This window comes from Natrix helvetica (assembly GCF_964273705.1).
Source record: "Natrix helvetica genome assembly, chromosome: 8".
NCBI lineage: Eukaryota > Metazoa > Chordata > Lepidosauria > Squamata > Natricidae > Natrix > Natrix helvetica.
In genome coordinates, this window is record NC_138559.1 from 10524901 (window position 1) to 10596989 (window position 72089).

Below are 72089 nucleotides of genomic sequence, written 5' to 3' on the forward strand. Positions count from 1 at the left end.
TTTATTCAGCCTAGAACTGTGTTGGCTTTTTTTGGCAGCTGCTGCCCATGGCTGGCTCCTATTTAAATGGTTGTCCACTAGGACTCCAAGATCCTGCTTAGAGTTACTACTATTGAGCCAGGTACCACCTACATTGTACCTGTGTGTTTTGTTTTTCTTGTCTAAATGTAGAACTTTACTTTTTTCACTGTTAAATTTCACTTTTTTGTGGTCACAGACCCCCAAGACGTAACTCAAGATTTAAATAACATTTCTTCAAATCTTCGTGTACCCCCTGTGGCAACATCATGTTCCCCTAGAGGTACACAGACCACAGGTTGAGAACCATTGACCTAGAGGGGAGAGGTCACTGCTGTTACCTCAAGTGGTTTTTTAGCTGACATCCAATGATGTAAATTCTGCATGTCAGCTTCAACTGACTTCCCAACCATTCAAAAGAGGCATTTTGTTCTTTTGCAATTTTTCAAAGGACAATCAGTGCTGCAGTTTAGAAAAAGGATTATATTTTTTTTAGCAAAAAAAGAAGGCAGACACTTAACATGGGGCCAATTTTTTTTTTAATTCGCTCTCATAAGGAATCCACCACAGGCTTTTATAATGATATGCATTTTTTTTTCTTACTTATAAAAATAAGCAGAGAAAACAACTGGCATCTTTTTTTCTCATTGCTGCAATAACTTTTTAAATAATCTTTATAAGAACACTGGTGGCTGTTTTCTTTTTCTTTCTAAAAAAAATTGCAATTTAATAAATAAATAATGACATATACCAGATATGCTCACTGTTTATTCCAGCATTTGGCCAAAAGAAAAAAAATTAAATTATAAATACATACTTTATGTGTATATATATATATATATATATATATATATATATATATATATATATATATATATATATATATATATAGATAGATAGATAGATAGATATATATATAGATATATATATATATATATATATATATATAGATATATATATAGATATATATATATATATATATATATATATAATGTATCTGTATAGAAATGGCACAAAATATCTAAAGTGCGAAAAAAAAATCACAATTAAATCATGCATTTTTTCTTTATTATTTTTTAAGATAAGCCACAGTCCTCAATTTCAAGTGGGATCCATCGGTATTATAAGGCCAGATGTTTTTTAAGAAGAGGTGCACTTTAATTTAGCGTCACAATGAGTTGCAATCACTCTATTGCATGGACTGATGACACACAAAGTTCTGTTACTCATCTACCTTAAGCTTATAAAAATTGCTTAGATTTATACCAGTTACTTACTTTAGGCTTTTGACAGATATGAAATGGAGAGCATACAAGCTCCTCTTTCATTCAAAGTGGAAATTAAGCTTCCTCATCATATTTGGGGGAGGAGGAGGAGGAGGATTTTGCTTTAATAGTATGCAAAACGTTTCATATTTGGACCTTCTAGAATCTGAGATGCTCCCTTCAACCTGCAAACAGCTGCCCAAAAGCAAAGCGTTTCTGAAGTGCAACACTTCTGAAATGCTTGAAAAGGCCTGATTTGAACCGGAAACCATTAATTTAGAACTCAGAACGGTTTGAATGTCAATATTTTGCACACGTTCCCTTTAAAAAAAAATCCCTCTCCTTCCTTACAGATTCCCATCCCCCAATAGCAACTTTGTTCCTACGAGGGGCTAGTTCTGTTCGTACAAGTCACTTTAATGGCATGAAGAAGGGTTATAATCAAGAAAAAGGGCAAGAAGAGGAGGAAGGGAAGGCAGGAGCCCCTGGAGCGAGGGGAGACAAGCTGTTACTCTCCATGGTTGTCTTTTTTTTTTTTTTGATGTTAAGCACAAGATGAAAGTCTTCCGTTCCAGACCAGCATGGTTAGAGATGTAATTCGGTAGAATCCAGAGAGCTATATTTCACTATACTTTAGATCACAAGCTATAAACTCCCGCAATCCCCACATTGTGATGAGATGAAGATCTACACTATCTTGAGAGCTCTTTTTTTCACTTAAGGAGGTTGAGGCGAGGATGAATTTTGTGTTCCTTGAGACAATTTTATGGATTAGCTCCCAAGGCCCAATTCAGTTTGGCCATCTTAAGAGATGTGCACTTGAACAAGCTTGCGTCTGGTCTCAGTACAACAGCACCCATGGGAAGAAATCAAGAGAAGCAAGATGGTGGGTGGGGCCTTTCATTGAGATGCCACTCTACTATCTGGCCTCTCTTGACCCCTTTGTTGTGACAAGTGACCATTATTAGGAGTGCACATTTTTTTGGTGAGGAAACCCCATTCTACTACAAAATTAAACATCAATTTCAGTGCAGTTAAAATTACTTTGTGAATCAACCTATGGGATTTAAGGAATTACTATACCTGTCTATGTAAAGCAATATCCTGTAATTCAGGGATCTCCAAAGTTGGCAACTTTAAAAGTTGTGGACTTCAACTCCCAGAATTCCCCAACCAGCATGGCAGTTGAAGTCCGTAAGTCTGAAAGTTGCCAAGTTTGGAGATCCCTTGCTCTAATGCGATATAATCTATTTGCCAAATAGATTTTCCTTCTCCCATATGCATTCTCTCCCCACCCCCAGCAAAAATTCCAACATGTCATTAATATTCAAGCAATTTAATGTGGAATATCAATGCTCCACACTCACAAATCAAGAAACACGCTTCGCTTCCCCAATCAACCTTCATTTTAAAGCATTGTTGAAAAGACACAATCCGGAAACAAGCAAAGGAGAATCAAATTTACCTGAAAAGCGTTAGGTTTCTATTCCACAGCATCACACCTAAGACTGAGCTTGACTGCATAATATGGAATATAAAAATCTTGCTCCTGGCAATTCTTCCCTTCTACCTTTGCTGCTTATAATTCCATAACCACATTTTTTCTTGGGCTACATGCATTTCAATGAAGACAGCAAAGGCTGAAGTACTGCCCTGGGTGAGAAATGTATTTTTAGCAGCAAGTTAATGCTTAAAGGCGTTGTGGTAAACATTCTATTGCTTTTTAAATAGTTTTTTCCATGAGAAGCATATTTTCAGTATATTCATTGTGATTATTCGCTTCTCTTCAGTAAGGTAATGGTTACCTGTGGTTGCCACATCCTTTACTGGAGAGATTTGCAGGGGGTGGGGTCCACAGAGAGTGCAGCAAAAGAAAGAGACAGAGGTAGAGATGGGAGTCAGCCGGTTCAAACTGGTAAAATTTACTAATTTTACATTTGGTTCACCGAACCTGTAGTTGAAAGGACTGGCTGGCCATGCCCACCCTGATCCACCCCTCCCAGGGGTCTCCACATGGCCCATTTGGACACCAGGTAAGTCCAGGGCCTGCGTGGATGCTCTGGGAGGGCAAAAAACAGTCCTCCCAGAAGTTCTAGAAGTCCGGAAATAGGCCTGTTTTTGACCTTTGGAGTTTGGGGGAAGCTGTTTTCACTCTCCCGGAGGCTCGAGGATAGCCTCCGGAGCCTAGGGAGGGAAAAGACTCCCTCTGTCATGGTGCGGGAGGCTGAGTAGGCCACATCCACCATGGCCATGCCCACCCAGCAACTGGGCAGAGAGCCAGTTGCTAAAATTTTTCAATCCCACCCTGGACAGAGGTGGATGCACCATCGATGCCACCATCTTTGGACTCCTTTCCTCTGGTGGATGACCCTACAAATTTGGAATGTACATGGATCAAAGATCCGTGGAACCTGACGGTAGTCCAAAAGATTTCTCATTTGAAGATGAGCTTCACACACACGATGAACAAGATTTATTCCGATTTGGAAAGTGCAATAGGTAAAGTGCCTGTTTAAATCCTTCCAGCAAAGTTGTGAAGCCAGTGCATTAGGAAAGCTAATTTTTCAGGGGGAAGTAGCAAAGCCTGGACTGGACAACTCTCTTTTCAATGCAAGCTGCTCCTAAAATACCTCTTTTCCAAACTGGAGAATCAGAGAAGTGCCCGATGGAATACATATCACCTTTATAAATGACTTGCAAATAGAAAACCAGGGACCAGAAAGCGTGGGGAAAGTGTCCTTCCTGATGTGCTAGCTTTCTAGATCCATGCCTGGCTTCCCAGCAGAAGGGTAATATATTCAAGGAACAATTTCTCCAAGATTTAATTTCAGCACCCAGCATAGTCAGTCATATTGCCAGAGTCGTCCGACAAAATCTTCCAATAAAAATTCTTTACGTTCCCTGGCGTAACCCTCATGCCGAAGCATTGCAAAAAAGTAAAATAAAATAAAATGCAAGCTGGCAGGGCCCAGGCAGCTTCAGAAATGGGGTGCTTTTGCCCATCCAAATTTACCAAGAAAAAAGAAGAGATATCTCAGGAGAATCCATCAAACCTACTTTGCCAAGCCCTCCTCTTTAAACTATAAGCTGACCCTGAGTTTTACGATTCGTCTGAAAGGCGGTTTCAGTGGGACGTTAACTTTGACATCAATGGGTTCAATCACAACGGACTAAGTGAGCTGAATTTGGTCCTCCTTGGAGATTTAACCACCAACCTAACCGTGAATCTGGAGAGGACCTGAGTTGAACTACTTAGCCTTGCTCCAACCCAATGCACTGAGAGTTAAGGCAAGCCCTCACTAGATTGTTAAGCTCTGTGTAGGCACGTCACGTATAGTTCAGTTTTGCGAAGTTACTTTTTTTAAAGCAGTGCCCAAGAATCTCTCTTTAATGTAGGGAGGGGTTAGGATATGGCATCTGCCAATAACCAAAGTAATTTTCTTGCCTAACCCTTTCTCTTGATTCAAGTGGCATTCCTAAGCAAAGCAATTTAACAGTATAGTGCCTTTAGAATTGAGCCCTGCTCTTCTACTGATGCTTTCCAACAGAGGCGGTGTTCCTCTAGAAATAAAGTTGTCCAGCAATCATTGCAAAGTTATCAAATGGAACTATGAGTTGCAAAGCTATTTGATGTTATTATTAAAAATAAATCCCTGGAACTTTTGCCTAACACACAACTTCTTCCGTTTCTATCAGAGAGTAAGGCTCAAGGCTCTGTTCTTAAGATAGCGGTCACCAGATTCCTTAAAGCAGAGGTGTCCAAACTTGGGAACTTTAAGACTTGTGGACTTCAACTCCCAGAATTCCCCAGCCAGCCATGCTGGCTGGGGAATTCTGGGAGTTGAAGTCCACAAGTCTTAAAGTTCCCAAGTTTGGACACCCCTGCCTTAAAGTGACCCAGGAAAAAGTAATGGTATGTGAGATGGTTTCATCAGCTCTTTTAGAGACCATGCAAGAGGTATTAGCATCCCAAGAAAATATAGACACGCCTTAAAGCCCTTCTGTCCACTCCCATGCAAGGGTCCTCTAGTGAAGACCTTCCACTTCAGACTGTAAGAGGCTACTCTTAAAATAAAAGAACTGCCCTTCTGTCCAAATAACACAGGACTTTCTTCTAGCAAGATAGTATGTCCACTGAGTTGTAACCAAACCTATCCCTACACATGCCTATTTCTACATGCAAACACTTCGTTTTCAGCATGCCACATTCCATCATGAGGTTTTCCACTTACAGCCTCAAGAAGTGCAGTCCAAGACAATTTCACCATCCTGGTGAGAACTAGGTCCAGATTCCAGACAGTCTTCTCCCACCAGAATTCTGATGATGTGCTGGAATGTCTACAATCACTCTATAGCAGTGATGGCGAATCTTTTTGGCACCGAGCGCCCAAAGCGTAACGCACATGAATGTGTGTGCATGTGTGCACGCTGGAGTGACGGAAACCCCAAAGACCAACTGGCCGGCGTGCAAGCACATGCCGGCTAGCTGGTCTTCGCGTATCCAGCCAGCTGATCTTCACACGTGCCGGAGCACTGGACACCCAAAAACCAGCTGGCCAGCACATGTAGACCTGCTGTTTGGCCATTTTCAGGCTGTTTTGGGGCTGTTTGGCCATTTTCAGGCTGTTTTGGGGTTTTCAGGCCATGTTTCACCCAAATAATGGCTTGAAAATGGCCCCCAAACAGCCTGGAAAACAGCCTGAAAATGGCGCAAAAATGACCTGTATTTTTGGCCATTTTCGGGCCATTTTCCAGCATTCCAATGCCTGCAAAAACTAGCTGTCTGGTGTGCATGCCAAAACCAGAAGAGCAGCTTGTGCACGTGCCCACAGAGAAGGCTCTGTGTGCCACCGGTTTGCCATCATGGCTCTATAGCAAGCATCCTCCTGGAGAGTGATGGGACACATAGATTAACACGGGGGTGTCAAACTTGCAGCCCCTGCAGGCTGGATGCGTCACATGCTGGCCCCGCCCCTGCCCAGTTTAACGAAGAGGGAAAAAGTCCCAATACATCACATGACCCTGCTGTGGCACTGCAAATTTGACACCCCTGGATTAACCCATCAGGAGAACAGTGGGATGAGGAAGACGGACCTTGAGCATAATTTGTCATGCCACCAATGACAATTCTAGGGCTAAGCCCTTGCCATATGTTACAATGGAAAGTGGGCAGGAATTGTCTCTCACAATGCAAAGACAGCAGCCTGTGGCATCACTTTTTAGTGTCATCTTACCCCATCTGCTTACAACCTCTAGACATTGCAGGTAGCATAAGGGGGAAAAAAGATAAATATCTAATCTTTGGCAAAGTGCCTTTTTTTAAAGGAAGACCTGAAGGGGGGATGTAGTTGTTAGAAAAGTTCAAGAGCTGTTTGTTGGTTCAGTTCTCAGGCTAGCAAAAAGGTTTTTATTTCTTCACTTAATTGGGAAGGCCGGGAGAACATTCCAAGTGATCCAAGATAAACTGTTCATTTGCTGTAAGACCCTCTTTAATGGCCAGGATTTGATGAGGTCAATGTTGATTAAAAACAATCATCTCAGGAACTCTCAAAAGTGAAGCAATTAAACCTTGCAGCGCTGAGATTCAGAGCCTAGATAGGACACTGATATTTGCCTATGAAACAGTACCATTCATATCAGTGGTCCAACGAGACTTACGGAATATCTCTTTTCTTTTACTTTGTTTTAGACTCCCCCATTCTTGCCTTCCACTTAGGATAAGCAGAGCTATATCTACACTATCTGACTGTCAAGTTGCTTGAGCTACAGTACAAGGAAAGTTTGGTGTTTGCTGAAGTGCTCTTACAATCACTTTCCAGAAAAGCTTATATTCATTTGATCCGTTGGGGGCAGATCAAGGGATCCACCATTCCATGATGAAATTTTACACAGTCCTAACCAGAATTCTATTTTCATACGGTTTGTTTGAAGGGTGAAGCTGGACCGGGGGATGAGAAGTAAAAACTCTACAGCCGAGGACCAGGGACCAATCTATACTTCTATTTAAAAACAAACAAACACGGAGAACCAATTATTCCTGACTGTACCACTTCAGAATATATTATGATTAATGGCAGAGGAGAAGAAGTAGATTCTTCCTATTCTTTGCCAATTAAAGGAGGTCCTCATGAAATATTTTAGACTGCTGAAAGAACTATTTAAGCACGAGTACATTTGCAACATTAAGCTTTAAATAGGCAGTTTTCCCCACCTCAACCTTTTAAGTGGTACAGTCCCAGGAAAACAATGCCATGCCCTTTTCCTGTGTTTGTTTGAATGTATAGATTGGCTCAATGTCCTTAGAAGTCAGTTACAGTACATTTCTGGTGTATTGTGAATGCAAAAGAAAAAAAAAAGAGCAATTTCTTAGTTTGGTACAACTGAGATTCTCTACTCAATCAGTGGCAAGTTACACACTTTCTGAAGAATCACGTTTCACGTGGGCTGGTGAAGGTCCCTCCCCACGGAGATTCCTCAAATAGATTTTTAACTTTTGAGGTTCCACGATGTGTCTCCGACTGAAATCTGCTCTCGGATGATTCTGTCCGCAGCGATCTGTCTGCAGGAGATGGAACAGGCTGGCCATGTTTGGTCCAATTTTGGCCATCAAACTGTCTTTAATGGTCCCGAATGTTTCTTCCCCGCATTCCAGCAAACTTCTCAAAAGTTTGTTGTAATACCTGCATAAAGATGATATTAGTTAGTACTCTGTAAGATTGTCCCAGCCTCAACAGAGTTCATAGCATTCAGAAGCCAATAGTCAGAATGTCTACGGAGATTCTCAATCATCCAGGTCATGGTTGTCCCAGAGGTGCTTTGTCAAAAAGGCAACTGGACTTTGTTTTTCTTTTCCTTTGAAGAAAAAGAACTGAAGGAGCTTCTTGGATGAGAAGTGAAACATTTCAAAGGAAAAAAACACACCCCAAAAGTCCAGTTGTCTTTTAGAGAAAACACCTTTGAATAGAATAGATCAGAATAGAATTCCTTATTGGCCAAGTGTGATTGGACACACAAGGAATTTGTCTTTGGTGCATATGTTCTCAGGGTACATAAGGAGAATAAAATACATTCGTTGAGAATCCTAAGGTACAACACTTAATGGTAGTCATAGGGTACAAATACGCAATTGGGAAACAATATCAATATAAATCGTAAGGATACAAGCAACAAAGTTATAGTCATACAGTCAAAGTGGGAGGAGGTGGGTAATAGGAACGATGAGAAGATTAATAGTAGTGCAGACTTAGTAAATAGTTTGATAGTGTTGAGGGAATTATTTGTTTAGTAGAGTGATGGCATTCGGGGAAAAAACTGTCCTTGTGTCTAGTTGTTCTGGTGTGCAGTGATCTATAGTGTCGTTTTGAGGGTAGGAGTTGAAACAATTTATATCCAGGATTTGAGGGATCTGTAGATATTTTCACAGTCCTCTTTTTGACTCCTGCAGGATACAGGTCCTCAATGGAAGGCAGGTTGGTAGCCATTGTTTTTTCTGCAGTTCTGATTATCCTCTGAAGTCTGTGTCTGTCTTGTTGGGTTGCAGAACCAAACCAGACAGTTATAGAGGTGCAGATGACAGACTCAATCATTCCCCTGTAGAACTGTATCAGCAGCTCCTTTGGGACAATATTCAGGACCAGCACTTATTATGAGAGGTCCCTAGCTTGATATTTAGAGGTGGAGATGAAGGTGGTTTTGTGGCTTAAGAAACCTCAGCCTCCTTTGCACAGCCCAAATGCAATCTTTGGTGACAATACGCCTTAACCATGGCCCATGATAGGATCAGCTCTATCAATAGGCAGCAGAAGGAAACAGAGGAAGCTCCTAGCAGCCCCTCCCAAAATGATCAGTTTGGTAGCACCTTTTTTTAAATGGCAAAAAGGTTTCATTAATACCTTCAAATTTGGGGTTACTGTAAACTTACACGGCTCTCCTGAACCCCATGGGCTGATTTGCCACAGTACACCTATGGTAAGGCTGACTCCTTCCAATAGTAGATGATGGGGAGAAGGTAGTAGATGGAAGTATGTGGATGGCAGAGCAGAGGTCATATTCAGCCAGTTCTGACTGGTTCTGGAGAACCGGTAGCGGAAATTATGAGTAATTCGGAGAAAGGGCAAATATCATCTCTGGCTGGCCCTGCCCCCATCTATTTGGTGCCTCCTGAATCCCAGCTGATCGGGTGGGTCTTCTTTTGTTGCCCTGCACAGGAGAACAGAGCTGGAAAATAGATTGGTGGGGTGGGGAGGGAATGGGGATTTTGCAATATCCTTGCCCTGGAGTGGGGTAGAAATGGAGATTTTGCAGAATCCTTTCCCTACCATGCCCACCAAGCCACGCCATGCCCACAGAACCGGTAGTAACATTTTCAATCCCACCACTGGGTCAGAGCAATGTTTGCCAGCCAGGCTGCCCTGTATGGCTTATGCTAGATTGCTGGAGACAATCTATCTGGAAAGCCAAGCCAGGTTCTTAACAAGTATCTTTTGTGGTGCTACACTGACTTCTCCATCAAACTAAGACGTTTCCTGCTCACTCAAGAGTCTTTTCTTCCACCGAACCAAATGCTCAGCATTGCTTCACAAAAGTGCAACATGAAATTCCTCTCTCATTTAAACCGGTATACAAAGCCTGTGTTTTCTGCATGGCTTTTAAAAACATAACCTTTAGTTTCCATCTCTTATGTCAGGAACCTAAGTGTATGCTAGGAACTAAAATGATCTCATATTCTGCTTTCCTGGGATGATCCCTGCTGCTACTTCTCTCCCATTTTTTTTCTTCTATTTGTCCTTTGTCAGCTTATTAAAGTGTGGACATTTGGAGCTGAACTTCTACTGCTAACTTGGAGGTGCTTTGTGGTGAATACTCTCCAACCATCAAGTCATCATTGGTATTCTGAACTAGGCTTCCCCAAAAAGCATGAGGCAGAGTCCTGGTCCCAACAAAACCCATTTTATTAAACGAATGTGAATTCCTCTCATTCATATTCAGCAAGGCTTGGCAAACAGTCTTTCAAAGGAATATTTATGACTACAGACCTTATCTATCTTGGAAAGCTGCCATGTAAATATTTTCCCAAATGAGGTGCTGTGCAAGGGAAGACTTAGCACAGAGTCTCTGAGATTCATGGACAGATCTTCACACTCCTGAAAAGAATCTAACGACCGACCGTTTGAATTGTTTCCTGCAAAAGCCCGCTCCCCTTTCGCTCCTCTTTTATTTCCTATGGGAGGGGCCAATCACCTTCCACCTGTGACTTTATTCCCAAGTAGATCCTGATTTCTGAGTTGTTTTTTTCTTGTGGCAGCTCTGCACATGTGCACACTGGGAACAGGCTCTAGCTGATCCTCTGCCTCACGGCTGTCTAGCTCTATAAGCACCTGATCACTGCCAGAGGGCCTCGGCTCTGTCCTGCCTCCAACACAGATCCCTCATCCGAGCCTTCCCCGTCCTCCAGGATTGGTCCATGCTCCTCCCCAACCTCCTCATTGTCCAACGCTGCTCCCAGCTCTGCTGTTGGGCCACAACACTTGGTTCTTTGAGAGCAGAGTACAAGAGAAAGTCAAAGTGTGCTCATTTCATTTATTCTAGAAATGTGTTTGCTGTGCTTCAAATCAGCATTCGTAAATCAAATCAGTGTTTGGATATTGCAGTAAAGTAGTATTACCATTTCAATCCATTTAATTCAATTCACTTTGGGTAGGTCGAATTACAAGGAAATGATTTGATGCCAAGAAAGATTTTCTAATGATAGGAGCTGTTGGACAATGAAGCAATCTGTTTTTGGAGGTGTTTCAGCAGGGACTGCGTAGCCAACTTTGGAGATGCTATTGTAATGGATATGTGCCCTGGACAGGAGGCTGAACTAGATAGTCTTCAAAGTTACCTTCTAATCTTTCTATTCGATGACTCTAAAACAGTGGTGAAATTACTACCGGTTCTATGGGTGTGGTTTGGTGGGCACGGTGTGGCTTGGTGGGCATGGCAGGGGAAGGATAGTACAAAATCCCCATTCCTTCCCCATTCTGGAGCCAGCAAGAGGTGGAATATGCTGGTTCTCCGAACTACTCAAAATTTCCGCTACGGTTCTCCAGAACCTGTCAGAACCTGCTGGATTTCACCCCTGTCCTAAAACCACAATTTAAATACGATAAAAGCTTAGGTGTTCATCAGAGCACAATGTTAAGATGCCTGAAGTGAAAATGCATCGATGTAATTGTAATAGGACACCACATTTGTGCAGTCCTTGGTGCTCTTTGAGCTAGGTCAGGGGCCGGCAACCCGTGACTTTCGAGCCGCATGTGACTCTTTCATCCCTCTGCTGCGGCTCCTTGTTGCTGGTTGGCTCCACAATTGATAGGGCTTTCGGTTAGGACAGGTAGAGGAAAAAGGATGCCGGGCTAGGAGGAGACTCTATGATAGAGGAACCAGACTTCCGGTCGGCTCCAGAATTGAATGGGGGGATTCCAGTTAGGACCTTTGTGGCTCTTTGAGTGTTTAAGGTTGCTGACTCCTGAACTAGGTTGATGTTATCTTGTTGGATAATGAACCATCTGCAAGCAAGCAACTACTGGAAGCTCAGAGAGCACTAAGGGGTCCTCAGTTCAACCCTGAGCTCCAGATATTCTCTACTATTGGGAAATGTCTATGGAGATTCTCCCCCATCCAGGTGATGGTTGTCTCAAAGGTGCTTTCTTTCCAAAGGCAACTGGGCTTTCTTATTTTGCTTGAAGACATTTCACTTTTCATCCAAGAAGCTTAAGTTCTGACTGAATGGTGGAGAGTGGAAGAATTTCTGCAAGAAACATCAATCTTCCATTCTCCACTATTAAAGATGGGACAGAAGAAGCTTCTAGGATGAGAAGTGAAATGTCTTAAAGCAGGGGTGAGCAATCTTAAACACTCAAAGAGCCACAAAGGTCCTAACTGGAATCCCCCCATTCAATTCTGGAGCCGACCGGAAGTCTGGTTCCCCTATCATAGAGTCTCCTCCTAGCCCGGCATCCTTTTTCCTCTACCTGTCCTAACTGAAAGCCCTATCAATTGTGGAGCCAACCAGCAACAAGGAGCCGCAGCAGAGGGATGAAAGAGCCACATTTGGCTCCAGAGCAACGGGTTGCTGACCCCTGTCTTAAAACAAAACAAGAAATCTTGCCTTTGGCAAGAAAGCACCTTTCGGGTCTTTTAATGGGACCTCTACATTTGTCCATTAATAAGCACAAATAAATCATATCAAAGTGCCCCCTCCCTGCCAACTTATCAGGTCAAGTCCATTAGCCACGTGCCTGACCAGAGGACCGCGTCTCCTGAGCTAACCAATGACGTTGTTGTTTTCAACTTGAAAGCAGCTGTGCAGCCCCTTCTGTGGCAAAGAAAGGGCTTTAATCAAGTAGAGGCCTTTTTCCCACCCAGCAACTGCCTGAAGTCACATCAGAATGACATAGCAAGAAGGCTAATCTCCTGCATTGTTCCCATAGATTTGCCTCTGAGGCCTCGGGAAGTCAGCCTCTCCAACGATCCAGACGCTGGCGTCTTAAAAATCTGAAATATTTTTTCCAGCCCTATAATAACCGCTCCAGACATGCAGGTCATATTTTCATTTTACAGAGAGGAAATTTGCACAACCATGGACTAAGAACCTGTTTTAGTGGCGCACATGTCAATTTTCGAAGGCTGATGAGAACAGCGAAGGAAGGCAGGTTTAAATCCCGTTAAGAGTCTCATCCACTTTGCCGTTTCACTCAGGGACTAGCAAAAGAAGCACCAGGGGCCTTTATTAAATTGATCCAGTCAAGAATGCTCTCTGTGTCATTTTAACCTAAGGGCAACAAAAGACTTCCAGATTTGACTCATCCGGAGTCAATTAACTTGAAATGGCATAGCGTTTAAGAGATGGAGCTAAAGCTTAGGAAATTGCTTGGCCTCAGCCACAAAATCTTCCTCTTTCAATCCCTCTGAAGTATAGAGGAAATGCAGGAGGGCCCGGTGTGTTGTAATCATTTTGGTGGACCTACACTTCAAGAACGGTCTTGGCCAGGAAAGAACACTGAGTGCCATGGGGATCAAATGGAATTGAAAACTTGGGAGAAAAGGAGATCTAAATTTAGATCGTAACCGTAGGCAAATTCTCTGAGCACTCAAGAGGGCTAAACAAATACAAAAGATATAGAGGACCGATAATAATAATTTATATTGCTTTCTTCTTCTCTCTCATCCTGGAAAATGTGCAAGAAAAAAGGAGGGCTAAAACATATGAAGAACGGTTGCAGGAACTGGGTATGTCTAGTTTAATGAAAAGAAGGACTAGGGGAGACATGATAGCAGTCTTCTGATATCTCAGGGGCTGCCACAAAGAAGAGGGAGTCAAGCTATTTTCCAAAGCACCTGAGTGTAGAACAAGAAGCAATGGGTGGAAACTCATCAAGGAGAGAAGCAACTTGGAACTGAGGAGGAATTTCCTGACAGTTAGAACAATTAATCAGTGGAACAACTTGCCTCCAGAAGTTGTGAATATTTTAAAGAAGATGTTGGATAACCATTTGTCTGAAGTGATGTAGGGTTTCCTGCCTAAGCAGGAGGTTGGACTAGAAGACCTCCAAGGTCCCTTCCAACTCTGTTATTGTAAATGGGAGGGGGACTCAGTTACAGTGGCTATGGGGGCACTACTGAAAGACCATATTTGGACAGATCATGACAGATAGTCCTCGACTTAGGACCACAGTTGAGCCCAACATTTAATAATAATAATAATAATAATAATAATAATAATAATAATAATAATAATAATAATTTATTAAATTTCTAGACCGCCCCCTCTCCCCAGAGGGACTCGGGGCGGTTAGTTGTGGGTGCTGCTAAGTCAGAGTGTTGTTAAGTGAATTTTATTACCTTTCTTGCCATAGTTGCTAAGTGAATAACTGCAATTGTTAAGTTAGTAACACAGTTAAGTAAAACTGGCTTTCCCATTGACTTTATTTGTCAGAAGGTTGCAAAAGGGGATCACCCCAGGACATTGCAACTGTCATAAATATGAAAGAATTGTCAAGCATCCAAAATTGGATCATGTGTCCATGGAGATGCTACAACAATTGTAAGTGTGAAAACTGACCCTAAGTTACTTTTTCAGTGCTGTTGTAACTTTGAATGGTCACTAAACAAGCGATGGTCGAGGACGGGGGCTGTGAAGAGTCAAGTCTGACTTAATAGCAGAGAATCTGTGTAACTCTACGGCAGGGGTGTCCAAACTTGGGAACTTTAAGACTTGTGAACTTCAACTCCCAGAATTCCCCAGCCAGCTGGCTGGGGAATTCTGGGAGTTGAAGTCCACAAGTCTTAAAGTTCCCAAGTTTGGACACCCCTGGTCTACGGAGAGTCTCACTCATCCACATTGTGATTGTGGGTGCTTTTTCAAAAGGCTTTTCTTTGAAGATATTTCGCTTCCTGGATGAGAAGCAGAATGTCTTCAAGGAAGAATAAATAAAGTCCAGTTGCCTTTTGAACTCTCTGGATATTTTGAATGGGCATCTAGAAAACACAAGGGCTAGATCAGTGGTTCCCAACCTTTTTTTTTGGCCATGCCCCACCTAAGTTTCTCTAAAATCCTCATCCCTCCCCCCCTCCCCCGTGACATATAATTCTTACTATTCAAAAAGTGAACTCTACTCACGTGGAGGAAACCTAAATGGCCATTAACTTGATTGAAACAAGCACTCCTTCACTACTCATTTTATGCATAGGGACTACAAGGAATAAATGTGAGCAAAACTTATGAAACGATGCAAATTATTAAAAGAAATAACTCTTAAAAGAAGATGGCACAGAAAGAGGGAAATTTAAAAAAATACATTCTTAGTTTAATTTATGAACAATAAGATTGTCATGAACAAAAGAGGGGTTGTAACCTATGACACCCCCCCTACTCGCCCTCTCGGTTTGAACCTGCAGCTTAGTGGGGAAATGTTTTGGTAGTTCAGTAAGTGGAGGTGAATCACACAGGCCTGACAAGGCCTATGCATGCGTGGTCCAGCCCCAGATTGCTCTGAGAGAAAAAGTCTGGCAAAACACGGCCTGGGAAAACACAGACTAAAAATAACTGTAAATCCAGCAATTTCTTATTTAAACTTGGGTCCTGGTTCTGTATCCTCACTGCTGGGCTTCCCCCAGCAGCCATCCACTCTGTCTCCCCACAGAGCAGCTGTCCCTACAACCCACAGGGGGGGGGGGAGGGGAGAGAGAGAGAGAGAGAGAGAGAGAGAGAGAGAGAGAGAGAGAGAGAGAGAGAGAGAGAGAGAGAGAGAGAGAGAGAGACTGACTGACTGCCAGTCCCACAATCCTTAGTGGGAACACATCTGGTTGACTGGCAGTTGCTCCCTCCTCCCCCAGCTGGGATATCCTTTTCAGACCAGGCCCTAGGAAATGCAGTTTAACAAAGGCAACAATAGGTAAATGAAAGACAGCTGTTTCATCACAAATATATAAGAACAATTACAGAGCTTTCAAAAATTCAGTTAATAGCTCATTTTCTAATTGCCTCCATTAAAAATCAAATTGCCCCACATTGGGAACCACCGGGCTAGATGAAATCTCTGAGACCCTTTCTTCAGCTCTCTTATGACCCCAAGCTTCTATCCTGGTTAAATACTCCAGAATGTGAGGATCAGAGGGACTTTGGAGAACATAAAGCCCTAGTAAGACCACACCTAGAGTACTGCATCCAGTTTTGGTCCCCACACTATAAAAAGATGTTGAGACTCTAGAAAGAGTGCAGAGAAGAGCAGCCAAGATGATTAGGGGACTGGAGGCTAAAACATATGAAGAACGGTTGCATTGCTAGTCTAGTGAAGAGAAGGACCAGGGGAGACATGATAGCAGTGTTCCAATATTTGAAGGACTGCCACAGAGAGGAGGGTGTCAAGCTATTTTCCAAAGCACCTGAAGGCCAGACAAGGCATAACGGATGGAAACTGACCAAGGAGAGGTTCAACCTAGAAATAAGGAGGAACTTTCTGACAGTGAGAACAATCAACCCATGGAACAGAAGTTGCCTTCAGAAGTTGTGCGAGCTTCATCACTTGAGACTTTCAAGAAGAGGTTGGATTCCCATTTGTCAGAAATGGTGTAGGGTCTCCTGCTTGAGCTGAGGGTTGGACTAGATGGCCTATAAGGTGCCTTCCAACTCTGTTAATCTGTTAAACATTTGGCTCAACCTCTCCACAGTGGTCAAATTGTAAGACTATGCCTGAAGGAACAGCCATGATTGATTTTGTAGAATTGGTACAATGTATAATTTTACAAATGAAAATTATGGATCCCCATTGTTTTTTTTAAAAAAAGAAAATACAAATAGAGAGTCTATAAAATGATGGTAAGTAAGTTATTTGACAATGATAGGGCAATATAAAAGCACATAAAGATGCACAGAAACTAACATATTTATCCCCAAAGAGTTAACTTAATTTGGTAGAATATTTTATCAATGAAATACCTTAATTAATAGAATAATTAAACACAAAAATACTATTTTACCACACCATTTTAGTATTTTAATGTAGTGTCATTGTCAAAGTTGAAACCCCAATAGTTAAGATTATAACCTGATAGATATTATCAAATTCTTTTTGAGATTATAAGTCAGTGCCACTGATTGGATTCCAGGAGTTCAGTGAAATAATATAGCAGAAATCCTAAAGTATTCATAAATTCAATGATCCATAAGGGACCTCTCTAGTCAATTGTATGGGTAGAAGATCCTGATATCTCCTGCAGATGCTTCTAAGCAGGAAGGCTATGACTGAATGTAATTAAATTGAAATGATGATCCTTCTTGATATCTCAAAATTATATGCAATGACTTACGATATTTTTTTCAAAATGTATAAGTGCCATAGATGTTTTACTAGATGTCTCCTCTGAACTGCTGAAAGCTATGTATGGATTACAGTGGGATATAAAAGGAAAGAATAAATGAATGAACAAACCAATAGCCCTCACTTCACCATGGAAAATTACTGAATGCCTTGGCCATTTGCTCTCTCTTGGCTCAATTTACCTCACAGGGTGGCTGTTTGCAGGATAAAACCAAAGAGAATTCCCTCAGCTCTTTGGAGGAGCGGCAGGATATTCTGTTAAGGAACCCAGTAAAGAAATAGCAAATATTCTTGCTATTTTGGAAATAGTGCTATAGCCTAAAATAGGGTTCACGCATTTTTAAAAATAGAAAAAAGCTCTTTAGCTCCCTACCCAAGTTGAAGGAAAGAAAGTAGAACATATAGAACGTGGGAATCATAGGACTTGCGATCTTCTAGTCCAGCGGTCACCTACTGGTGGTCCGTGAAAAATTTTTGGTGGTCCGCAGAAAAATCTTTGCATTTTTTATATTGCACTAAATCAGGGATCCTCAAACTATGGCTCCTGGGCTGGATATGGCCCACTGAAGCAATTACTCCCGCACGCTGACGGGATGGGGTCCTTCAGGCACTTAGCTTGGCTGCCTGTTTAGTAGCTCCGGCCTTCCTCCGTTCCTCCCTCCCTCCCTGGTTGACATGCCCAGTGTCTTAGCCACTGAGCCACCACATCCTTCTCTATAACGGGCTAAATATACCTAGCTCACTCAACCGTTTCATCATACAATAAATGGACAATAACGCTGAAAATCCTTGTCCACAAGTGGGATTCCGTTCTATTCCATCTATAGTTCTGAATCATTCACTTCTAGTTTCACCCTCTTTCAAAGCTGTCAGCTCTTCCCAACAGAGACATGAAAGGACACGGAGAATCCAGAATCTGAGTTTCCCTTCCCTTGGGGATGAGTGGAAAATCCTTTTGCTTCACTGTGGATTTACCCAATTCAAATTTCCTGTCTAGTCTGACCTCATACAGTCTGACCATTTCCTACATCTAGTCTACACTTCAGGGTCACTAGGGGAACTTTGTCTTGGCTGTAGGATTTCAATTCAGAAAAACCACCATCCAGACCAAGGGTGAAGATTATATTTTGAGTTTTTTTTTTAAAAAAACTCTCTTGAGAATGGCAGTCTTTCAGGATAAATATCAAGAGATGAAGCTTAAACCTTGCTTCCTGTATCACAAATGTCACTTCAGGCTAAACCACAGGAAGATGTGCTGACTTTTTAATGACATCCTGCTCGAGTCTATCACCAACTTAGCCATTCTTAGTTTCTTTGGAAGGGGTGTGGGAAGTGTCAACTTACTAGGAAATCCTGTTGGGTTTATTTCTAGATGTAGTATTAGCCTTTTATTTCAGTCACTCAACCCCCACCCCCTAAAAAAAACAAAACCCCAAATCCCACACCTTTTAAGAACACTCTGTGACTGTGTGATGGCCATTCTTTCAATGTTTTCAGGAAAAGTAAGGTAAAGGTTCCCCTCGCACATATGTGCTAGTTGTTCCTGACTCTAGGGGATGGTGCTGATCTCCGTTTCAAAGCCTAAGAGCCAGCGCTGTCCGAAGATGACTCCATGGTCATGTGGCCGCTGCTAAATCTCCTACCCCTCTTATGTCAGGACTACCAAACCAAGATTTCCCAACTAGCAGAACTGCTGCATGTTCCCTGGAGGTGCTTTTTCTGGGAAGTGGGGGGGGGGTCACACTGCAGCCTTTTTTCAATTTGACTGAGATTAAACCCAGGCCTGAATTTCATCCCTCAGCAGTTGGCTGTCTTAGTTTCTTTCTAAGAAGGATACAATTTAAAGAGAGAGGAAGATCTAACTCTCCCATTCTATGATGCTGTGAGAATCCCCAAGTAATTCATGGAGGACATGAGCTGCCGAGAAGAGCTGTAATCTTGAGGTACAATGAGCCCCCCAACTTGCCACACTCTGTACACACTGCTGAATCCCACTAATACCCTGTTTCCCTGAAAATAAGTCCTCCCCGGATGATAAACCAAATCGGGCTTTTGAGCACATGCGCTAAAATAAGCCCTCCCCAAAAATATTGCAACACAGCAGCAGCCATGAGGTGACCATGCTCGCCACCTCCTGCACCACAAAAATAATAAGACCTTCCTGAAAATAAGGCCAAATGCTTATTTTTTTGGGGGGGGGGGTCAAAAGAAAATAAGACCCTGTCTTATTTTGGGGTAAACATGGTAGTAGCTGTGACTATCCTCATAACTTCCCATGTGTTGTTTCATTAACTGAAAGAAAAATAGCACTTGGCAAATACATAGGACTGCCTTCTCTTTGACAACCAAGTGACAAGAGAAACCAGTCAGGAAAAGCAGTTTATATACTTAAATACAATCTGGGGTAAACAATCTGCAGCTCAGGAGCCGCATGTGGCTCTTTCATCCGTCTGCTGTGGCTCCCTTTTGCCAGTCGGCTCCACAATTGATAGGACTTTCAATTAGGACAGGTAGAGGACACTGTGCAAGGAGAAGACTCTATGGTGGGGGAACCAGACTTCCGGTTGGCTACAGAATTGAATGGGAGGCTTCTGATTAGGACTTTTGTGGCTCCTTGAGTGTTTAAGTTTGCTGACCCCTGCACTAGAATAAACAAACACATTACATAACTTGTAGAGATGATCCGCCTGTCCCATAAGGAACTCCAGTTTTGTCTAATGGTTATGGCCCCAAGCTAGAAAGCAGGAGACTCTGGGTTCAAGTCCCACCTTAGTCATGAAAGCCAGCTGGGTGACTTTGAGCCATTCCCTCTCTCTCAGCCTAACCCACCTCACAAGGGTTGTTGTTGCTTTTGTAGGGAAAGTATGAAGTGTGTTGGGTATGTTTGCCACTTTAGAATTATTTGTAAAAATAATAAAGGCCAACCAACAATAACCAATAAACCAACAAATGAGATCCTGTTGGCCAGGGACTTGGACATCCTTCAGTCAATTTAACTGTTCATTTAAAGGAGTATCAAACCTACCTGTTTGAGAATTGGTTCGGGAGTTGGACCACTTCTGTGATGGCTTCTGTATTCCTTTTTGCAACACCACAGATGTCCAGCTTGCTATAGCATTCCTCCTGCACTTCAGAAATTATCCGCTGGAATGTGGAACATCGGCGAATGGCCAGGAACATCTTAGATGTGATGCCGTTGGCAATGCATTTCAGACTCTCCTTTACAAAGGCCTTCCCCTGCAGCCAGAAGGAGAGGAACATGTAAGGAACTAGGTCAGAGGTTGGCAACCTTAAACACTCAAAGAGCCCCAAAGGTCTTAACTGGAAGCCCCCCATTCAATTCAAGGTTGAACTGCAGACCCCTTAGTGCTCTCTGAGCTTCCAGTAGTTGCTTGCTTGCAGATGGTTCATTATCCAACAAGATAACATCAACCTAGCTCAGGAGTCAGCAACCTTAAACACTCAAAGAGCCACAGGGTCCCAAACGGAAGCCACCCATTCAGTTCTGAAGCCAACCGGAAGCCCGTTTTCCCCCACCATAGAGTCTCCTCCAATGCAGTGTCTTTTTTCTTCTACCTGCCCTAACCAAAAGCCCCATCAATTGTGGAGCCAACAGGTGACAGGGAGTCACAGTAGAGGGGTGAAAGAGCCACAGGTTGCTGATCCCTGCCCTAGGCTAAAACCCATGGGAAGGTAACTGAGCCCTGATGCTGTTATCTAGTCTGGGTAATGAAACGTCTGCAGGAGAACAATCATGCTCAGAAAGCACCAAGGACCCATCACATCAATTGTTGTCATGTGTTTCAAAACTCCCACCATTATTCCCCAGAGTTGTTCCTGAATTGTTCTGCACTGTTCCAAAGGGCAACCGGGAAATAGTTGGACTTCAAGAAAATGTACTGTGTCTAAGAGTTGTTCAACAACGGAGCAGACAGAATCGGGAGCTACCCCTCCTTTTGCTGAAAAATGATGATCTGTTGTGAATGCAACAGGCAGGAGTCTTAACCATGATTCCCAAAGACCCTTTCTGGGCTTACATTCTATAAATTCTGTTTATATATTGGAGTATATATACTATATATTATATGCTGTATTTGTACTGATAAATAAATAAAGGGAGACTAGTATAGATCTATTTCGAGCTAATTAGCTCTCATCAGCTAGCCATACCCTTACTGGGATTCGAACCTGGGCTGTATTATATCTTAGGATATATATTATATATTATACTATATACTCTATTTAGAGTAACTAACAGTGCATAAAACTGACTTTATAAATGCACACAACTTAAAAACACGAGGCCATGCTCACATTCTATTTATAAAATATATTATACTTTTCTTACTACACTAATAACAATCCCAAAGCAGAAGTCAGTGATGGATTTCCTTTATGCATACCGTTGTCACGAGAACCTTTCTGTGTAAGGAGCTTCCTGTGGGTAGGAAACATCAAGCAACAAAATGAACTCATCCAGTCTTCTCTTATATTTGATTCTTACCAAATATACATGCCCCAGGATGATGTTGCTGGATCTAATCAGAGTTGGTCACCAGGACCAGAGATTAAGTCTTCTAAGCTTTGGGAGTTGTGCGGGAGCCCATCTTCAGGAACTTCTCTATGGGGGCACATATAGAGATGTTCCTTGAGTGAGGAGGGGCTCCGGTATGAGTCTGAAAACCCAGAAGACTAAATCTTCCCAGATGATTTGGATTTATAACAAGTCAGCAGGACACTGAAGTATGGGAATTCAATGGATCTGGGAGACCACCGTGTTTGGGAAAGCTAGTCAAATGCAAAGGACAATACCTTTGCATTTCCCAGTAGATTCACCATTTGGAAGTCTAGTCCTCTACATCAGGGGTAGGCAGACAATGAGACTTCATTTAATAAAGAACCTCTAGATCCGTGATGGCAAACCTATGGCACCTGTGCCACAGGTGGCACACGGTGCTATATCTGAGGGCATGTGAGACGTTGCCCTATGTTAGCTCCCGGGTGCATGCGCATGCTGGCTGGCTAATTTTCAGCCTTTTGTAGGCCAGGGGATGGCAGAAAATGCAAACGAACTTCCCGTAGTCCTGTTGGGCCGTTTTTCGCCCTCCCCAGGCTTGAGGAGGCTTTCTTGAAGCCTGAGGAGGACAAAAAATGGCTTAACAGGACTACAGGAGGTCCGGAGGCTTCAGTGAGGCCTGGGCGCATGCGAGTGGGGTGGGGGTTGCATTGTGGGTGTGAGTACACATGTCTGCAATTGCATTTGCGCGCGCCCTTTTGGCACCGGAGCAGAAAAACGTTTGCCATCCCTGCTCTAGATAGTTTGTTGAAGTTCAGCAAGATTTGGTAATAGTTTCACAACAGAAACTTTCAGCTTTTTAAAAACTTATTTATGAAAGTTCAACCATTTTTTTGCATTTTCTACCCTCATTGTTCTCCATTTCCAAAATAGGCACATTTGGGTAGGAATGATTCAGCTAGAAAGCCAAGAGTTGATTAATCACGATGGTTAACCAAAATCAGATAAGCTCTCTTTACCAAAATACACGAAGCTAACACAGTAGCAAATAAGTTTGCCATAGCTGTTACTCAAACAAGGAAAGGAGAAACAGGGGTTTCGTATCGATAAACGTGATGTGCCAAGTATCTCATGTCTATTTTAGTATCAGAGAGTCTTACGTTGAGGAATGACAGTTATTCTGAAGGCTGGTGTCTTCATGTTCCTATTTTTCATTCACATCAATTGTTTGCAGCCTCCCACACCACAAGTCACAAGGGAAGGAACCTCAGATCAGTTCCAAAATCAGGAGCAGTCAGGGACACTGCAGAGGGAGTGAAAATCATCCCTCCCTTTGGGTAACTCACAACCCCTAAAAAGTAAGCTGAAAACACCCTCCCCCCCACCCCAACAAATTCTGAAGCACTCTGGGAATGAAGTAGAAAAATGAAAGCCCCTTTTGAGATGTTTCGGCAGAATGGAATGGACATTGCTGGAATTCTCCAGATGAAAAATGATGCTCCCCGATGCCATTCAAGAGCTTCTTCCAAGCTTGAAAGAATCTAAGGAGCGCTTAGATTAGCCAAAAGAAATGCAATAAATAGTTAAGAGTTTGTAAGTCTTTACTGCAATGTCGAGCTTGCTTCTCAATCCAAGGCTGTCATTCCCACAACCAATGATCAGTATAAGACGCACCTTTACACCCCTAAAAGTGGGTGAAAAATTGGGTGTGTCTTATACACTGAATGTACCAACCGGCCCCAACCCTTTGGTTTCTGCCTCCCAGCAATTTACCTCTTCGCAGCACATGGGTGCAGAGACTGCAATCCCTGCAGCCTGTAACAGCTGATGATCAGGAGAAATTGAAAGTGAAACTAGCTATTTGCTCCACATGACAAATTGCTGGGAGGCAGATTTTTTTTCTTGTGCTAATCAGGCTGTTTGTTGCAAGGAGGTAAGTCAAAAACTATAAGTGCCTATAGAATGTTCAAATTATTAGACTTATTTTTTAAAGACTGCTTTATTATTATTCTAGACAACTTAACAAAATGAAGCTTTTTAAAATAAATGCTTGATCTGAAGAGGCTCCGTGCTATTGTTTTAAAAAGTGCTATTCTTTTAAATAGCAGAGAATAACTATACTTCCAGAAAGCACATCAATTTTAACAGCATCTGTACAAATATAGTCTGAAATAAAACACTACAAACAGTATATATTGTCTGTACTGTTTGTTGCAAGGAGGCAAATTGCTGAGAGGCAGATATTTTTCTCTTGTTTTCTTCCACAAAATCTAGATGCGTCTTATACTTCGGAGCATCTTATACTAAAAGCAATATTTAATTTATTTTACAGTTGCCAATATAAAATTGCACCCACTTCTCTCTGTTGATCCTGATTGTAATTGTTATCTTTTATCTCTCTTTTTGTTGCTTTATATTGCTGGTCATTGACCAAATAAATACATTTCAATTTCAGCGGGCCAGGTTGTCTCCTGGAGAAGGCAAGGGCCAGATTATTCTAAAACTCCTAATCACCTGCCTGAAAGGGACTCATATCAGGCACAGCTGGAACATATATAGCTTTCCAACTTGGGAAAAATTCAGTCTCCTTGCCAACGTCAAGAATGGGGAAAGCACATTTGTTTCCTCTTGAAAAAGAAAACTTCCTTTTCCACTCTGTGAGGCGTCTTCTGCCAAGGCTTTACACAGAAACTTGTGGGAAAAAGTGTCTCGGCAGAAAAGAGATGCCTTGTCTTGACTTGCTATTTGTAGAGCATCATGCTTTGAACTTTGAAGGCCACTGTGGGCTTTCCCGGGTGACAGCAGCACAAACTTTTAGCTACGCTATTTGCAGCTGCCTGAAGCTGTATACAGAACTCTTTTTTTTTTTTTAACAGAATGGAATTGTAGAACTGGAACAAACCCAAAAGATCATCCGCAGAAGCCTAACCCTCTGGAATAGATAGGGAAAACCATTGAAAGCAGTGGTTCTCAACCTTCCTAATGCTGCGACCCTTTAATACAGTTCCTCATATTGTGGTGACCCCCAACCATAAAATTTCTTCTTCCCCTCTCTTTCCTCCCTTCCTCCTCTCTTCTCCTCCCTCTTACCCCCTCTCCTACTCTTAATTCCCCTCCCTTACTTCCTCTGCTTTTACCCTTTCTTCCTTTCCCTCCTCCTCCTTCCTCCCTTCTTCTTCCCCTCTCTTTCCTCCCCTCCTCCTCTCTTCTCCTCCCTCTTACCCCCTCTCCTACTCTTAATTCCCCTCCCTTACTCCCTCTGCTTTTACCCTTTCTTCCTTTCCCTCCTCCTCCTTCCTCCCTTCTTCTTCCCCTCTCTTTCCTCCCCTCCTCCTCTCTTCCCCTCCCTCTTACCCCCTCTCCTACTCTTAATTCCCCTCCCTTACTTCCTCTGCTTTTACCCTTTCTTCCTTTCCCTCCTCATCTTTCCTCCTTTCCGTTGTTGCCCTTGCTTATTTACTTTCTCTGATGGGTTCTCGGGATGGCATTTCAGGAAACCCAACTTTATATTTTCATACATATCGTTCTCTCTGTTACATTTTATTTCTAATAATAATTCCACTTGTATCATTTTTTAAATTGTTTATTTGCATTGTAATTTTTTTTTTGCTCTTTCCCTTTGTGCATGGTTTATGGTACTTTTAGCAAGCAGGTTTTCATTGTGTGAATGGGGCCAATTCGTGCTCCTGAGCTTGGCTCTTGATGACAGGTTGTGGATTTAGACATAGTTAAAAGTGCCTGGCATCAACATGGAAAACATGCACGCCCCACACAATTACAGCCCAGAGCAGGACCTAAGCCCCTTCCTCCCTCGCAGGAACACTTTCCCTCCATTATGAAGTCTTAGAGGCTAATTGTATGGGGTGTGTTGCACACACTTATGTTTTTTACGGCGTGGAGCCGTGGCGATGCTCTGGGCGGCCACTCTGGAGCTCATCCGCGGGGATTTCAAGAAACGCGAGGTGGAGTCTAAACTTTAGAATTGTGCTGGTCTCAGCGACCCCTGTGAAATGGTCACTCGACCCCAAAAGAGGTCACGACCCACAGGCTGAGAACCGCTGATTTAAAGCATTTAGTGGAGGTCAAAGGCCTGTAAAAGGTTTAGAGATGAACCCACAACCCCCACAGATAAGGCTATTCTATCATTGTACGGTCCTTATTGTCAGAAGTGGTTTACTGTCACTTCCTCCCACGGATAAGGGATGATTCAGAGTCATTCTGAATACCACTAACCTAAGATTCTGGCTTGGAGACCTGAGGTTGCCTGACCTATAACCAAAGGGACTTTCTCATCTGACCATGTCACAAGGAGATGTGTTCCGTTTCACCCCACATCACCATTATTTGCATTCACAAACCCTTCAGTCAGAAGGGAAAGACAGCTAAAAAGCTAATTATTCTTGAGTATAAAATGAGCCCATGGTGGTAGCAAAAGCATTTATATATCACTTCACAGGGCCTTACAGTTTTCTCTAAGCTGTTTACAGAGTCAGAATATTGCCCCACAACAATCTGGGTCCTCATTAATAACTTAGTCCCTCCCCCCCAACGTCTTACCATGACAAAATAAATATTGTCAGGCAACTTAATATAGACCTTAAAACAAGGTCTTCTCTTCCCCTCTGAATTTTGATCACCCAACCATCAGATGTATTGACTAAAAAGGTAAAGGTTCCCCTTGCACATATGTGTTCCTGACTCTAGGGGGCAGTGCTCATCTCCTATCTCAATTCAAGGGGGAGGGTGGGCTTTTATATTTGATTTTATATATTGTTTTTCAGCCTATTCCTTTTATGTTCCCTGATAGAATGTTGCACATTTTTGAAAATACCCACTTATCCTTGTTTGAGGATGAATTTTGCCTAATTTCCAATTTAGTCCTGGCTCTAGTTGCTCTTGTTCTAATGACTGTAACTGCAGTAAAAAAAAAGAGAGAGAGAAACTGATATATTTGAAACCATGAATAAGCAACATCCCTTAAAACTTGTTTTCGAACAGTTTAACTAATGTTTCCCCATTTTTGGAGTCTTGCAAATGTATCACTCTTTTAAATACGAAAGTCCTTTCATTTCCCAGCCCTCCTGCTGTTACATTTCATTTTCAGAATAAAAGACAAGATGAAAAATAAAGAGTCAAATAGTTGATGGGTGTGGAAATTAATTTAAGGGATCATCCTATTCAAATGCTGAGCAGGCCCTCCATTATCCAAACTAGGTAACATCATCAGAACACTGATAATGTTAGATAGTTTGGGTAATGAAGGGCTTGCAAGAAAACAAGCAAGCTCAGCGAACACCAAAAGAGCTGAAGAAGCTTCTTGGATGAGAAGCAAAACGTCTTCAAAGAAAAACAAGAAAATCTAGTTTCCTCTTGAAAAAGAAACTCTCTTGGGAGAACTATGACCTGGATGACTGAGAATCTACAGAGATATCTACAAGAAAACAAGAGTGTGCAGAGAGCAGCAAGGACCCCTTATTTCAATCCTCAGCTACAAATATTCTCCTTTATCGGTAAGCTTCTAGTTCTTGATTATTTTAGGAAAGTGCCCTAACTTTCACTAAGGGTATATGAACACTCCTTTAACCAAAGTGTTAAGTGCTGGAGAAGACTCCTGCGAGTCCCTTGGACTGCAAGGCGATCGAACCGGTCAGTCCTAGAGGAGATCTACCCTGACTGCTCTTTAGAAGGCCAGATCCTGAAGAGGAAACTCAAAGACTTTGGACACCTAATGAGAAGGAAGGACTCCCCGGAGAAGAGCCTAATGCTGGGAACGATGAAGGGGAAAAAAAAGAAAAGAACGACAGAGAATGAGGTGGCTGGATGGAGTCACCGAAGCAGTCGGCGTGAGCTTAAATGGACTCCAGAGGATGGTAGAGGACAAGAAGGCCTGGAGGAACGTTGTCCATGGGGTCTCGATGGGTCAGACACGACTTCCCAACTAACAACAAATATTTACACTCCTAGTAACTAGATGTTTTGTCTTCCAAGCTTTTGGATTAGTGCTGGTGCCCATCTTCAAGAAATCTCTCACTATCAGCGCATGTGCTTGCTGTTCTGTGTGCCTGTTGTATGTGGCTTTTTAGATGCTGATTGGGTTGTCTTGATGGTTGGCTTTTAAGTCATTGGACGTCATGTTTGCTTGTGCTACTCAGTCCTTGCCTTCTAAGTACCTGAAAACTTGGGGTAAAATGGATAATAGAGCAAATGTCCTCACTCATTATCTTCATCAGTCAAATTTATTTGACCTAATTAAGTTTGCATTGGAAGAAAAAAAATCCTGCTTCAAAGGTGAGACTGCAAGTTTAATGTCTGTTTTAGCAGACATTATATAATTTTAATACAACTGTTACTACCTTTTGACCATAAGATAGCAGCCTTTGAAAGCATCGAGTTGGCTAGCCATGACACCCAACCTAAAGAGTTAATGTGTATCTGGGAAAAAAAAAGTCCAAATCGCACTGGGGATTTTAGGAACACATCTAGATCATTTTCTTGGTAGTCAGATAAAAATGGCATTGCCTTCTTCTAAGATGGTGGGATTTAAAAAAAAAACAATTCACTTGAATCTATAGTTTTTGTAGTGCCCCATGAAAGCACCAACTAAGTTTGACCCTGTTCAGCTTCACAGTGTCAGACCTGGAAGCCATCTACTACATTTGGGCCTTCAGGCCTGCCACATTTTCTACTGTGGGAAAATGGGACGGGGGATGATATGGAGTACGGGAGAGATATAGTCTAAATAACATTCCTTTCCCAGAGAGTCAAGGACTTCTTCCCCTGTACCTGGGGTGGTGTGACTGGGAGGCATCCCCAGTTTTGGATGGTGCCTGATTGGACCATGTGATGGACATGTGGGTGCTGGGCAAGGACTTGAACTTTCACTTGGGTGGGGAAAACGTGGAAGCTTTCAGATTCGGGTTTTCCCAGATGTGCCAATAGGACATCTCTAATAAAGTGGAACTTTGATGAAACTCAAGCCAGTCTTCTTTCGTTGGGGATTTTACTTGGAACCCTGGCACACAGACCCTTCCCCCATGGTTGCCCAGAGGTTTCCACCTACCGAGAATAATACCTGTCTATAAAGCTACATGTTTTATGATTCAGACCCATTAAATGAACCAATCCAACATCAATGAACTGATGCAGTAAGATCCGTGGGAGTAGGATCCCATCAATGGTTTCTTCTCCCAACCAATTCATGGGTTCATAGCCCATCAATGGATCTGGCTCATGATGAGATGATCTGAAACAGGGCCTTCAAAAAAAAAAAAAAGCAGTGTGTCAGGCCTGCAGCAGGTTCCTTTTAGGATCTTTGGCCTGCCCCACTAATATTGTTTTCTACTAGTCTGTTTCGGTAGTAGGGAATTGGGAGGGGAATAGAAAGGAGTAGAATGTGTTGTTGTCAAAATAAAAAAATTCCTTTCTAGAAGCCCAAGGTCATCCTTTGTCTCTACACCTCTGAGCCTGACCAGAACTGGATGGGTGGAACTGCCAACGTGGCAGTGGAAGATCGGACCATGTGATGGACTTGTGGGTGTGGAGGCAAGATCATAAACTTTCAACTGGGTGGAACTGCCAACGTGGCAGTGGAAGGTTGGACCATATGATGGACTTGTGGGTGTGGGGACAAGATCATGAACTTGCAACTGGGTGTGAAACCCAGGAAGCTTTCAGATTCGGGTTTCCCACAGATGTGCCAACATGTCTCTCTTAATAAATTGGAAGTTTGAGGAAAGTTCTGCCTTGGGCTCTGATTTAATTTTGGATGATATCTGCAACACTGACACAGTGTTCTAATACAGCTGGTCTCAATAACTGAAGGCATGCTGATTCACACAAAAATGTGTAGATAGGAGTAAGCTGTCAGGCCTGGAAGCCATCTTTTGCATTGGGTCTTCAGGCCTGCCACTGTGGGGAACTAGGAGGTGGGATTGTATGGAGCAAGGGTGCTATATAGTCATAATAACATCCCTTTCTCAGTCAGTCAAGGCTGTCTTGTCCTGCACCTGGATGGTTGGAACTGGGAGGCATCTCCAGTTGGGACGGTCGTTGATTGGACCTTGTGACGGAAATGTGAGTGCTGGGCAGGGATTTGGACTTTCTTTTGGGTGCCTGTGGCACATAAAAACGGATATTATTCAAATTTGTACCATACCTGAGTGTCAAATTTAGCAGCGCTGTAGAGGAAAGATTGGCAGATGTCATACATGCCACCCGTGTCACACGTGGAGTTTTCCAGACAGGCAAAAGCCCCACATCCCACTTGGAGGGCACTATTCAGACACCGAATCACATCCGCTGCAAAGAAAAGGGTGAGCAAGAAACAGAGAACACCTTAGCACACTTGGTTAAAAGTACAGCAGCTTTCAGCTCAGCTGGCGTGATGAGTATCTGCCACATTTGCTGAGTCATGTTTTACTCCCCGATAGCCTCTCCTCAGCACATCACCCTTAGAGGGGGATTCGTTGCCTTTTTAGCCTCCACACGCAACTTTCAGGGTCTCAGCGAACCAGTGATTACCCTGGAAGTCTTTGTGTCAAGAAAAACATGCTTCCTACTATCGTAGGAGGAAAAAAAGGGGGAGGCAGTGGCTCAGATGCTGAACTTGTCAATCAGAAAGGCCGGCAGTTGGGCAGTTCGAATCCCTAGCGCCGCGTAATGGAGTGAGCCCCCCTTACTTGTCCCAGCTTCTGCTAACCTAGCAGTTTGAAAGCATATAAAAATGCAAGTTGAAAAATAGGAGCCACCTTTGGTGGGAAGGTAACAGCATTCCGTGCACCTTTGGCGTTTAGTCATGCTGGCCCCATGACTATGGAGACATCCTTGGACAGCGCTGGCTCTTCAGCTTTGAAATGGAGATGAGAACCACCCCCTAGAGTAGGGAACGATTAGCACATATGTGCGAGGGGAACCTTTACCTTTTGATGAGTCGTTTTGACTTGAATGTTCTAAGACTTCAAGGGACAGGCAATTTCTAATGCCAGTCCATGAACAATGTCCCAAAGGTGCTTTTTTCAGTAGGCAATTGGACTTTCTGTTTTTTTCTTTGAGGACATTTTGCTTCACATCCAAGAAGCTTTTTCAGCTCTGACTGGATGGTGGGGAATGGAAGGATTTATACTCCTTGCAGACAGCCTGTCATTTGCATCCTTTTAGAGACTCATTGAGGCTACTTGGGGGTTTATCTATGTCCTCAGGGTCAACTGAGTGGTGCAAAGGGGTGTGGAGCCTTCTTGGAACTGTTGAAATGACTGTGTTGTAGATTGGAGATAGATGTTGTTGAATCCCTCCCCTCAGTTGAGAGAGGGTTGTTCAATTTTGACATAAATGGCCTCTTTTGGCCTCCAATTTTGACATAAATGGGCTCTTCAACCCCCTGAAAGAATGCAAATGCCCACCTGTCTGCAAGGAGTATAAATCCTTCCATTCGCCGCCATCCAGTCACAGCTGAAGAAGCTTCTTGGGTGAGAAGCAAAACGTCTTCAAAAGAAAAACCAGAAAGTCCAGTTGCCTCTTGAAAAAAGCATCTTTAGGACAACCCTGACCTGGATGACTGACAATCTCTGTAGACATCCATGAATAATGTTCCTCTCCTCCTATTACAATATTGGTTTGTTTGCAGGGCAAATTCATTTCCAAAGGTTTGATGAAGAAAATGCCTTCATTTTTCACTCATCGGGGCCCAACTCGGATATGTCAGAAGGTCAAAATTCTGTGCAGAAATGAAGCCCAAGGTGAGCATCAGAACTGCACATTATTTTCCAAATCCAACAAGATGCTGAAGCTATTCGAAGTCTAGCAAACTGATGCAATTCTATCAGACCATAACCCACCTGCCGTAAAGTAAAGGTACAGGTTTCCCTTGCACATGTGCTAGTCGTTCCTGACTCTAGGGGGCAGTGTTCATCTCCATTTCAAAGCTGAAGAGCCAGCGCTGTCCGAAGACATGTCAGTGGTCATGTGACCAGCATGATTAAACACCAAAGGTGCACAGAACACTGTTACCTTCCCACCAAAGGTGGTTCCTATTTTTCTACTTGCATTTTTTACGTGCTTTCGAACTGCTAGGTTGGCAGAAACTGGGACAAGTAACAGGAGCTCACTCAGTTATGCGGCGCTAGGGATTCGAACTGCTGGCCTTTCTGATCGACAAGCACTGCGTCCCTTTAGCCACCGAGCAACCTGTTGTACCACCTCTCAATACTCAGAGAATTGTTATTTGAGATATTCTTATATTATTTCTCCCAAGGAAATAATTCTCTAAAGGTCCTCTACAAATTCAGTACAATTTGATTCAGGGCAATTTGACCATAACACGACAACCCAAGTCATTTCAAACCTAATTCAGAATCCCAGCAGCTACAAAAGCAGCATCAGATAGATGAAACATTGAAATATCTGCCTAACCCAATTACTCCAAAGGATGAAAAGTGCTCAGAATTATGGGAAATCTAGTCCAGTATATCTGAAGTCCCCAAGCAAGGGGTTGAATGAGGAAGCCTGGAAAAATGTTTCCTTAAGGAATTCCATGGTCACCAACCAAAATGGATTTAGTGTCCATCTTGGCTAACCATAAGATAAGAAACATAAGGGTAAAGGTTAAGGTTCCCCTCGCACATATGTGCTAATTGTTCCCAACTCTAGGGGGCGGTGCTCATCTCCGTTTCAAAGCCGAAGAGCCAGCGCTGTCCGAAGACTTCTCCGTGGTCATGTGGCTGGCATGACTAAATGCTGGAGGTGCACGGAACGCTGTTACCTTCCCACCTATTTCCCTATTTTTCTACTTGCTTTCGAATTGCTAGTTTGGCAGAAGCTGGGACAAGTTACGGGAGCTCACTCCATTAAGTGGCGCTAGGGATTCGAGCTGCCGAACTTTCTGATTGACAACCTCCTTAGCCATTGAGCCACAGCATCTCTTATAATAAACATACCAACTTTTTAATAATATGGACTAATATTATAAAGGGGCACTTTTGAAGATGACCACATTGGATTGTGAATATAGGAGGGGAAGATAGCAGAGGCAAAATATATTTACTTTTGTTGTCTGACTGATAACAATCATTGAACAGAAGACCCCAGGCCTCACCTTCTTCCCACCCAACCCCCACCCCTCCCCATATGCAAAGATTCTTACAAATTGAAGCTACTACTCCCCTATAGAGTATGGAATGAACGTTGTTTCTATAGTTCTGCTCCATGGTTCCAAAAGACACTCTATGGCAGGAGTGTCCAAACTTGGCAACTTTAAGACTTGTGGATTTCAACTCCCAGAATTCCCCAGCCAGCAGAGCTGGCTGGGGAATTCTGGGAGTTGAAGTCCACAAGTCTTAAAGTTGCCAAGTTTGGACACCCCTGCTCTATGGAGACCATCTAGGAGCCAATGTGTCCTTCTCTTTTAAACCCAATCAAAAGAAATACATTAGAAAGCCATCACTAAAGATGAGTTTAAGAAGTCCATAAAAGTGCAGTACAGGTGGAAGATTTTGTGGAAAGGCAAGGAAAAGTCATGGTTAAAAGGCTGCCCTAGGCCCACGGAGACCCAGATTTAAATCATTCCTCGATTTCGTGAAGCTCAGGGAATGATCTTCAGGCAACCAAGATCAATTTGAAGGGAGGTTGTACAATTGAGGAAGGGGAAAAGATCAGGATCCTGAGCCAGATATAGTACAGCATTTTGTAAGAGATCTCATTTTTTAAAAAAGACACGCACCTTATTTATCCCCAATGAACACTGAATTAAGTAAACTTGCAACCTGAAGTTAAAATGGCACTGAGCAAGGGACTTATCACCATTGCAGCATCCCCAAGGTCACATGACCACAATTCAGATGATTGACAACCCCCATGCATTTATGATGGCTGCAGCATTCTGGAGTCACGTGATCGCCACTTGCGACTTTCCTAGCCAGCTTCTCACAAGCCAAGTCAACGGGGGAAGCGGGGAAACTCTTAATGACTTTGGGATGCACGGAACTCTGCAGTGCTTTGCTTAACAACCTTGGCAAAAAAAAGGTCATAAAACCAGGTGTGTCTCACTTAACAACCTTGCTCGGCAGTGGGAATTCTGGTCCCAATTGTAGTCATAAACTGAGGACTATCTGTATGTACAAATTATTTTGTTCCAGTAGTTTTGGTAAAAAAAACACACCCTGATGCTAATATTTCTTTTTAAATTATTCTCCCCCCTCTTCAAGCTGAATTCCTATATAGCTTTATGCCACCTTGAAACCATCTTCCTTCTTTTCTACCCCATCACCTTGTCGGCATCAGGAATATACTGAAGTTTCTTTTTTTTTTTGAAAAAAAGAGAAACGCTAAGGTACATTGCAGGAGGTCAAGGGATTTTGGAGGGCAATAGCTGTAATTTTTTTCCAAAAAAATAAATAAATAACCTTTGCTTGTATTCTAGTCCCTTGCAAGTGGAGTCTTTAAAAGAGAGGTGTTCTCTTCCAATGCTATTTAGATGTGCCAAGTGAAAGAGAGAAAGATTGAAAAATCAAATCAGTAGGTACCCTGGACATCTGCTTTCCCTTATGATGTTTCCATGGATTCAACTTAGAACTTTGCAATCTGCAGGTTTAATAAGCATTTGGGGCTTTCATTGTTTTAGGCACCCTGGAAGAACTGAGACCCTAGGTTTCTATAGTAACCAAGTACAAAAGGAAATTGAGCAAATACTCCAGCATCAGTGCTGCAGAGCCCTGCGGATCTGAAATAAAAACCATTCCCCTGGCAAGTGTCAGATTAGGGGAGTGGAGTTTCCTGGATTGAAAATTAAGATGCAAGCGATATCTTGCCATACTGGAAGCCGGAGAACGTTCCCAGTGCAAAGACTTTCGTTTTAAAGGAAGCTCTTTGAGGGCAGCAGGATAGGCACCTATAGAAAACCCCAAGCTCTGCTTGTCAGGTATGCAAGGCAAAAAAAAAATGTTTGCTGAAAGGAACTCCAAAAAGAAAAGTTAGACATCTCCTGAAATCAGCATCAATGCTCCTATTTAAATACAGATGCCTGTTTCTTTTTTCCTTTCTTCTCTCTCTCTCTCTCTCTTGCTCTGTCTGTCTCTTTCTCCGTCTCTCTGTGTGTCTCTCCCTCTCTCTTTCTCTCTCTCTTTCTCTCTGTCTCTGCCTCTCTCTCTTTCTCTCTGTCTCTGCCTCTCTCTCTTTCTCTCTGTCTCTGCCTCTCTCCCTCTCTCTCCCTCTCTTTCTCTGTCTCTCTCCCTCTCTCTCTCTCTCTGCCTCTCTGTCTCCCCTCTCTCTCTCTCTTTCTCTGTCTCTGTCTCTCTGTCTCTGTTAAGGGCACCTTTTCCAATCCTGGTATTTTCTCTCTTTGGAGAAGCCAACTAATAGAATAGGGGAGGGGGGATTTAAAATTAATTTGCAATTAAGGAGTGGTGGAAACCTGCTTCAGTTAACTTCTGCAAAGGGAAGGGCTTAAGAGGGAATGCCCAGAGGATTTAGTCGCAGCGAATCCAACTCCAAATCATCCAGGATTTCGAGTCGGGAAATGTCATTCGGGAAGGATGGCATTCTTAGGAGGGTGGCACGACAAGGCTGAAGAGCCCCGATCACAAGGGATCCGCTTGCCTGATCCATCTCGTGCCCCCAATCAGCCAAGCTAGAGGGCAGAGAGTGAGAGAGACCCATTTCATCCCCCCCCCGGAAAGTTTTCCTGCGCAAGCTCCCCCTTTGGCACCCGGCCTTCTTTGGGTTTCAGCGAGGGGGGACTTGCGCAGAACTCCCCGCCCCCCCAGCGCTGGTACCGGAGCGAGCGAGCCTTTAAGCCTGGCCAGAGCTGTGCTTGCCCACTGCTTCTCACCGCCGCCCTCCCACCAAAGGGAAAGGATCTGGAGAAGTTACCTGAGTTTTGGGCTGCCATCCTGACCTTCCTGGGGCTGACGGAGGAGTCATTTTGCTCAGGTTCATAGGATGCATAAGTAGCAGCAGCCGCCAGCAGCAGGAGAAGCGTGGGCTTTTGGCGCATTCTCTTAAGTTTCCGCCAAGTTAGCGCGGCGTGCTCGCTCGACTCTTTCTCTCTCTCTCTCTCTCTCTCTCTTTCTCCCTGTCTCTTTCTCTCCCTCTCTCTCTCTCTCTCTGTGCCCACTTCTTCGGCTTGAGCAAAGACACAGATCTGGCTGTTGGAGAAAAAGAGAGGAAGAAGCGGAGGAGGAGGAGGAGAAGAAGATGAAGACTCGCCGAATCAGCTCCACCAAGATAGACCCCCCTCTCTCTCTTTCTTCTTCGATTCTGGCTCCTACTCGCTGCAGGTGACCAACCTGGAGCTTTTATAGCTTCTCTTATCTCCCCCCACCCCTTAAAAGTCCTTCCCCGACCAGGAACCAATCGGGGGACGCGGTGGGCGGCCAATGAGAAGCGATGCTCATTCAAGCACAGGACGCCTGGAAAGTTCAGAGGAAGAATATTTTCCAACCTATTAAAAGGACCTCCAGACGGAGTCGCAAACCACGCCGACTCACACGCGCGTCTTCTTCGTTTCCCTTCGTGTTACCAAGCGGTTGAGCGCTGAGGCTGAGATTGGGGTCCAAAAGGACCGTTGAGACTTGGTGCCCGAGTTTCGGAATCAACGTGGAGGCTGCTCGGACGCATGAAAGAAAGAAAGAAAGAAGGAAGGAAGGAAGGAAGGAAGGAAGGAAGGAAGGAAGGAAGGAAGGAAGAAAGAAAGAAAGAAAGAAAGAAAGAAAGAAAGAAAGAAAGAAAGAAAGAAAGAAAGAAAGAAGAAAGAAAGAAAGAAAGAAAGAAAGAAAGAAAGAAAGAAAGAAAGAAAGAAAGAAAGAAAGAAAGAGGAAATCTTTTGCAAAGAGGATTTGTGTCCCGAAGACATGAAAAGGCTAGAGGTTGAATAACACCCCCCCCCTCTATATGAATGAAATGGGAGAATGAAAGAAGTCCCATGGACAGGCACAGAGGAAGGCAGCATGTTATAAATCTTTAGGGTCAGAGTTACTATGCAGTTCCTTACCTTCCACACAAGTTAGGTGTATATGTATATAATTTATATGTATGGTGTATATGTGTGTGTGTGCATGCATATGTGCATATGAATATGAATGAACGCACACACACACACATACATGCCAAATACCACTCACTCATCATGAAATCTCCAGAACTGTAAAGCCTACAAACTTGAAATTTGGCACTTGTTCCTCTCAGCTTCTAGGTGCTCGCTAAGAAAGGATTTTTTGAAATGACCATCAGATCATTAGTAATTCTTATACAGTAATTAACACGCTCTGATGCTAAGGAGTTCTACTCCCCCTCCCCACCTGAAAGGAACTCTGTTCCAACTGCTAGTTGCCTCACATTCCATTACCTCAGTTCAAGTTGGCAGACGTTCCACTCCTTCGCTCAGGAGCGGCCTGGGGCTCCTTACAGTACTAAACATTGGTACCTCACCACAATGTCTACGCCTTCCACCTATGGAACTGCTTCCGGACTCAAGGTGGCGGGAGCGATATTCCCTTATGTGTTTCAATCACCAACCACCACTGAGCCAATGGATTGAACTGGAGTGAACTGGATTTCTCCTGTCTTGACTAATCACATAGTTTCATTTATTTTATTCTTATTCTTAGCGCTTATAGATCGCCCCCTCTCCCGAAAGGGACTCGGGGCGGTGTACAGTCCATATCAGAAATACATCATGAATAACTATAAAATTTAGACAATTAGAATTATTAAGTAGATAGATAAATAAATAAGAGGAGGATAAAAAGATATACAGAACTGTACTGCTAAGTAAATAATTTAAAATTTAAAAATTTAAAACCCCAAACAAATATCCTAGAAAATTAAATTTAAAAGAACAACCCCCCTAAAAAACCAGTAAGAAATATGTATGCCAGGAGGTAGACGTTATAAATTATGCCAGGCCAGCCAGTCGGAACAGGTGTGTCTTCAATTTCTGTCGGAAGGAGCGGAAGTCCGTGGTGGTTCTAATGTCGGGGGGGAGGTCATTCCAGAGGGTTGGGCCCATCACAGAGAAGGCCCTACTCCTTGGTGTCGCCCGTTGGCATTGCCTAGTGGACGGCACCAGGAGAAGCCCCTCCCTGTGAGAGCGAATTGGCCGCAGGGATGTGTGTGGGAGCATGCGATCCCGCAGGTAGCTAGGCCATCATGAAGCACGAGTATCCAGCTAGTATGCATGCATGCATATACATATACATATACACATACACACATTGTATATATATATATATTCTGTGTGTGTATTGTGTATGTGTGTTAAATACCGCTCCCACCTTGTTTCTAAGACCTAAGATTTTTATAGATACTGGAGTTGAGTGAAAGGATTCTTACTATTGACAGTTGCCTTTGAGATGGAGGGAATTAAGTAGTTTGAGGGGTCCTTGGTGTTCCCTGAGCTTGGTGGCTTTTCTTGCAGACATTTCCTTACCCAAACTAGGTAACATCATCAGTGCTAGAACAAACCCCATTCCTCACCAGCCGTGATGATGTTGCTTGCTTTGGGTAAGGAAACGTCTGCAAGAAAAATAAACCAAGCTCAGAGAGCATCAAAGACCCCTCTTTCAACCCTGAGCTACACATACTTTCCTTTATGGAGACATAAGTAGTTTCCCAGTGAAAATTTTGGAGTGCAGCATTCTGGAGAACCTCAGAGACTTTTACTGGTGAACATCAGCCCAGCCCAATGTCTGATGGCTACTAAGTGATTAGGTAGTCACACCTTTTAAAGTCTTGTATTAACAAGTCCTAGAATCACTTTCCATTGTCCATGTTGGCTGGTGGGGTTGATGGGACTCAAGGTCCAAACCATCAGGAAGGTATTATGTTGATTTTCTCTGTTGTGGACAGTCCTTCGTTGATATTCAATGCACGATGGCCATTCGTTTTCCTTAAATTATTTCTTCATATTGCAGTGATCTGCCAATTGGCCTATGTATGGGAGTCTACAGCATGTTCTGACTGAGGCTTCCCAAGAGCATGAAGCAAACTTCTCGTCCCAACAAAAAACCCTTTTATTAATCGACTGTGAATTCTGCTCATTCACATCCAGCAAAGTCTTTCAAGGGAGGATTTACGGTCACAGACCTTCTCTGGCTTGGAGAACTGACAGGCCGATATCTGCAAAACTTGGCAAGGAGTCTCAGAGAGTCACGAACCAATTAAGCAAACAAATTGTCTCCTGCAAACTCCACTCCCCTTCCGCTCCTCTTTTATTCCCCATGGGAGGGGCCATTCATCGTCCACCTGTGGCCTTACTCTCAAGTTGACCATTGTTCCTTAGCTGTTGCCTTCTCCTGGCAACTCTGCGCATCCACAACTGGGAAGAGGCTCCAGCTGTTTGTCTGCCTCACTGATGCCTGACTCAGAAGGCAGCTGATAACTGTCAGACGGCTCTGGCCCCCTCTCTGCCTCTGACAAAGAGCCCTCATCAGAGCCTTCCCCAGACTCTAGGACTGGCCCATGTTCCTCCCCAACCTTCTCACTGTCCGAATTTGCTGCCAGCTCCACTGGCTGCTGGCAGGCCACCCAACAGCACTTGGAACTTAACAATGGAATGTGAGAACAGAATTCATCAAGATACATTTGTTTCCTCTAAGATATACTCCGATCCTTCTTTTTCTGATCAGAAATCTCTAATGGCCTATGAACTGTGACTTGATTTTGCAGAGATCCAGTGAAGGAAGACTTGCAAGGTCCTTACTAGTTCTATTTTGAGTCTGGTTCAGTCTTGCATTTCTTCCTGTGAAAAGCTGCAGCTCCTCTAGCTAAGGCTGCCCTAAATAGTTGTGTGTGGAAGCAGCTCAGTTGCATGGCGAAACCTCCCACCAACAATAAGTACTGCTGGAAGCTAAAGCAGAAAGTCTAGGCAAGGATTTTTGTTCAGGAGTGCAACGTATGTCATGGATGCCAAAGGATCTGGACTTACTCTCTGACTGGGGCGATTGGAAAATCACATGAAACCCTTAAAACAGGGGTGTCCAAACTTTTTGCAAGGAGGGCCAGATTTGGTGAGGTGAAAATGTGTGGGGCCGACCATTCAGCCTCATATTCTTTGAATCATTCACATTAAATGCAAATGAACTATTTTATGAAGGACTAAACAAATAACTCTGGTGGGGAGAAGAGGCTGCGGGCAGCTCGAAATTTGAAAACGGGCCGCAATTGGCCTCTGGGCCAGACTTTGGACATGCCTGCCTTAAAAGCTGCTCCAGGCAATGCTAAACTAGATGGACAAATTAAGAAGAGAAGACATCAAAAGAATCTTGGTGGGTCAAGCTAAGAATTCATTTAGTCCATGGTAGGCAATTTACTAACAGACAGTTAGTCCGAAGTAGACATAGTAAAACCAGGGGTCACCAAACTTTCAGTCCTCAGCGCCCACTAAATTCATAATTTTAAATCCCGTGGACCACTAATATGATCCGCCTAATGACCAGCTGGGTGGGCGTGGCAAGGTGGTCATGTGACTGGGTGGGCATGGGCAACTCAATGTCACTCAGGTTGAGGGGCGCCTTGCCACTCCTCACCTTAGGGCTCCAACAGGAAGTGGTTGATGGAGCTAAGCAGCCACCATGAGAAAGAGTTGGCAAAATAGCTGCCTCAGTTCAAATTGGATCTGACAACTGAGAAGGAGGCTCAGCAGAAGCACCTCAATGAGGACTACGAGCATAGGCTTTCCAAGCAGGGGGAAGAGCTGTGGGAGTGCAAGGCTAGATACCATTGCCTGGAGGCTCAGCGGGCTGAGATGGTCAGCCAGTTCCAGGCCATGATGCAGTTCCACTGGAACAAGGTCCTCCAGCTCTTTGCCACCACCGGCGCTTCCCTCCAGCCTTCATCCAAAGCCCCGCACCAGGAGGCTGAAGCAGACCCCAAGTCGGAATTTCTGCCCCGCTCTGACCCACACAAAATGACCCCAAAGGAGGAGACTCTTTGCAGAAACACAAACATTCATTGCACGTATCTGGCCCAGGGCCCATAGTTTGAGGACCCCTGATTTAGTGCATTATTAAAAATGCAAATAATTTTTCTGCGAACTGCCAAAATTTTCTCATGGACCACCAGTCGTCCACGGACCACCAGTTGGTGACTGCTGAAATAGTCAATCTTTAAACATTCAAGAAGCCCACAGCAAGATAAACAAGATTGTCTTTCTTGATATAAGTAACTTCTCACATTCTCCTTATTGACAAACCCTTCACCTGTCTATTACCCTCCATATATTTTGGACACCAGGCACATCCTCCATAGCCACTGCGTGAAGATGTTTGGTAAGGTGGGGTGACTAAGGAGGAACAGGCAGATTGGAGATGCTGCATTAAACTAAGTTTATATTCAGGTGGAAAGAAACATAGCATCTATTACTGTCCTTGTCCCTCTTTCACTGATTAGCTCTAAAGATCTGTAGCAAATGTCATTTGTAGCAGCAGGCTTTCCTAAATCAAAAATATGGATGCACTATATCCAATATATGACTTGTGTTCTTTACAATTGCAATATTCACGCGATCATTCCAACCCAAGAGTGCAAAAGAGAGTCATAAATAATTTGAATATACATATATAATATGCTTTACAGTTCCTCTAAAAGACAATTACGTAAAGCAACGATCCCTCTTTATTGCTTGGGTAGAATATAGTATTTAGGAGCAATGAACCAACTCTAGGGACAATGCAAGGCCAGTTGCTGAAGATCTTTGCTTGGTGTTAACTGTGTTGGTCATGAAGAAGTCCATAGAAATCATCTGACAGATTAAGGTAAAGGTTCCCCTCGCACATATGTGCTAGTCGTTCCCGACTATAGGTGGCGGTGTTCATCTTCATTTTAAAGCCGAAGAGCCAGCGCTGTCCGAAGATGTCTCCGTGGTCATGTGGCTGGCATGACTAAACGCCAAAGGTGCACAGAACGCTGTTACCTCCCCACCAAAGGTGGTTCCTATTTTTCTATTTGCATTTTTACATGCTTTCGAACTGCTAGGTTGGCAGAAGCTGGGAGAAGTAACAGGAGCTCACTCCGTTACGCGGCACTAGGGATTCGAACCGCTGAACTGCTGACCTTTCTGATCAACAAGCTCAGTGTCTGAGCCACCGTGTTCCTCTTCTGAGAGACTAATAGCTGCTAAATTACAAACAAATAGCTTTATAGAAATTTCAGGGAAGTGCGAGAAGTGCCATGCAGTGAAGTGTGGCTTCTTATGCAGTTTTCCTTGCAATGACAATTTAATAAATTATCCGAATCCATTTAGGAAAGGAAAAGAGTAAGCCAATGAGGACAATCTCCTCCCACTGCAGCAGATAACAGTGATGAATAATATCTTCCCAAGATTGAACAGTGCCATTTCCATTCTGTGACCTAAAACATATTCTTGTTTCTACATCTGATTATCCTATAACTACATAGAGATAAAACTACCATAATCAACACTCGACATATTATAAAATAGGAATCCCTGCCGGGGAAATGATGAAGAAAGGACATTCTCATGCCCAGACTGGCCATCTCATTCCTAAATAGGTTCAGGAATCCTCTACTTTATTTATTTGAAGTTTAATGGAAGATTTAATCATCTTGCTTCTTAGGGCCATGAAAAATGGGTACAGAGGTCTATGGCAGTGGTTCTCAACCTGTGGGTCAGGACCCCTCTGGGGGTTGAATGACCCTTTCACAGGGGTCGCCTAAGACCATTGGAAAACACACTTTTTTTTTTTAACAAAGTTTTATTGGTTTTTTTAGAAAATAAAAAGGAAAAGGGTAATGGAAAGGTTACAAATTTTGGCAGTTGCAGTGTGCGGCAGGTGCCCCCTCCCTCTATACTCATAGTATACATTTACACAAAGTTCAGTACTAAATAGCAATATATAGTCAGCATATAAATTCAATTAAAGATTTCAATCAATTTATGTCAAGCAGATTTTCTTACTCATTTTTGTGATCTGAGTTTTCTCGGTATTGCCCCTTCTCCCCCCCGCCTGCAGAGCTCCGGCCCCTCCCGTGTCCTGTGTGTCTGTTGTGTGATCATCTGGTTTATCTAGGAGTGCTTTGTTTTTTTCCATAAAGGCCTGCGCCTCTATGGGTGTATTAATTCTAACTCTTGTGTCCTCCCAGAATATTAGCATACCTTCAGGCATCAGCCATCTGAACCACACCCCCTTCTGATAAAGTTTCTTCGCTAATTGCAAATAATTTTTCCTTTTCTCCCTCACTTTCTTGGGGATCTGGAAAACACATATTTTTGATGGTCTTAGGAACCGAGACACCAATTTTATGGTTGGGGGTCACCACAACACGAGGAACTGTATTAAAGGGTCGCGGCATTGGGAAGGTTGAGAACCACTGGTCTATGGAGATTGTCAGCCTCCAGATCATGGTTGAACCAAAGGTGCTTTCTGTTTTTCCTTGAAGACATTCCACTTCTCATCCAAGACATGTCTTCCATTCAGAAGAAGAAGCTTCTTCAATGAGAAGTGAAATGTCTTCAAGGAAAAACAAAGTCCACTTGCCTTTTGAAAAAGCACCTTTCATTATAAAGGGCACCTTTGCAGTCTATGGGATGCTGAGCCTACCTTTTTAGAGCAGCGGGTCACCATAGTTGTCTATTTGTAACCACAACGACACCAAAATGACAAAAGGGTACTTATTGCAGAGTCATCTAATGTCTACTCCTTTGCGGTGGCATCATGTTGTTCTCAACTAGATAAAAGGTAGAGTTTCTTTCTGAAGTCCGGAGACATATTTTATCATTTATTTTCTCCTCGTCCCTCTCCAGCAGGTGTTTATGGCGTTACATTAATTCAGAGATTTCTTGTAAAATTGCAAAATCGAGTCCGCTGTCTCTCTCAATTCCATTTCTGATCTGTAGTCAAGCCATATTTTCTTATGGTCCATTTTAATAAATAAAAAGAAATGAGATGAACAGATTAAAGCATAAAATTAGATACTTCAGAACAAAGACACCAGCAAATTGACATGGAGATTTCTCCCTCAACCTATTTTTCAGAGCCCTGAAGTTCTTGATGGATAATTTCCACATGCCATTAACAGCTGTGAAATTGGTGTCATTCTTAAAGGTTAAAATAAAAATCCAACTTCTCAGCTAAACATTTCTTTGTCAGATCCCCATCAGAGTCCCAAGTCAGTGATATTCTTTCATCCTTTTATGTAAGTATATAGTTTTGAGGTGATGGCAGCACAAACACCACTTTCTGCATACTTTTTCCAAAACTATTTTTTTCTCAAATTGGGGATGACGACTAATGGATATTGTAATTTCTCCCTTTCTTTTCTTTTACTCTATAGAAAATTAGGGAAGATCTCTTCTGAAACATTTCTTGGAGCTCCCCTCATTCTAGAATATAGAATAAGAGAGTTGGAAGGGACCTTGGAGGTCTTCTAGTCCAACCCCCTGCTTAGGCAGGAAACCCTACACCACTTCAGACAAATGGTTATCCAACATCTTCTGAAAAACTTCTAGTGTTGGAGCATTCACAACTTCTGGGGGCAAGTTGTTCCACTGATTAATTGTTCTAAATGTCAGGAAATGTCTCCTTAGTTCCAAGTTGCTTCTCTCCTTGATTAGTTTCCATCCATTGCTTCTTGTCCCGCCCTCGGGTGCTTTGGAGTCAATAGTTTGACTCCCTCTTCTTCGTGGCAACCCCTGAGATATTGGGACACTGCTGTCATGTTACCGCTAGTCCTTTTTTCATTAAACTAGACATAACCAGCCTGCAACTGTTCTTCATATATTTTAGCCTCCAGTCCCCTGGAACTTTATCTGTATTGCAAGGGTAGATTAACAGAATCTTGCAAGATTGAAAACATTTTTCCACTCCTTTACTTTTTACTCAGTGGAAAATTAGGGAGAGTCTCTTTCGAAATGCTTCCCACACCTCCTCTCCTTCTGTGTGATACGATATCCTTTATATGTTGGTTTTCCAGTCTTCAGTCTTCCATCTTTTCTCCAAAGTCATTCTCACATACCAGTATAACCAGAAGGAGAGGATAAGATATGCAGGGCTGAAACAGCCATTTTTTAGGTGAACAAGTTATATAATAACATATAGCCATAGGTGAACTGATAGAAGAGAATATTTGTTGCTCAGGGTTGAATAAATATAGAGAGTATATCCTTGATACTCTCTGAGCTTGGTTGATTTGTTACAGACATTTTATTACCAAACTAGGTAACATCATCAGTGCTAGTAAAGAAGTAGGGTTTGCTGTCATTTTATATACTAATGGCTAGCCCTGTCAGTGTGGGTTATGGTTTCTTGACATGGTGATTCCTTTCTATGGGTGAATTCTAATGCACTTATTTTTCTAAATTTTGCACCAAGGAGTGAGCTAAGAACCTGAGCTGGGCTGAGAAGTGTTGGAGATTAGAAAGAAGATCGTGAAGATTAGGCTAATCTCTGGGGACAAGGGTGTCAAAGGATTGCAGATAACACATGACTCTCCAGGTTTTCTTTCTTTCTGTTAGCTGAGAATTAAAGCTAACCTGGATGCTAATCATTATAATTAAAGTTTTGTAAAATATGATAAACTAAAAATGGATGCTAACCATTATAATTAAAGTTTTGTAAAATATGATAAACTAAAAATGGTTGTGGCCATTAATGAAGTAGTGAGAAGTGAGGGGAGCCAAATGTCAACTTGCAAAGCATCCCTGGCCTGCTCTCGAGTTGCCATAGGCAACGGCGGAGGAAACTAATGGAGAAGCACAATAGCCACAACCAGAAGCACATTCCACGCATACCTTTGTCAAGGATGTATCCCAGGTTACCTGCAACAGCCAGAGGGGCATGATCTCTACAGCCGCAAAAGTGCTCAGTTGGAGAATGTGATTTATGACACCCCCTGGGGGGAGGGGGAGAAACAGGGTCATAATTGGGCCATAAATTATGTGGGGTCAGAGCTGGCTTCACTTGGGTAAGTGCTGACATGTTGCTTCTAATAAATAACTGGATTTCCTTTGAAGCTTGACTCGAGGCTCATGATTTAATTGGAACCCTGACAGCGTGCATCATGGAAATTTGAGCTCCTGTGGAAGATAGTTGGGAGAGATAAAAGATGGAATTGGCTCCTTTGTCTCTGCAAGTCCCTTGGCAGAGGGACTGTCACCATACCTTTCTTTTCAAAACAATTGGTAAAAATGTTTGTCTTCTCTACATTAGGCTACCCTGACGACTGCAAAACAGGGTCCTCCTGTAACTGTAAACTCAGTGGTGGGTTTCCATATTTTTTACTACTGGTTCGCTTGTGTGTGTGTGTGTGCTTGCACATGCGCGAGACACTTTTGCACATGCGCAGAAGCAGCTGGGCAGGTGGGCAGAGCCTCCCACCACCATCACTACCTGTTCGCCCAATCCGAGCTCAACCGAGAGCAACCCACCTCTGTATAAAGCCCCTAGTTCAGGGGTGTCCAAACTTGGGAACTTTAAGACTTGTGGACTTCAACTCCCAGAATTCCCCAGCCAGCATGGCTGGCTGGGGAATTCTGGGAGTTGAAGTCCACAAGTCTTAAAGTTCCCAAGTTTGGACACCCCAGCCCTAGTTCTTAGTGAATCCTTAAATGTTAGTGTCTATCACAAGCAAAACATCGAATGGATATAATAGAAAAGGAAAAGAGAAAGAAGAGGAAAGAGGAGATCAAGCATTGAGACAGTAATTCCTTTTTTGGCCGATAGATAGGGCCAAGTCTATTTTAAGGAGTTTTATTTTGCAAGGAAGAGGTGTAGGAAATAGTTCCTCTGTAGCAGCTGCTTCTCCAATAAATGCCTGCAGTTGGTCCTCTCTTTGCTATGTCACTATATTGTTTTTGGAAGCAGCAAGGTTTATACTTCCAGAAGTTCAGGCTTTCCTAAAGCGTGCTTCTTTTTGCTCTCCAGCTCCAAAGCAGCATCACAAGTGTGTGATGTTCTGTCCCAAAGCTGCTTTTTCCCAAGGCGACTGGGCTTTCCTGGTTTTTTTTCCTTGAAAATGTTTTGCTTCTCATCCAAGAAGCTTCTTCAGTTCTGACTTCAAGGAAAAACAAAGGAAGTCCAGTTGCCTTTTGAAAAAAAAAAAAAGCACCTTTGGGACAAGCATGACCAGGATGGCTGAGAATCTCCATAGACATGTGTGATGACTGATTAAATCTCATTTTTGTTTGATTGCTTTCCTGTATTTTCAAACCCAGGTTGTTATCTAGCTGAAAGCAGCACCTTTCTCACATAAGAGTCTTGTGAAAATGCCAGTTTTTGCAGAAAGAAACTTCCTTAGACAGAAATACGTATGTCATTGCACTATAAGAATGGTTTTTAAAATTATCCGGATACTAGCTCCTCAAATACTTTAGGACAGTGGTCAACAACTGGTGGTCCATGGACTACCGGGGGTCCATGAGAAAATTTGTGTGGTCCACAGAAAAATTATTTGCACTAAATCAGGGGTGCTCAAACTACGGCCCCTGGGCCGGATACATGCAACAAACCTTTGTGTTGCTGCAGAGAGTCTCCCCCTTCAGGGTCTTTTTGTGCAGGTCAGAAGTGGGGGGGGGGGCAGAAATTCCAACTTGGGGTCTGTTTCAGCCTCCTGGTGAGGGGCTTTGGGCGAAGGCCGGAGGGAAGCGCCGCTGGTGGCAAAGAGCCAGAAGGCCTCGTTCCAGTGGGACTGCATCATGGCCTGGAACTGGCTGACCATCTCAGCCCGCTGAGCCCCCAGGTGCCGGTCCCTGGCCTTGCACTCCCGCTGGTCTTCCCTCTGCTTGGAAAGCCTATGCTCATAATCCTCATTGAGGTGCTTCTGCTGAGCCTCCTTCTCAGTCATCAGATCCAATTCGGACTGAGCTCTTTTGCCAACTCTTTCTCATGGTGGCTGCTTAGCTCCAGCAACTGCTTCCTATTGGGGCCCTAAGGAACTCGGGTGGGCAGACGAGGAGTGGCTGGGAGGGGAATGGCGAGTAGTGGCTGGCAAGGCATCCCTCGACTTGAGTGGCATCAAGTTGACCATGGCCACCCAGTCACATGACCACCTTGCCATGCTCACCCAGCTGGTCATTAGGCAGATCATATTAGTGGTCTGCGGGACTTAAAATTATGCATTTGGTGGTCCTTGAGGTTCGAAAGGTTGGTGACCCCTGCTTTAGAACATCATTCTTTAATTATTTTAACTAAATTAGCAATTCGCCCAGCCAACCAATTGAAAGTTTCCCCCAGTCAACCTTGAAAACTAGAAAGGGAAATAAAAAAATAGGTTCCCTCTCCTCCCACTAAAAAAGATCAAACACCATCAGCAGCATCCTTCCCTTTCTATTCAGTATGAAGAAGGAAGCACTCTTGAGAAAGTTAAGTGGAAGAGATAATGACAGAAGAGGTAAAACAGGGGGTGGGGAATGATAGAAAGTCACCATTGGAGGGCATGGAACTATGTAGAACATTTCTTCCAAAACAGCCTAGCTAAAATTGGCTTTGGGACATTTTGAACAAGTTTTGAATAAATGACTTTTTTCTATGTTTTATAGGAAGACTGGCAAATCAGCTGCTGTGATTCAGACAAAGCAAGAAACTGAGTTTCAGTGTCCTCAGTGGGAGGATTAATCAAATACAAGGTCATTTTATTGATACCCATGTGACCTAAACAGAGATAACTTTAGCAGCAAAGGAGAACATTTGTAACGGGGTTGAAATGAGAGGTCCTTGGTGCTCTCTGAGCTTGGTGGTTTTCTTCCAGATGTTTCATTACCCAACTAGGTAACATTATCATTACTAGAAAGGAGTGGGGTTACTCTCTGCTTCCATGTTTACTCACGCATCCATGAACACTGACTAACAGTCCGAAGATACTGTATATATAAAACTCCTTAATTGTGCAACACCTAGAGACCTAGTTCACCATAGCTTCAAGTGGGAGACAGTGAGCATCCTCAATCAAGCTAAGTTCAAAAATTCTAGTGAATTCCTGGAAGCCTGGCACTCAAACAAATCAGCCATCAATAGGCACATAGAGTTAAACAATATCTACATACCATTCAAAAGAGAGGACAAAAAAGTTAAAAGACCACAATCCTGATAGAAGAGAGTTATTTGCAGCTCAAAGAAAAAAAAAAAAGATCAGAGATGCAACCACAGTTCGCCTTCCTGTAAATACAACAGTGTCCTAAAATTTCATAATCACTTTTTTAGCTGAAAATAAAAGACCACATAAAAATGGAAAGTTATTTTGGTGCGGTAAATTCTTTTAATTGAGGCACAAAGAAGACTCCTCAACACACATGCAGGGGTTTTGGATTCCCTTAGGAGAGATGCAGGCCAAGATTTGATCAGGTGTTTTGATGGGATCATAACCATAAGGATTAAATCGAATTGGGTCACCCTTTCAAGTCATGGCATTGAATGACATGGGAAATTCCAAATCTTTTGACTATATTTGGATTTATAACTGCTGGGAAGGATATCAGAGACCATTTCTTTATATTTTCTTCCTTCCTTTTGTATTTCTGTTCGCAAACATCTTTTTTTTACTGACTCAATTCAACCACTGTGATTCAACCATTCAAAGAAAGCAGATTAAACTTTTCAATGCGGTGTTTCAAGACAAAGTTTGGCCAGACCAACATCTAAATCCTTTTGCTCCTCTTTTTCATGCCAGCTTGATGTGACAGACAACTTGCTTTCTTTTTCTGTGCAGCAAGTCTGACTGTTGTGGCCCACAGGTGGCCAGCGGATCTGGCAGCAGATTCGGACAGTGAGGAGGCTGGGGAGGAACATGGATCAGTCCTGGAATCCGGGGAAGGCTCTGGTGGGGGCTCTGTGTCAGAGGCAGAGAGGGGGCCAGGGCCGTCTGACAGTTATCAGCCGCCTTTGGAGTCGGAGATCAGTGGGGCAGAAGAACAGCTGAAATCTGTTCCCGATGTGCACGTGCATACAGCTGCCAGGAGAAGGGAACAGCTAAGGAACAAGGCTCAACTCGGGAGTAAAGCCACAGGTAGACGATGAATGGCCCCTCCCATATGGAATAAAGAGGAGCAAAAGGGGAGGGGAATTTGCAGGAGGCAATTAGTTCAATTCATTAGGGTGAAGATCTGTTCCTGACTTCTTGCCAAGTACTTGCTGCAATAGTGTGGCGTTTGGAAGATATCGGCCTGGCAGCTCTCCAAGCCTGATAAAGGTCTGTAGTTGTGAAACATCATGAAAGACTGTTGGCTGGGATTTTGTTGGAGAGGAATTCCCTTTAACCTAAATAAAAGGGGTTTTATCGGGACGAGGAGTCAGCTTCATGATCTTGGGAGCCCTAGGTCAGAATACTCACTTCCAATGGTCTCTTATTTAGATAACAGTTAAAATAGTGTCATTATTATAATGTATTATTAAATTTGTACACCAGTAGAGCCAGTTTGGTTTAATAATTAAGGCACCAGGAGACTGTAAATTCCAGTTCCACCTTAGGCATGAAAGCCAGCTGAGTGGCTTTGGGCGAGTCTTCTTCTCTTAGCCCACAATTCATCGGTCAACTCATGTCACAATCAGTGGATCAACACTTGATTGATTTAAAACTTGGATCCTGCAGTGTGGGGGAATAGTAAGAAGAAAATAATAATTAAAATTGTGTACCACCCAATTCCTAAAAACTGGGCAGTTCAGCATCAGAATAACAGAATAACAAAGTTGGAAGGGGCTTTGGAGGTCTTCCAGTCCAACCCCTGCTCAAGCAGGAAATCCTATACCATTTCAGACAAATGGTTATCCAACGTCTTCTTAAAAACCTCCAGTGCTGCAGCTCCCACAACTTCTGGAGGGAAGTCAGGAAATTTCTCCTGAGTTCCAAATTGATTCTCTCCTTGATTACTTTCGGATTGTTCTCCTCAAATTGTTGGAAGAAATGTCCTCTGGGTTTAGTTGCAAGTGGGGAAAAAGACACTGGAAACATGGAGGCCGCTTGGAAAGATGGTTTTAATGGTGGACAGGACCGCGTGGTTTGAGGTCCTGGGGAAAAGGGGATCACATGCCTCAAAGATGTTGAAGAAGGACAAGAAGGGCTGGCTTGCTGAGAGTCCCTGGGTTTTATGCCCTCTGTTGGGCCCCGCCCCAAGGCCTCCTGCTCCTGTGCAAGAAATGCACTCTGATTGGCTGTCAGACTCCCAGGGGGGTGGGGTTTTTTAATCTAACTTTGTAAGCTGTTCTGGGACCCAAGCTTGTTTGCCTTGCTGGCTGATGTAATTTTCCCAGGTGCCTTGTGGTGACTTTCTGTTTGCTAGATGGGTCTGCCTGAAAGGGGTAGCTCTTTGTTATGTAGAATAGCCTGGTTCGGGCCTTAATAGCCCATGGACAAAGGTGTTGGGGGGTGGGACTGAGTTTCTGCCTCCCTTTTAGAGGAAATATTCTGCCCTTTCATATTTCCTAAAATATTTCATTTTCTAGGAGAGAGGTGGGTGCTAACTTCCTACAAGATTACATAAGAATGATGTGGGTTTAGCAGGACAAAAAGATGGATAGGGATCTGTTTTGTTGCATTTTAAATGAGATCCAGTTTATTGTTGCTTCTATTGACCCAACTCCTTTTTTTGCTTAAAAGCATTCAGAAGTATCTGGTGAGCAAAGGAGGAGAATGAGAAGACATGTCAAGGATAAGAGATGCTCTTAACTTTTTCCCTGATCATACCTGGAATCCCCCCCCCCAAAGGATTGATGTTTTTTTAAAAAAAATACCAATTATGGATCAACTTGTAGATGGTTTGTTTCTTATATTGCAAAGGTTTTTTTTTCAAGTAGAGGCCCATGTTATTTATTTCAATAAAAGCCTTCTTATAAAGTGGATTGCAGATAAAAATTATTCTTATTACGATTGGTTATAGAGTTGTTGTTGATCTTATTATATTGCAGTTGTGGACTAAGTTCTGCCCAGATTCTCAGCTAGTCCTTCAAACATTCCAATTGCATAAAATCTTTTCCAGGCTATTTAACTTTTGGATTTGCGGTTGCATCTATTTTCTCTCTTCATTTTCAATTAAGAACTAGCCTCCAGGCTACCAGGCTGCTGATTCATTCCTCTATAGTTATACAGCCAGTGGCTCATGAAGAGTTTGTATTAATCTGATTCCCTAAATAGCTCTCAGCTACATCATAGCCGCGGGAGTGATTTTGCTTCCAAAAATCAAAAAAAGTTGATTCCTTTGAGCTTCCAAAAGTCACTTGGAGCCTCATCAGAGGAACTTCATCCAGAGTTCAAAAGGAAAAACAAAAAAGCTGGATGGCTACGTCTTGAAAATGGGCAGAAGTCCTGAATGGAAACCCACTGAAGGCCACAGGATCCCTGCTAATATTAAGGATTTGGAATTCAAAGTGTAAAAATTGCTTTCAGTCTGAAAGTAAGCAGGGAAAGACATATGCCAGTGCTTTGAGTTACACGGAGAAATTACGGCCTGTTATGGTTTTCCCGGTTTTTCTGCTATGATTTTCCCAGTTGCAATGTTTGGCTGTGAAAGTTGGACCATACGGAAGGCTGCGCGCCAAAGAATGGAGGCCTTTGAACTCTGGTGCTGGAGAAGACGTCCGCGAGTCCCTTGGACTGCAAGGCGATCAAACCAGTCAGTCCTAGCGGACATCAACCCTGACTGCTCTTTAGAAGGCCAGATCCTGAAGAGGAAACCCAAATACTTTGGCCACCTGATGGGAAGGAAGGACTCACTGGAGAAGAGCCTCACGCTGGGAACGATGGAGGGCAAAAGAAGAAGGGGACGACACAGAATGCGGTGGCTGGATGGAGTCACTGAAGCGGTAGGTGTGAGCTTAAATTTGCTCCACAGGATGGTAGAGGACAGGAAGGCCTGGAGGAAGGTTGTCCATGGGGTCCCAATGAGTCAGACATTACTTTGCAACTGACAACAACAACAACATAAAACCCCATCTTTTGGCTGCTTTCCAGCTGCTGCCATCACCACTGAAGCAACACCTGGCCTTCACAATAACTGAGACAGCAGGAGAAATGCTAGGGGTACATTTGGACCCTCTTGCCTCAACAAAGAGTTACAATGAAGTTTCACATGCATGATGCATTTGTCCAAACTTTACTGCAATATCTTGGCTGGACAATGTTGAACAGGGATTCTGTTTCGGATGTTGTTCTTCCATGCAGCTTCTGATCACCCAGGTAAAGGGATAGCCTGGCAGATGTTTTTGATGTTTGGTAGCCATGGCTTGACTCTGTTGAGGCAGAGGGACGGACCCAAGAGCAGCCCAGTTGACTTTGTGCTTCAGAACTCCTTGTTCTGGTTCCTTGCCTGACTATACCAGCTATCTCAAATACACCAAACCACAGCATCTTTACACTGGATCGAATGAAGGGACACAGTGGCTCAGTGGCTAAGACGCTGAGCTAGTCAATCAGAAAAGTCAACAGTTCAACAGTTTGAATCCCTAGCACTGCGTAACAGAGTGAGTTCCTGTTACTTGTCCCAGCTTCTGCCAACCTAGTAGTTCAAAAGCATGTTTAAAAATGCAAGTAGAAAAATAGGGACCACTTTTGGTGGGGAGGTAACAGCGTTCCATGTGCCTTCAGCATTTAGTCATGCCGGTCACATGACCACAGAGATGTCTTCAGACAGTGCTGGCTCTTCGGCTTTGAAACAGAGAAGAGCACCGCCCCCAAGAGTCGGGAATGACTAGCACATATGTGCGAGGGGAACCTTTACCTTTACCCAGAATGAATGAGCTGGAAGGCCTCTTGCAGGTCTTCTTGTCCAGCCCCCTTAGATGAGACCAATTTCTGATATCCATTTTATTTATTTATTTATATGGTCATCCAGCTCACTCACAGTGGCTCCGGGTGACTTACAGAAATTCTAGATGTTTTATTTATAATTTAATTTATATATAGCAATAGCACTTCGACTTATATACCACTTCATAGTGCTTTACAGCCCTCTCTAAGTAGTTTACAGAGTCAGCATATTGTCCCCAACAATCTGGGTCCTCATTTTACCCACCTCGGAAAGATGGAAGGCTGAGTCAACCTTGAGCTGGTCAGGATCGAACTTCCTGGCTGTGGGCAGAGGTAGCCTGCAATAGAGCACTTTAATCACTGCACCAACACAGCTCCCTTCCTTCCTTTTCCTTGTCTTCCTTCCTTCCTTCCTTCCTTCCTTCCTTCCTTCCTTCCTTCCTTCCTTCCTTCCTTCCTTCCTTCCTTCCTTCCTTCCTTCCTTCCCAAGCAATAGCACTTAGACTTACATAGTGCTTCATAGTGCTTTTACAGCCCTCTCTCAGCACTTTACAGAGTCAGCTTATTGCCCCCAACAATTTGGGTCCTCATTTTACCCACCTTGGAAGGATGGAAGGCTGAGTCGATCTTGAGCCAGTCAGGATTGAACTGCCGAACTGCAGCCTGCAGTCAGCAGAAGTAGCTTGCAGTACTGCATTCTAACCACTGCACCACCATGGCTCATATATATTATATAATAATATAATTTATGTATATGCACTTTCACTACCATGCATGCCTTTGTTAATTACACTCTAGAAGATCAGAGCATCTTCATTCAGAACTATTGCATATTTCCTCATTTTGAGTTTCACAACTTTTGGCATGTATAAAGTGATGGGTATGTATAAGATATTGCTTGGGGAAAACTAAAAATTTCAGGCAAACATTGAGGTGTAAAAAAATGAGCTATAGCCTCAACAAGAGATAAATCATTGGAAAATGGGCTCAACCCTTTAGGTAAAATGAATGAATTTGTTCCTTTTTTTCTCCTGGCTTGAGTGTGTTGATATACTCAGATTGCTATAGGCATCTCTGAATGATGTGACTGCAATTGACTGCAACCCTATTTCAATAAACTAAATAAGAATATCAGTGGGTTACAGAGAAAGTGCTTTTCTGCTATTATGCAATCAACTTCGATTACTTCAGCAAAGTAATCAACTTTGCTAATATATTCCAGACTAGCTGCTAACCTGGTATTGCTTGGGTATTTTTTTTATAGGGGAAAAATGTCCGGACCATACATAGTTTCTAATATTGGATGTTCCCCCTTACCAGAGGGAGCCCCCTTGTGGAGTACTGTGAAGCCATTACCATGGCAACTCCAGGAGGTGTATAGTAGAAGCCATTTTATGGCACAACAGGCTGTATCTTAACAGAACCCCCCCCCCAAGGGGTTTTAGGGGTGTCTTACCCCTACAGTATTTTTCTCCAGCGAGTAAGTCATCTGTGTACCAATTTTGGTTGAAATTGCTCAAGGCATTCCACAGTTATGTTGGAACACACACACACACACAGATATATATACGTATATGTGTATATATATATATATATATATATATATATATATATGTATATGTATATGTATATGTATATGTATATGTATATGTATATGTATATGTATATGTATATGTATATGTATATGTATATGTATATGTATATGTATATGTATATGTATATGTATATGTATATAGATTAGATATTCATTAGGCTTTATCACAACTCAGGCCGAGAACTTGTCTTCTCTTTCCCAACCTCTGGCAAACAGTCTCTTTCTTGTCTGATAGCCTTCCTGACAATTTGGCCAATTGAAGGAGAGGAAATTGGAGCTTCCTTATGTATTGACATCAACCTGAAACCAGTTGTTACAAGCAAGGGAAACTTTTTTCTCTGGCTCACTGGCTAGAAAGTCGTGGAAAAAAGTTTGGGGTGGGTGGTCATATAATCCTTCCTTCCAACCAGGACAAGGCTGTGTGATTCCTACGGCTTTGTCCAATAAAAGTATTAAATATCAAGAGCAACCGAGCTTCCAAATGCTTTGTTGTTTTTGTTTAGGCAAATCTTTTCAGGCACGGCGCATTTCTAAAGGGACAAATGAGAGAGAGGCCATCAGAAGAGAAACCAAGAATGGATGCCTCCTTCATGAATGCCAGGAGGGTGGTAATATTTGTTCCTTCCTTGGATGATCTGATGCAACTCCCATCTTGAGAACTGGTAATACTAAGAAAGATTGAAGGCATTTGGTGGGTTCACCTAGCCAGTGCAGTGTCACAGATGTGAGGACTTTCTTGGTCATCTCTCAGGGCTTCTGCCTTATCCAACTTTTCGTTTGGCATGACAGTGAGAACAATTAGTCAAAGGAACACTTTGCCTCCTGACCTTGTAGTTCCATTGCTGGAGTTTTTTTGTTTTTTGTTTAAAAAAAGATTAGACATTTGTTTGGAATACCAAAGGTGCTTTTTTCAAGAGGCAAATGGACTTTCTGATTTTTCTTTGAAGATGTTTTGCTTCTCATCCAAGAAACACTTTTAGAGCTGAAGGAGCTTTTTGGGTGAAGCAAAACATCTTCAAAGCAAAACCGGAAAGTCCAGTTGTCTCTTGAAAAAGAATCTTTGGGACAACCATGAACTGGTTGAATCTCCATAGACATTTGTCTGGGATGGAATAAAGACTCCTGCTCTGGGCAGGATAAACGCCAAGATCCCTTCCAAATCCTATTCCTGTTCCTATTCCCTGTGTGATTCCTACAGCTTTCCTATTCCCATTCCATTCCATTCCATTCCATTCCATTCTATTCTATTCTATTCTTCATCTTTATTCTATTATATTCTATTCTATTCCTTGCTGGTCTCTAATGGTTGCCTATTTTATTTGTAGCCCTGATTTGGTTGACCTACCAACCAAATATGCACATTTTTTTTCCGTAACTTCGTTACTGATGGACAATGATCACCAGCATGTGAGTTTATTGCTTTCCTGCCTGTGGTTTATATAATTAAGGTTTATAAATTCATGTTTGCCCAATGGATCTATTGTCTCTGCTGCCCTAATTTATTCACATGACTATATCAGGGTAGAGTGATGCACTTCTGCCTTATATGAAGCCATTATGCTGTTAACATTGCTCGTATATGGACAGTATTTGCATACAGAGAATCTGTCCATCTGCCCCAACTCTGGTCAGGAGCACATCTTGTTCCAAGGTGTGGTTAACCCTCCTAAAGCTTGGTTAATTGAGATTTGTCGAACAAACCAGTTTGGGGAGGGATCAATTTATCAGAAAGGCTGACACCATAAAGCCAAGTAAGTGAGCCACATTGAAGTTTAATGCGTTGTAGGAGTTTTGTATCCTCATGAATTCACTTAGGCCCTTGAGGGGAAAAGAAAAGAGGCCGTGAATGCTTGCTATTTCCAGTCTGAAAAGGATGGTGTGCAGAAGAGGTGAAAATGTCTTGTGTCTGAACCAGGACAGCTGAACAATGAAGAGGACAGGCTTGGGTTGATTAAGATAAGTTATATAATTAAACATCTGGAGGCTACATAGTTGCCTGCTCCCTGCCTGTTTGTAACTATCTCTATGAGAATAAATCCTTTCGTTTTGTCTTCTCTGCTTACTCTTAAAGTAAATGCACAGCCAGATAATCCTAAGGAGCATATAAATACATACATACATACATACATACACGCACGCACGCACACACGCACGCACGCACACACGCACACACACACACACACACACATGTTATATATATATAACATATTTGTGTTACAACCCTGGTATGCCTAAATATATATGTTGTACTTGTGCTGATAAATAAATAAAGGGAGACTAGTATAGATCTATTTCAAGCTATTTAGCTCTCATCAGCTAGCCATACCCTTACTGGGATTTGAACCTGGGCTGTATTACATATTAGGCAGGAGTCTTAGCCACTAAGACACAGGTTCTCCTCCTTATCAGCTGAGCCAGAGAAATAGGTATGTATTTGTGTTACAACCCCTGGTATGCCCAAATATGTATATCTCTGTGTGTGTGTGTGTGTGTGTGTGTGTATGTATGTATGTATGTATGTATGTATGGAGTTTTTACAGCCAGAGACCAAATCTTTTTTGATTGATGGTGCTCCAACCTTTGTTAGGAAAATGAACCTATGGGATGCGTACTAGAGCCCTCTCTGTGGGCAGGCATGTCATCACCAGCTGCTCTTCTCATTTCTGGTGCCAGCTGATCTTCGTGGGTGCTAGAGCCCTGGAAAATGGCCTGGAAATGGCCTGAAAAACTGCCTGAAAATGACTCCAAAAAACTGCCTGAAAATGGCCAAAAACAAGCATGCACACACTGGCCAGCTGGGTTTCCAATGCTCTGGCACATGCTCATGAAAGCGCACGCACATGCGTTCCGGTTTGGGCACTCCGTGCCGAAAGGTTCACCATCACTGCCTTGGAGAGCCTTACTTTCTTATGGTGCCTCCTATTCATATCTCTTCAAGTCCTGATGTATCTCTTCTCCCCTAACCATTAGTCATCACTTTTTCCCAGAATCAAAGACTGATTTGAAGAATTTTCACCCCCACATCTTCCTTTCAGAGCCTAGTTAAGAATTATTCTGGGCTGTTGATGAGAAACCCCAACACAAATGTTGTGTTGGAGGGGTACAGGGGCTCAACCTTTGGGCTGCAGCATCTGGTAATGATCTATAGATCCTTTGCCTCCTTCCAGAAGAGTTGACCACTTCAAGCTTTTCAGCTGTCATCTGAGGTGACATATTGGAAGATGCGCCTTCACCTCTATACTTTGGCAGCCAAAACACCAGTGATGGGCTTCAGCTGGTTTGTATCGGTTGAGTTGAACTGGATGTTAAGAGTCTGCTTAGTTCGGTAAACTGGCAAATCTCACCACTGGCTTCCCCCTGCCTCCATCCCTCCTGCCCCACCCCTACCCCCACCCCCTATCTCCCTCCCCCCTTCCTGCCCTGCCCCCTTGCCCCTCTGGGGTTACCATTCAGGGCGGGGAAACTGCAGGGCTCTGACTGGGAACTGTACTGATCAGCTGGCAGGCTGTGAAAGTGTGAATGAACCTGCAGTGCCAATCAGCTGGGAGGCTGCCGCCCCCTGCAGCCCAAAAGACCATGTGACTTCCAGTTTTTTTTAAAAAAGTTCAGTCAGACCTTCCAACGTCGGGAGATCTTTTTTTCCACTGAGAGGTTAGAAGGTCTGACTGAACTTTTTTAAAAACTGGAAGTCACATGGTCTTCTTTTAGTGGGCAAGGCTAGAATTTTTTTTTTAATCCAAGAAGTACCTTCTCTTATTGCCACATTTTAGTTCTGTCAACTGGATTCCTGATTTATCCTACATTCTATAGTCTTGGCTATGAGTTCTTCCTTCTTTTTTTGACCTCAATGTACAGAATATAGAGTTGGATGGGACCTTGGCGGTCTCCTAGTCCAACCCCCTGCTCAAGCAGGAGACCCTATAGCCAGGGGTGTCAAACTAGATTGCATTGAGGGCCGCATCAGGGTTGTGTTTGACTTCAGGGGGCAAGGGTTGGCGTGGCCATCTCAATATCACTTATGTTGGGGGCGCCTGTAGTGGCCCAAGTGCTCTGCCAGTGAAAACGGGCTCCCAAGCTCCGTTTTCAGCTGGGACATCCTCCTGCAACCCTCCGCCAGCAAAAATGGAGCTTGGGAGGGCTGCCCGCCCAAGCCCTCCTGAGCTCCATTTTTGTTGGTAGAGGTACCATGGGCCGGTCCTTTACTGTTTCCAGGGCAACTCCATGGGCCAGATCTAAGCACCTTGTGGGCTGGATCCATCCTCCGGGCCTTGAGTTTGACACTCCTGCCTTATACCATTCCAGACAAAGGACTGTCTCTTCTTAAAAACATCCAGTGTTGGAGCACACATAATGGCAAGCCATTCCATTGAGTAATTGTTCTCACTGGCAGGAAATTTCTCCTTAGTTCTAGGGTGCGTCTCTCCTCGATAAGTTTCCATCTGTTACTTCTTCTTCTGCCCTCAGGTGCTTTGGAGAATTCCTCTCTTCTCTGTGACAGCCCTTCAAATGTTTGAATATTGTTATCACGACACCCCACTTTTTAAACTTCTGCTTCTTTTGCTCATGTGTATCATGTAATACAGGACTATCTGCAGTTCAAATTGAAAATTGCACATCAATGAGAATTTGCAATAGATTTTGCTCTCTAATGAAGGTATAGCCTTTGTTACCGTGTTTCCCCGAAAATAAGACAGGGTCTTATTTTCTGTTGACCCACAAAATAAGCGCTTGGCCTTATTTGGGGGGAGGTCTTATTATTTTTGAGGTGCAGGAGGCGGCGAGCATGGTCACCTTATGGCTGCTGCTGTGTTGCAATATTTTTGGGGAGGGCTTATTTTCTGGGAAGGGCTTATTTTACCGCATGTGCTCAAAAGCCCAATTGGGCTTATTATCTGGGGAGGTCTTATTTTCGGGGAAATAGGATACATCCATAGCTGCGAAGCCTGTATTTTTCAAACTATTGTTCTATCTTCTGAGACCACAGCTTCACTTCAATCCTTAGATTAAACTTCCCATTTCTACCATCTTTGATACTGGATCTCCCTTTGTACAAATTTACCAAGGCTTGTGCATTTTGATGCTTTCTGGTCATAAGATGGTGCTGGAGAGCAGATTGCAAAATTGTTCCAATTAGTGCCTTTTACACTTTGTGGAATTCAGACCTAACCTGCAGATAAGAGGAATTATTTTTGGTTTTTTTTTAAAAGAGAAACACACTTTGGATTTTTAAAAAAATCAAATTTCAATTTCAAGTGGCCAGCCACGCTTCAGTTCTGGGAGTTGAAGTCTACAAGTCTTAAAGTTGTCGAGGTTGAACACCCCTGTTCTAGAGGATACAAATAACTGAAATGATGCCCTTTGAACTGTGAATTTAGTTTGTGGAACAGAGTCATTTGACACATGGAGTCGAAACAATTCAGAGTTTTGATTAATAAATGTGTAAAAGCCCTTGCAGATGGTTGAATCAGTTCAATTCAGGGACTGAGCCGGAGTCTTTAAATGGTTTCGTAAAAGCAATTTAATTAGGAGATTTAATTCAAGGGGACTTGGAATCATTACGTTTCAAACTTTCAGCAGCTTTAGAATTTAATAGGAGGTGGTTTAATGTCTGTATCTTCTGTTGTATCTGTTATCTTGTAGTGAATTAGCAGTACATACTCTGGCTCTATGCTCAGAACAAAGGCACTAAATTATGTTTTAATGAGCCATGGTGGTGCAGTGGTTAGAATACAGTACTGCAGGCTACTTCTGCTGACTGCTAGCTGCCTGCAATTTGGCAGTTCAAATCTCACCAGGCTCAAGGTTGACTCAACCTTCCATCCTTCCGAGGTGGGTGAAATGAGGACCCAAATTGTTGGGGGCCATAAGCTGACTCTGTAAACTGCTAAGAGAGGGCTGGAAAGCACTGTGAAGCGGTATATAAGTCTAAGTGCTATTGCTAATGATGTGATTTGTGCAACATGCTAAGATTGTAGATGGCCTTTCACCAACACAATGAATTATAGCTTATGAAATTAAAAATTTGTCCAATTTTTAATAGGTAGTCATTTCGCCTCTCAAGTTTCCAGGTTTTTCTTGAGAGCTATGACCATTAGAGGAGAGAGCTGTAACCTCCATTAGTTGGGCTTTTGGTGACTGGCTGCTGTGTCTCTTTTGTAATGGTCGTGTTTTGGTCTGTGACTGTAAATAAAGTATTATTATTATAAAATGTGGGATAAAAATATCTAAAGTATAAATACCTGCTGATTTACTATTTTCATTATTCTCCGAAAATTTCATGCTTTGAAATATATTGTAAAAAGTAATGTGTATTGCTGGTCTTTGACCATAATAAAGATTTATACTATTGTTATTTTCTAAAAAAATAAAAAAAAATAGGTAGTCATTTAGCAACCAAAGTTACAACAGCATCAAAACAAGTGACTTATGGTGCTCCTCACATTTACGACCATTGTATCATGTCACCAAAATGCAGGTGTTTGGCAAATAACATATATTTACCAGGATTGCAGCATCCTGGGGTAGTGTGATCTTTGCAACCTTCCCAGCTGCCTTTCAACTAGCACAGGGGTGTCCAAACTTGGGAACTTTAAGACTTGTGGACTTCAACTCCCAGAATTCTCCAGCCAGCCATGCTGTTCCCAAGTTTGGACACCCCTAAACTAGCACAATCGATGGGGAAAAGCTGGATTTGCTTAATAACACTGTGATTTGTGTAACAACTACATTGATTTGCTTAACAACCATGGCCAAAAAGGCTGTAAAATTGGCTGGCACTCCAGTTAACAACTGCCTTGGTTAGCATTGGAAATTGTAGTCTCAGGTACAGTTGTAAGTCAAGGACTACCTGTATGGCTGGGTGAATCCTGTCATTATATATTCAAAAGCCAAATATCACTCATTCACCAGGAAATCTCCAGAACTATAAAACCTACAAACTTGAAATTTGGCACCTATGTTCCTCTTGGCTTCTAGGTGCTCACTAAGAAAGGATTTTTCAAAATTACCATCAGATCATTAGCACTTCTTATACAACAATTAACACGCTCTGATGCTAAGGAGTTCTACTCCCCCTCCCTACCTGAAAAGAACTCTGTTCCAACTGCCAGTTGCCTTATGCTCTGATGCTAAGGAGTTAGACATTCTACTTCCCCTCCCCATCTGTAAAGAACTCTGTTCCAACTGCCAGTTGCCTCACATTCCCTTACCTCAGTTCAAACTGGCAGACGTTCCACTCCTTCCCTCAGGAGCAGTTTGGGGCTCTTTACAGTACTAAATGCCGGTACCGCACCAACATGTCTATACCTTCCATCTATGGAACTGCTTCCGGACTCAAGGCGGCGGGTGCAATATTCCTTTATGTGTTTCAATCACCGACCACCACTGAGCCAATGGATTGAACTGGAGTGAACTGGATTTCTCCTGCATTGCCCAATCACATAGTTTCATCGGAAAGCATGGGTATCCAGCTAGTATCCTATATAATGCCATGCTGTTGATTTTTAGCAAGCAGCCTGGGTAGAATTTTTGTACGGTCATCCTTGTTTAATTCGCTGGTTTGGGACTCCTTGAGTTCCTTGGTATTCCCCTCCACATGAAGGTGACCTACGTGAGACTGTGAAAGATTTAATGATGGCATTTCTGTCTCTAGACAGGCTGATAAACTCAGAATCGTGGCCCCTCCACATTAAAGGCAACTGCAAAGGTCAAGGCTTTGGTAGCTTTTCTATGTTGTGGAAACTGGGTGGGGTCTCAATTGACTCCAGCCCATGCATGCAAAGCCTAAACCCAGCTCCTTCTAATTTTGAACTATCAAGAGTTTTCCAAAACTACCATGGAAACATTTGACACTTAAAAAATAGGAAAGCGACTGAAAGCTTGTTTGGAAATGTGGTTGGCGCTGATAGCATATTTGGACATTCCTCTATTTCTTTTTGTCTTTCTGTCCCCAAGAATCCTTGCGATCAACTGGAAGTTTAGAAAAGACCTGGGATTTGAAGGATTTGAGGGCTCTTTTGCAACAGGGCCAATGCGTTCCTTACCACGTGCCTTATTCCAACTATCCAGCGCAGTTGCTTATTCAACTTGGAATGAGCAGAGAGTGTTGTTTACTTTTTATTTACATATTTATTGTTTTATTTATTATGCCTGCGGAAGAATTTTGCCGAAGGCAAATGGATTGTTTGTCCTTTTTATTTTAATCAAGGGTGGCAAGCAAAGGAAAGGAAAGTTTTAAGTTCTTGAGAAGGGAGGATAATGCAATTGAATAGACAGTTTCTTCATGGGAGATCAACTCAAAGACTGGTGGCCATCCTGATGTTACCAATAGCTATCTCCACAATTTCAGCATAATTCTCTCTCTCTCTCTCTCTCCTCCCTCCCTCCCTCTCCATCCATTTATATCAACCCATGGAACCGAAGTTGCCTTCAGAAGTCGTGGGAGCTTCATCACTTGAGACTTTCAAGAAAAGATTGGGCTGCCATTTATCAGAAATGGTGTAGGGTCTCCTGCTTGGGCAGGGGGTTTAACTAGACGACCTTGTCCCTTTCAACTCTGTTAATCTGTATCTATCTGATCCTGAAGTAGAATTTTATCTGCTCTCTCCCAGACTTGCTGGTATGGGGTTAGCTTTTTATGGAGGGTTAAAGTTATCAAGCAAATAATACCATTTGATCATTTCAGAAGAGGGTTTTCAAACCACAGGAGACTTCCAGCTGTATAGACCTGATTTCTAAAATAAATAAATAAATAAATAATAAAATTAAGTTTTATTAATTTTCTACTATTACATTTATTTAGTGCTTAATAAACATTGCGTGGTCTTGTTATTTTGTTGCTCAACAATATAAATTATATTCCTAATCTTTACCCATTTTTTTCCAGCCATTGATAAAATAAATTCCACGTTTGATAGTATTCTATATCTTCTTTCTGTTTCATCTTCAACGTGAGTTTGTCCATTTCTGCACAATCCAGTATCTTCTTAATTATCTCTTGGTCTCGTGGCATTTCTTCATTTTTCCAATGCTGAGCAAATACAATCCTCGCTGCTCTTAATACATGCAATATTAAATATATATTTTGTTGATCCATTTTTTCCTGATACTCTACTTAATGGGAAAAGTTCTGCTTCAAGATCTACATGTTTTCCTAACATCTTTTCTAACCACGTGTGTATTTTTGCCCATTTTTTAAAACTTTAACACAAGTCCACCATAGATGGTAAGATGTGCCAGATTTTTGGTTACATTCCCAACATTTACCAGACCTATTTTTGAACATTTTGGCTAACCCAGCAGGTGGTAGGTGACCTCTATAAAACTTTTTATATAAGTTTTCTTTAAAGGTTTGCCATCGCTGTCCTATGATCTTCATGCATTAAAGCAAACAGAAACACAAATTGATTTACTGATCCTTTTCTGAACGTTCTATGAGTCCATACACTTTTGCATCTTAAATTCATCTTGATCTTGTCTACAGGGATGAAAGCGAAGCCGTGTGGGCGCATGTATAAATAAAAGTAATATTGGAAACTATAGAAGCTTCTGGTAGGGTGGAGGGCGGGGAGGCGATGGGAGGATTGTATCCCTTTGCAGTCATCTGGTCGTTAGTACTCTCCATAAGTTTCAGTTTCAGTTTCAGTTTCAGTTTATTAAATTTATAAACCGCCCCCACTCCCCGAGGGGACTCGGGGCGGTGTACAGACAGAAATAAAATATGCAATAAACAACAAAAATACAAAACCCCAGACAAACAAATTAAGCACAAAGTCTGTACAATAGTCATAAATTAACTAATGATTAAAACCAATTAAAACCAATTAAAATACCCCAGAATTTAAAAATTTAAAATACTGGCCAGGAAGGTCGGGATTAGATCATGATTGTAATTGCGATTGGGCCACTTGGGGGTTTATCTGTGCTCTTAGGGTCACCTGAATCAGAGTGCAATTGGTTATGAAATCTTCTTGGAATTGTTGTATGGTAGATTGGAGGTAAAGATAAAAGTTCCCCTCGCACATATGTGCTAATCATTCCCGACTCTAGGGGTGTTGCTCATCTCCGTTTCAAAGCCGAAGAGCCAGCGCTGTCTGAAGACATCTCTGTGGTCATGTGGCCAGCATGGCTAAACACCGAAGGCGCACAGAACGCTGTTACCATCCCACCAAAGTGGTCCCCATTTTTCTACTTGCATTTTTACATGCTTTCGAACTGCTCGTTTGGCAGAAACTGGACAGGAAACGGGAGCTCACCCCATTACGCAGTGCTAGGGATTTGAACAACTGAACTGCCGACCTTCTGATAGACACGCTCAGCATCTTAGCCACTGAGCCAACACATGTCTTATTCCTCCCCCTCTTCTATCATAGATACCTTCTTTCACCCCCACTTTCAAACCAATTGTTCTCTCGATCCACAATGTGGACTTTGCTGTCTGCATTTGAAAGACAAAAGGTGACTCTGATGAAGCCCAACTGATGAAGCTTCTTAGATGAGAAGCAAAACAGTTTCTTCTTCTTCCTCAAGGAAAAACAAAAACGGTCCACTTGCTTTTTGAAAAATCACCCTTTGAGATAACTATGACCTGGATGACTGCGAATCTCCAGAGTCATACATCCTTAAGGAGAAAACCTGTAGTGGAATTTTCCTATATCATGCATGCAGATCAAATATATTTTTTTGGGGGTGGGGGGGATAGATACCAGATTTGCAAGAATTGCAAGGAGGGGGAGGTTGTGTCTCACACTTAAAAACAACCACCCCCATATATTCAGCAGCACTTTGCCCAGCGAGAATTAAAAAGCTGGTTCATGGTTGTAATATTGCAGCTCTTAGTCGTTTCAATAGGGTTGTGCCATTTGACAATGTCCCACCACATTTCTCCCCACAGTCAGCATCTGGAGTCCATGTGCTTCTTCTAATTACACCCAGCTTTGAGCATTTGCACTCCTTCTCCGTCTATATGCCATGTGCCGCCGTTTTCCGACTCTCAAGCGTGCCTAAATTATAAAACAAAGTTACAGTTTCTCAGTGGTGCATAAAGTGGTTATTTATAGGCTTAAAAAACAACAAACCCAAGATGGTTATTTATTGCACAAAGACAGTGGAAAATTCTTTGGCTGGGGTAATTCCGCAAAGGATGGTGGGCTGGGGTTGTGTGTGTGGGTTTTTTTGGCTTCAATTAGTCTCATCATCTTTTATTCATTAAGCCCTTAATTTTAATTGATGTGAGTGTGTAGGGAAGACAGCCTCCCTTCCCACCGATGTCAGTGCAACAGATCTACTGCTGCCTTCCCCTCTGAACTATTGATTAAACAAACAAAACAAGCCCTACTAAGTTGCCCCAAGTCTTCCGCTGCAAACGCAAGTTGATTTTAAATCAAAGCCTGGAACTGTGGATTTGCGGGGGGCTGTGCCAATGATGGAGTGGGATGAATATTGTATGGCGGAAAGATGCTTGTCATCGTCTCTGTCTAGGTCTCCATGGGTGTCTACCATATCTGCGAAGTCAAAGGAATCCTCTTGTGTTTTTCTATGCTACCCATTCTCATCCACTCTGATGGGTTCTACGGCAACGTGCCATGGTTGCGGTGGCCATCTCACCACAGTCAACTTACCACAGCCAACTTGCTGGAGCCAATTCGTCATGTCTAACTCACCTTGTCCAACTCCACCATTTCCAACTTGCAATTTCCAACTCGTCATTTCCAACTCGCCATGTCCAACTCGCCATGTCCAACTCGCCATTTCCAACTCGCCATTTCCAACTCGCCATTTCCAACTCGCCATGTCCAACTCGCCATGTCCAACTCGCCATGTCCAACTCGCCATGTCCAACTCGCCATGTCCAACTCGCCATGTCCAACTCGCCATGTCCAACTCGCCATGTCCAACTCGCCATGTCCAACTCGCCATTTCCAACTCACCATGTCCAACTCGCCATTTCCAACTCGCCATGTCCAACTCGCCATGTCCAACTCGCCATGTCCAACTCGCCATTTCCAACTCGCCATTTCCAACTCGCCATGTCCAACTCGCCATGTCCAACTCGCCATGTCCAACTCGCCATGTCTAACTCGCCATGTCCAACTCACCATGTCTAACTCGCCATGTCCAACTCACCATGTCTAACTCGCCATGTCTAACTCGCCATGTCCAACTCGCCATGTCCAACTCGCCATGTCCAACTCGCCATGTCTAACTCACCATGTCCAACTTGCCATGTCCAACTTGTCATTACCCTTGCTATATTCCTTTCCTCCCCGACATACGACCGGGGATTCCCTCTGTTGACAGCTAGCAACAGCCATGCCGCGCCTTAGCCAATCAGGCGCGGCTTGGCTGAAGGCGGGCTGTTCTGCTTCCCTGATTGGTTTCTCGGCCTGACAGCTCTTCGTATAAATAGCTGTCAGGCTGAGGAACGGAGATTCTCTCCTGTATTGCTTGTTGCTGTTACTTAAAACAAAATTGTGTTGGACGTTCCTCAGAGCCTCTAGCCTCATCTTTCCCCACACTTCTTCACTGGCGACGAGGATGGGATCTCCCTGAGGCGACGAACCTGACGGAACCCGACCTCTTCGCACAGCCGCTTGAGTTTAGCTCCCCGAGCCGCACAACTTCAAGACGCTATGTCTTCGCTTCCTCCGTTCGCTCCCTTCGGAACCGATGGAGAAGGCTGGACTGGATTTTTAGAGCGCTTCGAGTGCTTTCTGCGAGCCAACGGAAAACGGGGTATTCCGATGGAGGAGAAATGCAGTTTCTTCCTCAGTAGCTGCGGAACCCCAATGTTCAACGCCGCCCGGGCGTTGGCAGCCCCTTTACCAGTCCACGATCTCGACTGGGATACGCTAATGGCCAAGCTGAAGGGGCATTACGCCCCGACCCCGTCAAAGATTGCCCGGCGGTACGCATTCCGCCAGTGCGTCCAGAAGCCGCACGAAGACATCAGCCAGTTCCTCCAGTCCTTGCGGACCACGGCCATACCCTGCGAGTTCCTGGACTTGGAGGACAACCTGGTGGAACAATTTGTCAGCGGAGTCAAGGACCTCCGGCTGAAGAGGCGTCTCCTGGCTTGGCCAGAAATCACCCTGGCCGAGGCGGTCGCTGAGGCACGGGCGGTTGAGTTGTCCGAGCAATCCACCGCTGAAATGGACCGCCACCAGCTACTGTCTCTTCCAGCACGCACTTGCCTCATAGATCAGCTGGCGCCGTTGCCCAGCCCGGCCGAAGAAGAGGAAGAGCTAGTGGCCCGTCTGGCGGAGTTGCAGAGACGCTGCAATCCGCGACCTGCGAGCCGGACTATGACAGCCTGCCTAGGCTGCGGTGGCAGCCACGACCGGGCAGCCTGCCCATTCCGGGCATCCATCTGCCGCCGGTGTTCAAAAAAGGGGCACCTGGCCCAAGTTTGCCGGGCTGTGCTGCCTCCACCACCACCCCAAGGAGCCACGGGCCAGCAGATGACAGCAGGACCGCAACAGCCCCGCCGCCAGCCGTGCATGAGAGCCAGCTGCTATGCCGTGGAGCCAGGCCCAGCAGCTGCCCCTGCTGAGGCGATCTACCAGGCCTCCGCAGGTGCGGACAGAATCAAGGCATCAGTCCTCATTGGGGGCGCGCCTTGCGTGATGGAGGTGGACTCCGGCTCGTCCCGCTCCATAATTGCCTGGGCTGACTTTAACAAACTTTGCCCCGGCGTCCTTAAACGCCAATTGACTGCCAGCCCCGTGGCCCTAAGGGACTATCAGGGGTCACTTATCCCAACCCTGGGCTGCTATACAGTTAGGGTTGAATACGGGGGGTTTTCGGGTTGCCTGCCAGTCCTAGTAGTCGAGAAGCCCCTCCCCGCATTGCTGGGGCTGGATTGGTTCCCCGCCCTTGGTCTCTCAGTGCAGGGGGTGCACTCCATCTCAGACATGCCCCCTGACGTAGCTGCTGTCATCTCCGCCTACGCGGATGTCTTTGATGGCCAGCTGGGGCTGTACAAGGGCACCCCCATCTCTCTTAACTTAGATCCCCAGGTTGCTCCCATTAGGCTGAAGGCCCGCAGGGTGCCTTTTGCCTTAAGGGCCAAAGTTGATGAGGAGATTGACCGTTTGCTGGCGCAGGGCGTATTGGAGCCTGTTGACTACTCACGTTGGGAGACCCCAATAGTGGTCCCAGTGAAGGCCAACGGCTCCATACGCCTCTGCGCCGATTTTAAATCCACCATCAATTTGGCTCTTCAGGCAAACCCCTATCCAGTCCCTGTCGTACAGCACCTGCTCCACTCCCTGGGGCAGGGCTGTATTTTCGCGAAACTGGATATGGCGCAGGCCTACCAGCAGCTCCCGGTGGATGACAAAGCGGCGGCTGCGCAGACTATCGTCACCCACCGAGGGGCTTTCCGTTGCCGCCGCCTCCAATTCGGCGTTTCCGTGGCCCCGGGGATCTTCCAGAGCCTCATGGAGCGATTGCTCCATGGGCTCCCTGGCGTTGTACCCTATTTCGACGATGTTCTGATCACTGCATCCAGCCGCTCAGGACTCCTCGAAGTACTGGGGAAGGTCCTCGACCGTTTTAGGGGCGCGGGTCTCAAATTAAAGCGCAGCAAATGCTCATTTGCTGTGCCTAAAGTGGACTTCCTAGGCTTCTCCATAGACGCCCACGGAATCCACCCCACCCCCGCTAAAGTCGCAGCCATTAAGAACACCCCCACCCCCGCCTCTAAGGCGGAGCTACAGTCGTTCTTAGGGCTTTTAAATTTCTACGCGCCATTTTTGCCGCACAAGGCGTCACTAGCCGAGCCGCTGCATCGGTTGCTCAACCGATCTGCGGCCTGGCGCTGGGGCAGCCGCGAAGCGCATGCGTTCGCGGCTGTCAAAGACATGCTGACGTCAGAGGCAGTCCTAGTCCAATATAGTGACAGGATGCCCCTGACTCTAGCGTGTGACGCCTCCCCCGTGGGTTTGGGGGCTGTCCTGAGCCATGTCCTCCCCAACGGCTCGGAAGCCCCCATAGCTTTTTATTCCCGGACACTCTCTCCAGCGGAGAGAAACTACAGCCAGATCGACAAGGAGGCTCTGGCTGCCGTGTCCGGGGTTAAAAAGTTCCACGAGTACCTCTACGGACGGCATTTCATGCTCTTCACTGACCACAAGCCGCTCCTTGGGCTTCTGGCCGGTGACCGTCCGACCCCTCCCATCCTGTCACCCCGGATGACGCGCTGGGTGGAGTTCCTAGCGGCATACTCGTATGCCCTGGTCTACCGCCCTGGCAAGCAGCTGGGGCACGCCGATGCCCTCAGCTGCTGCCCCTTGCCCGTCTCCGACCCGCAGACAGTGCCTTGCCTGTCTGTATTGGCCATTGCAGACCTCGCCTTGCCGCTCTCCGCGGGCGATGTGGCGGCAGCGTCTCTGGCCGACCCCACCCTCTCCCAGGTGATGACCTGGGTTCTGCGGGGATGGCTTGGGGGGCCGGTGTCGGACGACCACCGCCCCTACAAGGCCAGGCAGCTAGAGCTGTCCCTCCACAGTGGGTGCCTCCTGTGGGGAGACAGGGTGATCATTCCACCCACACTGCGCGAACAGGTGCTGTCTCGCCTCCATGAGGGCCACCCTGGCATAGCGCGCATGAAGGCGCTGGTGCACAGCTATGTTTGGTGGCCCCGTCTGGACGACGAGATAGCTACCTGGGTTGCCAGGTGCTCGACCTGCCAGGTCTCCCGTCCAGCGCCTCCGGCGGCCCCGCCGCGGGAGTGGGAGATTCCTCGCGGCCCATGGTCACACCTCCACCTGGATTACGCTGGGCCCTTCTGAGGCCAGGTTTTCCTGGTCGTGGTGGATGCTTACTCGCGCTGGGTGGAGCTCATTCTCATGACCTCCACCACAGCCGAGGCCACTGTCCGAGCATTAACGTGCCCGTTTGCCACCCACGGCTTGCCAGACGTCGTTGTGTCGGACAATGGGCCCCAATTTGCATCCGCCGTGTTCCAGGAATTCCTGGCCACCCAGGGCATCCGGCATGCCCCAGTCGCTCCCTATCATCCGGCCAGCAATGGCCGGGCGGAACGCGCTGTCCGCTCGGCCAAGGACGCCCTTGGACGAATGGACAAGGGCGACTGGCCCACGAGGGTGGCTGCTTACCTCCTGGTTCAGCATTCCACCCCGTGTCCACTGTCAGGGAAAACCCCTGCTGAGCTGCTGATGGGCCGGCGCCTGTGGACCATCTTAGATAGGTTGCACCCAACGTATTCTGAGGCACAGCCGAGCAACCTGGGACCCCCTCCCCGGTCCTTCCGTGAGGGCGATCCAGTCTGGGCAAGGGCTTTCTCAGGGGATCTTAAGTGGGTGCCTGCCACCGTCACTTCTGTAACCGGCCCCTGCTCTTACAGGGTCCGGACCGCCGATGGTGCAGACTGGCGCCACCACGTGGATCAGTTAAGGCGTCGCCAACCTTCGGATCCACACAACAACCCTGCAGGGTCGGCCTCTGCCATTCCACCGCAGGCCCTGGGGTTGATGCCGCAACCGGTCCCTCCACCGTGGCCGTTGCCCAGGCCGCAAGACGTACCAACAGAGACTGCTCCTGGCGCCTTCCGCCTTCCACAGCCTTCCAGCGTCCCAGCCCTCGTTGGGCTGCCAGTTCCGACTTTGCACCCCGTTTTGGCCTTCCCTCAATCAGGCCAGCCTTTTCCTAATAGCAATTCAAAATTCCCTGACCCAAGCCCGCCAGCGGCCGCGCTACCCCGGCCCTGCCTACCAGCTCCTGAGTCTCCGCCTCCGCCTCCGTCTGAGATAGGCCTTCAAGATGGCGGCCGGAGCTCCACTCCCTTCAGGGAGGAGCTCCCACGGACACCACCTCCTCCTCCGACGATCTGCCCAGTTCTGAGGCGTTCTGGGCGTGTCCGACGCCGCCCTGCCTATCTTAGCGACTACGCATGCTCCGCTGTCGCGCATGCGCCCTCGCTAGGGGGGAAGGAGTGCTATATTCCTTTCCTCCCCGACATACGACCGGGGATTCCCTCTGTTGACAGCTAGCAACAGCCATGCCCGCCTTAGCCAATCAGGCACGGCTTGGCTGAAGGCGGGCTGTTCTGCTTCCCTGATTGGTTTCTCGGCCTGACAGCTCTTCGTATAAATAGCTGTCAGGCTGAGGAACGGAGATTCTCTCCTGTATTGCTT

General features: G+C 44.2%; 1 protein-coding gene across 2 annotated transcripts; it reads right to left on the reverse strand.

Moving 5' to 3' along the window:
- Positions 1-1015: 1015 nt before the first annotated feature.
- STC1 (stanniocalcin 1) lies at positions 1016-35896 on the reverse strand. 2 transcript variants are annotated; one of them, XR_014176027.1, is made up of 5 exons: positions 35523-35896; positions 29818-29960; positions 20172-20383; positions 5170-7963; positions 1016-5026 (listed from the first exon to the last, which is right to left on the reverse strand). XR_014176027.1 is itself a non-coding variant. In XM_081960821.1 (4 exons), the coding sequence occupies exons 1-4, from the start codon at positions 35644-35646 to the stop codon at positions 7693-7695; spliced, it is 750 nt and encodes a 249-aa protein (XP_081816947.1). In that variant the 5' UTR covers positions 35647-35896; the 3' UTR covers positions 5149-7692. The 2 variants fall into 2 exon arrangements, 1 of the variants encoding a protein (XP_081816947.1); XM_081960821.1 differs by lacking the exon at positions 1016-5026 and having other exon boundaries at positions 5149-7963.
- Between the last annotated feature and the right edge of the window lie 36193 nt (positions 35897-72089).

Bases quoted from the DNA above. Each gene is read 5' to 3' on its own strand.
- STC1 (XM_081960821.1), bottom strand. From the start codon at position 35,646: ATGCGCCAAAAGCCCACGCTTCTCCTGCTGCTGGCGGCTGCTGCTACT. The intron at 20,384-29,817 runs GTATGGTACAAA...TTCTGGCTGCAG, and splicing joins CTGCTAAATTTGACACTCAG to GGGAAGGCCTTTGTAAAGGA. The intron at 7,964-20,171 runs GTAGGTTTGATA...ATCTTTATGCAG, and splicing joins CCGAACCAATTCTCAAACAG to GTATTACAACAAACTTTTGA.